Genomic DNA, 71,541 nt, shown 5'->3' with positions numbered 1-71,541 from the left:
TAAACTATGTCAAATGATGGACAAAGTGAAAATCAACATAAAGGTATGTTTCTAAGACTTAGTACTTTGTTTTAAGGACTAATGTATTGTGTCTAAGTGCTGGAAACAGGAGAAATCACTTTGGAAAAGAGATGGCTTTGTTCAGCCAAAGACAGTTCAGTTTGGAAGCACCGGACTGTCCGGTGGTGCACCGGACAGTGTCCGGTGCGCCAGGCTGGCTCTGGTGAAAAGGCTGCTCTCGGGAATTCGTCGGCGGCGTACGGCTAAAATTCACCGGACTGTTCGGTGTGCACCGGACTGTCCGGTGAACCAACGGTCGGCCAAGCCAACGGTCGGCCGCGCAATCTGCGCGTGACGCGTGGCCGGGCCAACAGTCTGAAGGGGGCACCGGACTGTCCGGTGTGTACCGGACAGTGTCCGGTGCGCCAACGGCTCTGAATCTTCAACTGTCGGCTGCGCCAAAACAGGAAAGAAATCCGCACCGGACAGTGTCCGGTGGTGCACCGGACTGTCCGGTGCGCCAGTCAACAGAAGGCAAGATTTGCCTTCCTGGAATGCTCTCAACGGCTCCTAGCTGCCTTGGGGCTATAAAAGGGACCCCTAAGCGCATTGAGGAACACACTAAGCATCCTTTGAGCATTCCTAAGCACCAAGACCTCATTTCCGCGCATTCGATTCTTTGTGATAGCAACTAGAGCTCCATTTGAGTAGAGAACTCTTCGAGTTGTGTTCAGAGCTCGTGTTGTGATTTGTGTGCGTATTGTTGCTCTGATTTTGTGTCTTGTGTGTGTTGCTCATCCCAACCTTACTTCCGTGCTTCTTAGTGAACATCAAATTGTAAGGGCGAGAGGCTCCAAGTTGTGGAGATTCCTCGCAAGCGGGATATAGTGAAACAAAGCAAAACACCGTGGTATTCAAGTGGGTCTTTGGACCCCTTGAGAGGGGTTGAGTGCAACCCTCGTCTGTTGGGACGCCACAACGTGGAGTAGGCAAGTGTTGGACTTGGCCGAACCACGGGATAAACCACTGTGCCTATCCGTGTTGATCGTCTTGTAGTTATTGTGTTTTGCAAGAACTCCTCTCTATCCACTTAGCTTTATTGTGCTAACTCCTAATCAAGTTTTGTGGCATTAAGTTTCAAGTTTCTACAGGATCACCTATTCACCCCCCCCCCCCCTCTAGGTGCTCTCAGAGAGAGGAGATGCAAAGAGTGAAATAACAAGTCTGCGGCCTCTGCCCGATTTTTACTGCCTGTAGCGGACGGTCCGCGCAGGGGCGGCGGACGGTCTGCGGCCTGATAAGTTCAGACAGTCTGCATTCCCAACCGGACTGTCCAGTTCCTGATACGGCGGACGGTCCATGGTCCATGGGCGGACGGTCCGCGGCCTGATACTCAGTTTTCCAATGTCTGTCCATTTGGTGACGTTGAATTTCAAATCCGAATTGATGCTCATATATGGACATTTTGACCAATCCAAGGATTAGTATGCATGCATATACCCATTATGTAATTGAGGGATGCAATTTTTTATATCAAACTACTTAGATCAATCTAAAATGAAAAATGCATCAAAAATACCAAATAAATAGCATAGAGAGCATATTTAGAACCGAAATGCAATACTACACATGTGCGATCAACTTCAAGCCACATTTGAGAGATCGATCACATTCATTTCACTTCTTAGAGAACAAAATCTCGTTTCATCCAAAGGCTTTGTAAAAATATCTGCTAATTGATCATCCGTGCCAATGGAATAAATAGAGATATCTCCCTTTCCAACATGATCCCTTAAGAAGTGATGTCGTATATCAATATGCTTAGTTCTTGAGTGTTGGACCGGATTGGTGGCCAATTTTACTGCACTCTCATTATCACACATGAGAGGCACATTCTTGAAAATAATCCCATAATCCAATAAAGTTTGTTTCATCCATAATAGTTGAGCACAACAATTTCCAGCCGATATATATTCCGCCTCGGCGGTAGAGAGAGCAACCGAATTTTGTTTTTTAGAAGACCATGAAACAAGAGATCTACCAAGAAATTGACAACAACCAGAGGTGCTTTTTCTATCAACTTTGCACCCCGCATAGTCCGAATCTGAATATCCAATTAATTCAAATTGAGCATCTTTGTGATACCATAGACCAATATTTGGAGTATACTTCAAATATCTTAGAATTATTTTAGCGGCCTTCAAGTGAATCTCTCTAGGTGAAGCTTGAAATCGAGCACACATGCATACACTAAACATAACATCGGGCTTAGATGCGGTAATATAAAGCAAACTACCAATTATTGAACGATAAAGTTTTTGATCAACCATAGTACCTCCTTTATCTAAGTCTAGATGACCATTTGTTGCCATTGGAGTCTTGATAGGCTTTGCATTTTCTAAACCAAACTTTTTGAGCATGTCCTTCAAATATTTTGATTGACTTATAAAAATTCCATCTTTCAATTGTTTGATTTGAAGGCCAAGGAAGAAGCTCAATTCTCCTATCATAGACATTTCAAATTCATTTGACATCATTTTTCCGAATTCCTCACAAAATAATTCATTAGTAGATCCAAAAATAATATCATCAACATAGATTTGACAAACAAATAAGTCTTTACCAATTCTTTTAGTGAATAGAGTAGTGTCAACCTTCCCAATTTTGAAGTTTTTGGAAAGCAAGAAATCCCTAAGCCTTTCATACCAAGCGTGTGGAGCTTGCTTAAGCCCATAGAGAGCTTTAGAAAGCTTGAACACATGGTTAGGTCTTTTGGGGTCCTCAAAACCGGGAGGTTGTTCAACATACACTAGTTCACTAATCTTACCATTTAGAAAAGCACTCTTTACATCCATTTGGTAGAGCTTGATATTATGTGCACAAGCATAAGCAAGAAGAATCCGGATTGCTTCTAATCTTGCCACGGGAGCAAATGTCTCCCCAAAATCCAATCCCTCAATTTGAGTATATCCTTGTGCAACTAATCTTGCCTTGTTTCTTACTACCACACCATCTTCATTGTGCTTATTGCGAAACACCCATTTTGTACCAATAACATTGTGGTTCTTTGGTCTCTCAACAAGCTCCCAAACTTCATTTCGAGCGAAGTTATTTAATTCTTCATGCATTGCATTCACCCAATCAACATCAAGTAGAGCTTCATCTACACGGTTAGGTTCCATACAAGATACAAAAGAAAAATGTTCACAAAATGAAGCTATGCGAGAGCGAGTTTGAACACCCTTACTAATATCACCCACAATTTGATCAACCGAGTGATCCTTCACAATAGAATGATGAATTCTTGATACCGTTTGATAATTGCTAGTTGAAGCATTAGGAGGAACTGAATGTCTTGAAGTACCTTGATCATGAGTATCCATAGTTTCATCATTTTGTTAGCTTTGGTGATCTTCCTCATTTAGAGTTGAAGATGAAGGAATGACAACCACACTATTTTCATCATCATCTTCCTTTGGCTTTATTTCACCAATGGCCATTGTTTTCATTGCATTTATCAATTGAGTTCCACCAACATCATCAAGATTATCACTCTCATCTTGAGACCCATTTGTTTCATCGAATTCAACATCATATGCTTCTTCAATAATACCATGAGTTTTGTTGAAGACTCTATAAGCCTTACTATTTGATGAATATCCAAGAAGAAAACCCTCATCACATTTCTTCTCAAATTTAGAAAGTCGGCTTCCCTTTCTTAAAATATAACATTTGCAACCGAATACCCTAAAGTATGAGATATTTGGCTTTCTACCAATGAGCAATTCATATGGAGTTTTCTTCAAAAGCTTGTGACAATATAGTCTATTTGATGAATGACAAGCGGTGTTTATTGCCTCGGCCCAATAAGAATCCGATATATTATATTCCGCTAACATAGACCTAGCCATATCAATGAGAGTTCTATTCTTTCTTTCAACAATACCATTTTGTTCCGGGGTATATTTGGAAGAGAATTCATGTTTAATACCCTTGTCATCACAATATTCATCAATTCTTGCTTTTTTGAATTCCGACCCATTATCACTTCTAACCTTTTTGATGTCGAAATCAAATTGATTTTGAGGCAATATAGCAAATGACTTGAATGTTTCAAACACATTAGATTTGTCTCGAAGAAAATAAACCCAAGTAAATCTTGAATAATCATCCACAATCACAAGACAATAAGAATTACCACCAATACTCACAAAAGATGTGGGCCCAAATAAATCCATGTGAAGTAATTCCAAAGGTCGATGAGTGGACATTTGACTTTTATTTGGATGAGTGTTTGCCACTTGCTTCCCGGCTTGACAAGAGCTACACAATTTGTTCTTCTCAAACTTCACATCTTTTAAGCCACGAACTAAGTCATGCTTGGTTAACCGATTGAGTTGCTTCATTCCAACATGACCAAGTCTTCTATGCCATAACCAACCTAGTGAAGCTTTCGAGAATAAGCAAGTTGTGAGCTTTGCCTCATTAGATGAGAAATCAACAAGATAAATATTTTCATGTCTAAAACCTTTAAACTTAAGATTGCTACCATCAACACTAGAGATAATAACATCTTCAACCGAGAAATTGCAACTAAATCCTAAATCACATAATTGAGCAACGGAAAGTAAATTAAAATTCAAAGACTCAACCAAGAGCACATTTGATATGGAATGATCATTTGAAATAGCAATTTTACCCAAACCTTTAACCTTTCCTTTGCGATTATCTCCAAATGTGATACTATCATAATTTGAGCAATCTTCCTCACTCATTTGGGTGAACATTTTCATATCTCCGGTCATGTGTTGAGTGCATCCACTATCTAACACCCAAAGATTCCCTCCCGCCTTGTAGTTCACCTACAAAAGGAAATCAATCTCTTTTAGGTACCCAAACTTGCTTGGGTCCTTGGATGTTAGTGACCAAGGTCTTTGGCACCGAAATAGGTTTCTTTTTGTTTCCAACAATTGAAGTACCAACAAATTTAGCATGAACACCTTTTACACTATGAGAAAGAACATAACAATGCTCAAAGCAAGTGGAGGATACAATTTTGAGCTTAGGACAATTTTTCCTAACATGTCCCTTCTTGTGACACTTGTGACACACTTTGTCACATTCTTTCACAAACAATGTCTTTTGCTTTTATAAAAGCATTCTTTCCTTTCTTGGGAACATATCCAAGACCTTCACGATTAAGTGAGCACCGTTGACTTCCCAATATGAAATCCAATTTAGCCTTTCCACCATATGCCTTTTCTAGGTCATGAGTTAGAGTATTTACTCTATCTACTAACACTTTATTCTCAAAAATGTTTTTTGATTCATCAAGAGCAATATCATCATTGAGACAAATTTTGCATTTATCACAAATAGAGTTAGTAGGTAGTGGCTCACTTGTAAGACTATGAAGTAAGTCACAAGTGACTCCGACATCTTTAGTGACCATCATAACTTCATGCACAATAGATGATTTTTGAGCATCCGCAAGCTTCTCACAATTTTCTTTTAGGTCATTGTGAGAGGTCTTGAGCTCCTCAAAAGACACTTAGAGGTTTTTATACAATTCCTTCAAGGTCTTAAATTTTTCTTTTTCTTTGTGCATGTAGTCATCAGCCTCACCCAACATTCTAACAAGATCATCATATGAATAGCCATCATCATCAACATCATCAACATCATCATTTATATCATTTAAATCGGTGATGATTTTTACCTTAGCATCTCCCTTTGCCATAAGACAATGGGGGGATGAGAAGAGTGAGGGAGCTTCCTTGATGGCAATTCCGGCATTAAGCTTGGATGAGGTGTCATCATCATCATCCGAGCTATCATCCGAGTCCCATTCAACTAGGTAGGCTTTGCCATCTTTCTTCTTGTTGTAGAATTTCTTTTTCTTCTTGTCACTTTCATCTTTTCCTTTCTTCTTCTTGCTTGGGCAATTCATGGCAATGTGACCGGGTTCCCCACACTCAAAACACTTTCTATCATTGAAAGCATTTCTTCTTGATGTTTGACCTCTTCTAGGTTGACCTCTCTTCATCTTCATGAATTTATTGAATTTACTTACAAATAGAGCCATATCACCATCACTCTCACTTTCATTTTCTTCATCATTACTATCTTCTTTTTCAATTGCCTTTGAGGCCTTAGCTTTGAGAGCAATTGATTCATTTTTCACTTTCTTTGCCAAACTTAAAGCATCGGCTTGAGACTTCTTAAATATATCTTAAGTAAGAATTTCTCCCAATACTTCGGTTGGAGAAGTTGTAGATAGATCACTCCTTACTAACATTGTCACTATGGTCTCATATTTCTCCGGAAGTGATCTAAGGAACTTGTGAGTGAAATCCACATCATGTACATTAAAACCATGTCCCTTGAGTTCATTCACTATCTCATTTAACCGGTTGAACATATCGGATACACTCTCATCTTCTTTCATAATAAATTGCTCAAACTTTCCTTTGCACACATATAGTTTGGCACTCTTCACAATTATAGTTCCTTCATGAATTTCCATTAGCTTAATCCAAATCTCATGAGCGGTTGTGAGATTCTTGATGCGATTGAACTCATTTATATCAAGAGCATCATAGAAGACATTCATGGCTTGATCATTTGTAAGGATATTCTCATTGTCACTAACGGATGGTTCATCTTCTTTCAACACAACAAATCCATCCCTGACAATTGGCCAAATTTTTCCACCCATTGCTCTAAGGTGCATTGACATTCTTATTTTCCAATAGTCATAGTTATTCCCATCAAAATGCGGTGGCTTCCCAATGTGCACATTGTTGTTACTAGCCATTTTGTCCCACTCCGGGATGATTAGATCCACAAACAATGGATTCCTCTGCTCTGGTACCACTTGTAGGATCTAGGACACCGGCTAGAGGGGGTGAATAGACGGTTTTGACTAAAATAAAAAACACTAGGTAAATTTAATCAATATAACAAGAGGAATAAATTCTCTAGTGACAACAAGTAAACAATGTATGAGAATCAACTACGGTGATTGAATACTTGAGGAACAATATGCAAAACACTAATCACTTGCAAGGCAATAAGTAATGCAAGAAAGTAAAGACACCGAATTTTATCCCGTGGTATCGGTGATTTGCCGATCACCCCTAATCCACGTTGAGGTGGACTTCAAGCTCTCACTTGCTCCTCTATCAAGACATGGCTTGATCTTTGAGCCAAGTGGACAAGAAATCACTCAATACCTCGATTCCACTAATGTCACCTTTGCCGCTCCAGCGAGGTAGGCGCGAACCCCTCACAATCAACACCGCGACTTCTCCACAATCTTCTTGGAGAGCTCGACGGAGACAATCACCCGAGCCGTCTAGGAGGCGGCAACCTCCAAGAGTAACAAGCCGAAGACGCTTGCTCGGTGTACCACCTAGTGCCTCAAGAATCACCAAAGGATGCAAATGCACTAGAAACCCTCAATCTCTCACTAGAATGCAATCTCGAGCAAAGAGTGTGAGAGAGTGAGTTGGAGGATCACAAATGAGCTCAATGTGTGCAAGGAATTGCCAAGAGAGCTCTCTCACACGAGCTACCCTTCTATTTATAGCCCCCCACCAAAATCCAACCGTTATGAGCAAAAAGCACCAATTCTGCGCACACGCGGACGGTCCGCGCCCTAGGGCTGGACGGCCCGTCGTACACATAACGGCTATAATTCTCATTTAAAATCTGTCAGAGTTGTCAGAAAAGTTAGGTCCGAACAGTTCGCCCATCAAGGCCGGACCGTCCGCGACCTGACAGCAAGAAGCACCTGGACTTCGGACCAAGAATTGTTAACACGGGCGGACCGTCCGCCTACAAGGCCGGAAGGTCCGAGACCTGAGACAGTACTGTCCGGACTTGTCCCCCGGACAGTCTGTAGTACAAATCTAAAAAATCACACAGTCCCTGTCCAAACCATATTTGACACCCGCGGACTGTCCGCCCGACACAGCCGGACGGTCCGCACTATAATTCAGGGACTGACCCGAAACCAGCCTTCTCTGGTCAAGACTGTGGACGGTCCGGCCCTAAGGCCCAGACGGTCCGCAGTGCAAAGGAACAAGATAGCTCCAAAGTGGTCAGACTTCGGACCCCTCTGGTGGATCGCGGACGGTCCGCCCTCAAGGCCCGGACGGTCCGCGCATCCAAGACTTTGCATTTTTCAAACGCGCTTTTGAAAGAATTTTTAACTCAAGAAATTTGAAGCGCTGTTAGTCCTCATGCAAATGCAACCACTAGATGCTCTATGAGGCACTAAGTTTTACACAGATCAAAGTCATTGACCCCTCTTAATAGTACGGCTATCTAGCCTACTAATCCGGTCAAGTATCTTCTCTAAACTCCTCAAGACCGGCAAAAACGAAACCTATATTATACCTTTGCCTTCATTTGATCCACAACCAATGCTTATGATTCTCCAATATTTCCTGTTCTATGTGGTCCAACCCTGCATTCTTATTTCTCCAAGAATCGTTAGCCCACAAGCAGTTGTCATTAATTACCAAAATATCACCAAAGGGGCCTAGATGATTCACACAGTCATCACCCAGCCGTTATTTCTAAAACGCTGGCGTGCCATGTCATCACTCAGTCGTTATCTCCAAAACGACCGACGCGGCCCAAATTGACTCAGCTGTTGTTTCTAAAAACGCTGACGTTATTCGACTTCACTCGGCCATTACTTTCAAAGCGGCCGACGTGGTCCGTTATCATTCGGCTGTTACCTCTAAAACGCTGATGTCGCCAGTAACCGCTCGTTCGTTATTTCTAAAACACCGACGCGGTCCGTCATCGCTCGGCTATCACCTCTAAAAAGTCCCAACACCGCTGATAATCACTCGGCCACCACTACTAAAGCGCTGGCATCGTGAAGAAGGCAGTCTGAAGCACGGCTCAATGATTCTAAGTTGCTACTCAAGCATTACGTTCGGAAACAACCTCTGCAGTAGGCATCAACACAAATGACGATCAACAAGAAGGCGGAATGATACGCACAAGAGGGATCGAAATCATTCTTCATTATATGGAAAGTACTGCCGAACTTACAAATCAACTCATTATGAGCTGATGCTTTCCCTTCTACTACATTACATTTAACTAACTATACTACTAGCTACTACTACATTATTTCGCTGATACTATTTCTACTACTAATCTACACTAACATCTAAAACCAGTGGCGTCTAGCCACTGGCCTTGTTGCTGCCCTTGCTGCTGCCCTTGCTGTCGCCGCCGCCGTCGCCGCTATCGTCACCGCCCTTGCCGCTGCCGCCGTCGCTGTCGCCGTTGCCTCCATCGTCGTCGCCGTCACCGCCGTCGCCGCCGCTGCCCTCCTCGGACGAGTCGGAGGAATTCTCCTCGTCCAAGGAGTACTCCGACTCATCCGAGCCCTCGAGCCCGGCACGCTCGACGGCCCGGATGTAGGTCCATACCTCCGCAGCGATCCCCTGGGAGTCGTCTGAATCATCAGACGACGCCGGGGGAGAAGCAGGAGCCGGAGAGCCCTCGGACTCGGAGGAGAACTCCTCCTCTGAGTATTCCGAGTCGCCGAAGTCCTCCGAGGGAGGAGTCGGCTCGCACTTGCGCTTGTCGCCCGAGCGATGCGAAGAGCTACCACCTCTCTTGCTCTTGCCCATGGCAGAAGTGGAAGGAAGGAGAGGAGATGAAACAGCAAGCAGTAGCAAAAAGCGTGAAAACGCTGGAGAAGCAAGAGCACTATTTATAGAAGAAGAAGGCAACCGCTCACCTCCTACCACGACCACTGAACAGTCACAAAAAATCAATATGCAATTCAAACCGTCTGAAGACACGTCAGGCGGCTGACGCCGTTTCACGTAACACGACACCCATTGGGACTCCAGTCAACTGCGCGGGCGATATGATTACACCTGTGGTCACATCAAGTTACTACTCAGAAGCAGTTTGCTAAACGCTCACCGTACCAAGCCGTCCCTTACCCACACCCATTGGGGGGGGGACGCCCAGAAATTATCAGTATATTTTCCAAAACTATCACATTCGTGCAGTTTATGCAATGAATACTCCAAGACAGAAAAGAGATACCAGCAAGGATTAAAGGAAAGCCAAATACAGCCGATAAGGTACAAGTCTAATCGACAGAAGCATCAAAACACGAAGTGACATGAAGACTAGTCAAGGGCCATCTATCGAACGTCCAATCAGTCGCAGATCAAATAAATTGCCAGACCTAGCAAGATATGGGCAGATCGTGTACTCGGCTTCAAAAACAAAAATGTATGCTGACCTCTGAAGCATAACGTTGATGACATAATGCTGACCTCTAAGGCATTCGACAAAAGAAAAGGATGATTCTCAGAAAAAAGCATGAAATGAAGACCTTCGAGTGGATTATTTTCAAAAATCCACTCGAAGCTCGGGGGCTACACCCATTGGGTGCACCTTCGGTGCACCCAATGAATCATCATCCCCGAAGAAGCAAAATGCTGACCTCTAAAGCATAAGGCAAAGTTAAGGCAAGGTTGACCTCTGAAAAAACATGAGTGGAAGATGAAAGTGATTTCTGATAATACCTTAAGTGAAGACCTTCGAGTGGATTGTCTACAAAAATCCACTCGAAGCTCGGGGGCAACACCCATTCGGTGCACCCAATGGACTTCACAGTTCGATAGTGCAAAATGCTGACCTTCGAAGCATAAACCCGAGATAGAACACCAAATTTTGAGGAATAATAGCAGGAGAAGACAGTAAAAAGAAGACGTGTTAACCGGATCACTCAGAATTCTGAAGCAGTGGCCCGGCAGACTTATTTCCAAAAGCATTCCCTGGTAAAATCAAATACCGCAAGCTAGACCTAGGATCTTTGAGCCATTTATTTCAAAATCAGCCCAAAGATCGAGGGCTTGTGGGGGACAGATATCCCCCGGGTCCACTAGAAGGATAAAAGACCTCACGAAAGGCCCAAAGGCCCCATAATTCGTAAGGTCATCCCCCTCGTGGGCCTGGGAGGAACGACCAGTAAGACAGATTAGCACAAGGCCGGGTCGGTGCAAGCCCAGACGGCTCAACAACATCCGAGCAGTAATCACAGCAGTGACCCGACCTTCCCGCACAGGAGACCCGTACATCAGAACTGGGCGAGGATGAGTCGGCTGAATTATAGGGAGACAGACTCAGTTAGTTCATTATTATTCTGGCTCACGTTGTTATCATATCCACATGTAATGCCCCACGGTCGAGTATATAAGGCCTAGGGGCACCCCTTCAAGAGAGAGACATCATTCATCACTTAGCCATCCACCCCGCTCTCTACGTTTTCCAGCACTAGAGAGCTCCCTTGTAACCCATCGCATAAAGCATTCCAGCCAGGACGTAGGGTGTTACGCATCTCAAAGCGGCCCGAACTTGTACATCATTGTCTACTATTTCTCGTGCGCCCAGCACGAACCATCGAGCTACAGTCGGTAACACCGTCCTACTCCTAAAAAGCACCTTGGGGGGTAACCCTGGGTGCACGGTCGGACCCGAAACACCGACACCGTTGATGATCAACATGGAAGGCTATCCTTGCCTTCTGTCGAGTGGCGCACCGGACAGTCCGGTGCGCCACCGGACAGGTCCTGTAGACGGTCCGGTGCGCGATCTCCTTCCAAAAATGGTGTATCCGACCGTTGCTCCCCTAGGCTGATTGGCGCACCGGACATTTCGGTGCACACCGGACAGTTCGGTGCACCAGCCGACCGTTGGAGCAGTCCATGTGTCGCGCGAAGATTGCGCGGCCGACCGTTGGCGCAGACGACTGTTGGCTCACCGGACAGTCCGGTGCAACACCGGACAGTCCAGTTAATTATAGCCACGTCGCACCTTTGCTTTTCCCGAGGGCGATGAGTTCGTCGCGGATGACTCACTGAACAGTCCGGTGCACCACCGGACGGTCCGGTGAATTATAGTCGCACGCTGCCATCGAGTCCCGAGAGCGGCCTTTTCACGCGGACCAGCCTCGCGCACCGGACACTGTCCGGTGCACCAAGCCGAGCTAGAGTTGGCTGCACAGAGCCAAGTCTTTTTCCAATTCTTTTCTCCCTGTTTCTAGCACTTAGACAAAATATGTTAGTACTCAAAACAATGTACTAAGTCTAGAAACGTACCTTCTCTTTGATTTGCACCTTTTGCTTGTTTAACACATAAAGAGTTCAAGCCATTTGTGTTGGACACTTAATCACCAAAACACTTATAGAAATGGTCCAATGGCACATTTCCCTTTCAATATCCCCCTTTTTGGTGATTTATGCCAACACATCAAAAAGCAACCAAAATAAGTGCAACATCAATGCAAATGAGGGCCAAATTGTTTTTGACTATAATTTGGCATATTTGGATCATTTATTTGCCACCACTTGGTTTGTTTTTGTAAATCAATCATTTTCCTATCTCTAAGTCAAACTCACTTGTTTGGCCACAAAAGAGATAATCCAAGAGTGAAATTGATCAAGTGCCAAAAACTCCCGCTTTTTCAATAATCAAAATCCTCCCCCATAAGAGACCAAATTTTGCAATTAGAGTATTTTTGACAAAAATCAAATTCTAACTTTACTCTTTTCAAAATTCTCAAGTGGTTGGCTGATCCGGTTGCTTTGGCCTTAATTTCTCCCCCTTTGGCATTAAGCACCAAAACAGGATTATCATTGGCCCCTTTAACCCCATTGCCTCACAAAAATGTCAATTAAGAGCGAAAAGGCAACTAGAGCATAAGAATGAACTTGGAATTAAGTACACTAATACCGGAGTGCAGTGGAAGTCTTTTCATTGTCCAAGTTCACCTTTCCCTTTCAATGCACCTTTGAGACTACATCAAGTATACTCAAACAAATATATTAGTCTCAAAGGGTCAAGTTGTAGCACATCTCCCCCTAAATATGTGCATCATTCACACATGGACTTCTGAGGTCCGGGGATACCTTGCACAACTTGAGCACCATAAATAAGCAACAAATCACATAAATGCATGAAGTAACATGATCAAAGGCATAAAACACATGTATGCTATAGATCAATCCAAGTTACGCGAATCTAAGACATTTAGCTTACTACGCAACCTGCAAAAACTTTTCTCATTCAATGGCTTGGTGAAGATATCGGCTAGCTGGTTCTCGATGCTAATATGGTACACCTCGATATCTCCCTTTTGTTGGTGGTCTCTCAGGAAGTGATGCCGGATGTCTATGTGCTTAGTGCGGCTGTGTTCAACAAGATTATCCGCCATACGGATTGCACTCTCATTGTCACATAGGAGTGGAACTTTGCTCAGATGGTAGCCAAATTCCCGAAGGGTTTGCCTCATCCAAAGTAGTTGCACACAACACTGTCCTGCGGCAACATACTCGGCCTCAACGGTGGATAGGGCAATAGATGTTTGTTTCTTTGAATTCCAGGACACCAGGGGCCTTCCTAGAAATTGGCACATCCCTGATGTGCTCTTCCTATCAACCTTGCACCCGGCATAATCGGAGTCTGAATATCAAATCAAGTCAAAGGTAGACCCCTTTGGATACCAGATCCCAAAGCAAGGCGTAGAAACTAAATATCTAAGAATTCGCTTAACGGCCACAAAGTTACATTCCTTGGGGTCGAATTGATATCTAGCACACATGCATACACTTAGCATAATGTCGGGTCTACTAGCACATAAATAAAGCAAGGAACCTATCATAGACCGGTATGCCTTTTGATCAACGGACTTACCTCCTTTGTTGAGGTCGACATGCCCGTCGGTTCCCATAGGTGTCTTCGCAGGCTGGGCGTCCTTCATCCCAAACCACTTGAGAAGATCTTGTGTGTACTTCGTTTGGGAGATGAAGGTGTCGTCCTTGAGTTGCTTCACTTGGAACCCAAAGAAGTAGTTCAACTTGCCCATCATCGACATCTCAAACTTTTGAGTCATCACCCTGCTAAACTCCTCACAAGACTTTTGGTTAGTAGAACCAAATATTATGTCATCGACATAAATTTGGCACACAAAAAGATCACCATCATAGGTCTTAGTGAAAAGAGTGGGATTGGCTTTCCCAACCTTGAAAGCATTAGCAATTAAGAAATCTCTAAGGCATTCATACCATGCTCTTGGGGCTTGCTTAAGTCAATAGAGCGCCTTTGATAGCTTAAACACATGGTCGGGGTACCTATCATCGTCAAAGCCAGGGGGTTGTTCCACGTATACCTCCTCCTTGATTGGCCCGTTGAGGAAAGCGCTCTTCACATCCATTTGAAACAACCTGAAAGAGTGGTGAGCGACATAGGCTAATAATATTCGAATAGACTCTAGCCTAGCCACAGGAGCAAAAGTCTCCTCGAAATCCAAACCTGCGACTTGGGCATAACCTTTTGCCACAAGTCGAGCCTTGTTTCTTGTCACCACCCCGTGCTCGTCTTGCTTGTTGCGGGACACCCACTTGGTTCCCACAACATTTTGCTTGGGACGTGGCACCAGGCTCCAAACTTCATTTCTCTTGAAGTTGTTGAGCTCTTCATGCATGGCCAACACCTAATCCGGATCCTACAAGGCCTCTTCTACCCTGAAAGGCTCAATAGAAGAGACAAACGAGTAATGCTCACAAAAGTTAGCTAATCTTGAGCGAGTAGTTACTCCCTTGCTTATGTCACCCAGAATCTGATCAACGGGGTGATGTCGTTGGATCGTTGCTCGGATTTGAGTTGGAGGGGCCCGTGGTGATTCTTCCTCCATCACTTGTTCTTCATGTGCTCCCCCTTGATCCTGTCCCTCTTCTTGAGGTACCTGTTCACCGTCTTGAGTTGGGAGATGCACCATTGTGGAGGAAGATGGTTGATCTTGCTCTTGTTGTTCCTGTGGTCGCACATCACCTATAGCCATCGTGCGCATTGTGGCCGTCGGAACATCATCTTCATCTATGTTATCAAGATCAACTTGATCTCTTGGAGAGCCATTAGTCTCATCAAATACAACGTCGCTAGAGACTTCAACCAAACCCGATGATTTGTTGAAGATTCTATACGCCTTTGTATTTGAGTCATACCCTAGTAAAAACCCTTCTACTGTCCTGGGAGCAAATTTGGAATTTCTACCTTTCTTCACCAGAATGTAACATTTGCTCCCAAATACACGAAAGTAAGAAACGTTGGGTTTGTTACCGGTAAGGAGTTCATACGAGGTTTTCTTGAGAAGGCGATGTAGGTAGGGCCGGTTTATGGCGTGGCAAGCTGTGTTCACCGCTTCCGACCAAAACCGCTCGGGCGTCTTGAATTCTCCAAGCATCGTTCTCGCCATGTCGATAAGTGTCCTGTTCTTCCTCTCTACCACACTGTTTTGTTGTGGTGTGTAGGGAGCCAAGAACTCATGCTTGACGCCTTCCTCCTCAAGATACTCTTCCACTCGAAGATTCTTGAACTCAGACCCGTTGTCGCTTCTTATCTTTTTCACCTTGAGCTCAAATTCTTTTGAGCCCTCCTTAGAAAGCGCTTTAGGGTCCCTTGGGTTACTGATTTATCCTGCAAAAAGAACACCCAAGTGAAGCGGGAAAAATCATCAACAATAACAAGACCATACTTACTTCCCCCGATGCTAAGGTAGGCGACGGGTCCGAAGAGGTCCATGTGAAGAAGCTCCAGTGGTCTTGATGTTGTCATCACATTCTTGCTGTGATGAGTGCTTCCCACCTATTTCCCTGCCTGACAAGCTGCACAAGGTCTATCTTTCTCAAAACATACATTGGTTAGTCCTAACACATGTTCTCCCTTAAGGGTGAAAACGAGTGGATACGGATGGATAGTAGCTCATCCTGTATCCTACCCTAATGTATTTAAAACGGATTCGGGGTCGGATACGGATAGTTAGAAACGAGACGGATACGGATAAAGGGACCGGATATTTATCCGGGCGGATAAGTGACGGATACAGATATTATTTGATCGGATATCGGATACTTGTCGGATAATGCATTAATTGGTTATCATAAAATATTCTTGTTCGACCACGAAATTGCAAGTAAATTAATACTAATAAACATTTAATAGAAGATAATCTCAAGTTCCCACATAAAAATGGTAAAGTGAAGTATTGATTATGTTGAAACTTGGATACTTAAAGTGATTTCACATGTAACTCACGCAATAAGTGGAAATAAAATAGAAGAAACGTTGACATCCTGTGGATTTCATGGTCCCATTATTTTTTATGACTATATGTGGCCATATGTTGTACCTTCGTATAATTTCATAGATTTCTGAGGCTATTTGTACATTATTAATTTCTTTCTACATAAAATCATCAAAATATAATTAAAATTCATAAATACACTAGTTTTGACCCAAAATTGGAAAAAGCTTACCAAAACAAATAAACATTCTATTCAAATAAAACCTCAAGTCGCCACATGAAAATGATTAGTGAAATATTAATTATGTTGAAAGTTCGATACATAAAATGATTTCACGTGTAACTCACGCAATAAGTGAGAGTGGAATGGAAGAAACACCAACATCTTGTGGATTTTATAGTCCAAATGTTTTTGAGAACTATATGTGGATATATGTTGTGTCCCCGTAAAAATCCGTGAATTTTTAGGCTATTTGGTGTATTATTAATTTCTTGTTGTAGAAAATCATCAAAATACAATTAAATTCATAAAAATATTATAGCGTCAACCGGAAATTGAAAATAAGTTACCAATATTAATAAATAGTTTATAAAAAAGATAATCCTAAGTTCCCACATGGAGATAATCTTAAGTCCCCACATGAAAATGATAAAGTCTATTATTTTGATATAAATTTAGACATTATTTCAATGATTTTGGCCTAAATATGTGTTTAAACAAAAATGTGATGCACTACAAAGTTATAGATCTCTTCGAGCTCTACAATTTTTATATAAATTTTATCTTCATCTGATTTCATATGTAAAAGTTATGATTTTATAACTATATTATTATGCAGAAAAAGAAAAAACGGGTACCCGAATTCCGGGTACCCGTATCCGACCCGAATATCTGGGTATTTACCGGGTAGTACTCGCTCCGTATCCTACCCGAATCCAAAGCTGTACTATCCGGGTATTACCCGTATCCGTCCCGAATATAAAAATACACGTACCCATATCCGAAAAATGGTCCCGAATCAGTACCCGTATCCGGTACCCGTTTCGGGTACCCTACCCGTTTTCACCTCTATTCTCCCTTTAGAAGTTTATGAAGGTTTTTCATCCCAACATGTGCTAGACGGCGATGCCACAGCCAGCCCATACTAGTCTTAGCTATTAAGCATGTATCTAGATCGGCCTCCTCTTTCGAAAAATCAACTACGTAGAGTTTGTCGTTTAATACACCCTTAAACGCTAATGAACCATCACTCCTTCTATAGACAGATACATCAACATTTGTAAACAAACAATTGTAGCCCATGTGGCACAATTGACTTACAGACAGGAGGTTGTACCCTAATGACTCTACTAAAAATACATTTAAAATAGAGTGCTCGCTTGTGATGGCTATCTTTCCCAAACCTTTGACCTTGTCTTGGTTCCCATCTCCAAATATGATTGTATCCTGGGAGTCCTTGTTCTTGACATAGGAGGTGAAGATCTTCTTCTCTCTCTTCATGTGGTTTGTGCATCCGCTGTCGATTATCCAGCTAGAGCCCCCGGATGCATAAACCTGCAAGGAATTTAAGCTTGGGTTTTAGGTACCCAACTCTTGTTGGGTCCTACAAGGTTAGTAACAATAGTTTTTGGAACCCATATGCAAGTTTTGTCTCCCTTGCATTTGGATCCCAATTTCCTAGCCACTACTTTTGCATTCTTACATGAAAGAACAAAAGAAGTGTTGTAAGCATGGAAAACGGTAGTAGATTCATTACATACTTTCCTAGGCACATGATGCACAACATGATTTCTCCTAGGCCTACTTCTACTGTGAACAAAAGTAGAACTAGAGGCAAACATAGCATGTGAATCAAAAGCATCATGATTATAACTCCTATTATAATTGGAATGACTAGCAATTTTCCTATTATAAATGAAAGCATGATTCCTTTGAGTACTACTAGCCATAGGGGCCTTCCCTTTCTCCTTGTTGGGAATGGGAGCCCTTTGGCTTGTTAAGTTCTTGGCTTCCTTTCGAAAACCAAGCCCATCCTTGATTGAGGGGTGTCTACCAACGGTGTAGGCATCCCTAGCAAATTTTAACTTATCAAAATCAATTTTGCAAGTCTTAAGTTGAGCATTAATACTTGCCACCTCATCATTTAGTTTAGCAATAGAAATAAGGTGTTCATCACAAGAATTAACATCAAAGTCCTTGCATCTATTGCAAATAACAACATGTTCTACACAGGATCTAGATTTATTAACTTCTTCTAGCTTAGCATTTAGTTCATCATTTAAACTCTTTAAACTAGAGACCGATTCATGGCAAACAAACAATTCAGAGGATAACATTTCATTTCTCTTAATTTCAAAGGCAAGGGATTTTTGCACACTAACAAATTTGTCATGTTCCTCATATAAAATATCCTCTTGTTTTTCTGATAATCTATCCTTTTCATTTAGAGCATCAATTAATTCATTAATTTTCTCTATTTTAGCTCTATATAAACCCTTAAATAAATCAGTATAATCTACTTCATCATCAGATGACTCTTCATCACTAGAAGTAGTGTACTTAGAGGTATCTCGAACATGTACCTTCTTTTCCTTGGCCATAAGACATATATGGCGTTTGTTGGGGAAGATAGAAGACTTGTTGAAGGTCGAGGCAGCGAGTCCTTCGTCGTCGGAGTCGGAAGAAGAGCAGTCCGAGTCCCATTTCTTTCCAAGGTGCGCGTCGCCCTTTGCCTTCCTGTAGCTCTTCTTTTTCTCCTTCTTCCCGCTCTTTTCTTGTCCCTGGTCACTATCATTATCGGGACAATTTGCAATAAAGTGAACAGTCTTACCACATTTGAAGCAGGAGCGCTTCCCCCTTGTTTTACTCTTGGAGGGGTATTCTTTGCGTCCTTTGAGTGCGGTCTTGAAGCGCTTGATGATTAGCGCCATTTCATTCTCGTTAAGCCTGGCAGCCTCTACTTGTGCTACCTTGCTTGGTAGCGCCTCCTTGCTGCTTGTTGCCTTGAGCGCAACGGGCTGCGGCTCGTAGACGGGTAGTGGACCGTTCAAGGCATCATCCACATATCGTGCCTCCTTTACCATCATGCGCCCGCTCACGAATTTTCCGAGTATCTCCTCGGGCGTCATCTTTGTGTACCTGAGATTTTCACGGATAAGATTCACAAGATGGGGGTCAATAACTATAAAGGACCTGAGCATGAGTCGGACGACGTCGTGGTCCGTCCATCTTGTGCTTCCATAGCTTCTAATCTTGTTGACCAGGGTCTTGAGCCTGTTGTAGATTTGTGTTGGCTCTTCTCCCCTGATCATGGCGAATTTTCCAACTCGCCTTCCACCAACTCCATTTTGGTGATCATTGTAGCATCGTTTCCCTCGTGTGAGATCTTGACGGTGTCCCAAATTTGCTTGGCGTTGTCCAAGCCACTTACTTTATTGTATTCATCCCTGCAAAGTGAAGCTAACAAGATAGTGGTAGCTTGGGCATTCTTATGAATTTGTTCATTAATGAATATGGGGTTATCAGTGCTATCAAAATGCATCCCATTTTCCACTATTTCCCAGATACTAGGATGGAGAGAAAATAAATGACTACGCATTTTATGACTCCAGAAAGAATAATCTTCTCCATCAAAGTGGGGGGTTTCCCAAGTGGAATTGATAGCAAATGAGCATTAGAATTGTACGAAATACAGGAATAATCAAATGAATAGTTTTGATTAACCGTTTTCTTCTTTGACGAGGAGTCGTCGTTGTCGTTGTGTGGTGAAGAAGACGAGGCATCGCTGTCGTAGTAGATGATCTTCTTGATTCGCCTCTTCTTCTTCCCGTCTCTTTTCTTTTGACTCGCGCCTGAGTCAGTAGGCTTGTCTTCTCTTGGCTCGTTGAAGACGGACTCCTTTTCCTTGTCGTTGACCACCATCCCCTTTCTCTTAGGATCCATCTCTTCGGGCGGTTAGTCCCTTAGATGAAGAGTACGGCTCTGATACCAATTGAGAGCACCTAGAGGGGGGGTGAATAGGTGATCCTGTAAAAATCAAACACTAATAGCCACAAAACTTAGTTATGAGTGTTAGTACGACTAAGTAGCTTGAAGCGAGTTCTTGTGAACACAAACAATCACAGAGAGATCAACACAAGACACATGATTTTTATCCCATGGTTCGGCCAAGTAACACTTGCCTACTTCCATATTGTGGCGTCCCAATGGACGAGGGTTGCACTCAACCCCTTTCAAGTGATCCGATGATCAACTTGAATACCACAATATTTTCCTTAGACTTTCTCCCGTTTGTGAGGAATCTCCACAACTTGGAGCCTCTCGCCCTTACAATGATGATCACAAAAGAAACACAGAAGTAAGGGAGGGGACAACAACACACACAAGACTCAAATCCACAGCACAACCACGCACACAAGTCGCAACTCGAGCTCAAAGTACAACACACGGAGTTCGCAACTCAAATGGAGCTCAAATCGCTAACACAGATAATCAAATGCATGGGAGCAGAGTCTGGATGCTTTAGAATACTCGAAGAATGCTCAGATGACTCCTCCATGCATCTAGGGTTCCCTTTTATAGCCCCAAGGCAGCTAGGAGCCATTGAAGATCAACATGGAAGGCTATCATTGCCTTCTGTCGAGTGGCGCACCGGACAGTCTGGTGCGCCACCGGACAGGTCCTGTAAACGGTCCGGTGCACGATCTCCTTCCAAAAATGGTGTATCCGACCATTGCTCCCCTGGGTTGATTGGCGCACCGGACAGTCCGGTGCACCAGCCGACCGTTGGAGCAGTCCACGTGTTGCGCGAAGATTGCGCGGCCGACCGTTGGCGCAGGCGACCGTTGGCTCACCGGACAGTCCGGTGAATTATAGCCACGTCGCACCTTTGCTTTTCCCGAGGGCGACGAGTTCGTCGCGGATGACTCACCGGACAGTCCGGTGCACCACCGGACGGTCCGGTGAATTATAGTCGTACGCCGCCGTCGAGTCCCGAGAGCGGCCTTTTCACGCGGACCAGCATGGCGCACCAAACATTGTCCGGTGCACCACCGGACAGTCCGGTGTGCTGGAGTTGGCTGCACAGAGCCATGTCTTTTTCCAATTATTTTCTCCCTGTTTCTAGCACTTAGACAAAATATGTTAGTACTCAAAACAATGTACTAAGTCTAGAAACGTACCTTCTCTTTAATTTGCACCTTTTGCTTGTTTAACACATAAAGAGTTCAAGACATTTGTGTTGGACACTTAATCACCAAAACACTTATAGAAATGGTCCAAGGGCACATTTCCCTTTCAGCGCTCCGCTATAATTCATCAGACTGTCCGGTGTGCACCAGACATGTCCAGTGAGCCAGCAGAGCAACGACTAACTGGCGCAACGGTCGTTTGCAAAAAGCAAACAATAACATGAACAGTGCGCGGCAGATCAGAGCAGCAAAGTCAGAAGTCACCGGACATGTCCAGTGTGGCACCGGACTGTCCGGTGCAACTACAAGACAAGGGTTCGAACGGTCAACTCGCTCCAAACCCCAACGGACGTGCTAACGTGGCACGCACCGGACAGTGAACAGTGGTTGTCCGGTGCGCCACCGGACTGTCCGATGTGCCCATCGCCAACAAACTCAGCCAACGGTTAGGAAGTGGTTGGAGGCTATAAATACCCACAACCACCTCATTCTTGTCCATCCAAGTTTTCTGAAGTTCCTATTCAATACAAGAGCAAAGCCAACCACTCAAAGCATTCAATCCTCTACAAGTCTCAAAATCAACTCAACCACTTAGTGACTTGAGAGAGAGAGTTTTTGTGTTCATTTGTGCTCTTGTTGCTTGGATTGCCTTTCTTCTTCCCCACTCTTATTCTCTAAGTGCTTTGTAAAGCTAGCAAGAGACACCTAAGTGTGTGGTGGTCCTTGCAGGGTCTTAGTGACCTGATTGATTAAGAAGAAGGCTCACTCGGTCTAAGTGACTGTTTGAGAGAGGGAAAGGGTTGGAATAGACCCGGCCTTTGTGGCCTCCTCAACGGGGACTAGGTTCTTTGGAACCGAACCTTGGTAAAACAAATCACCGTGTTCACTTGTGTTGATTTCCATTTGATTTGTTTTCCGTCTTTCCTCTCTCTAACGTTTCCTTGCTAATATTGTTTTGAGTTTGCTCCCAAAGTCATACACATCCATTTGAGAAACTCATAGCAAGAAGAACATTCTTCCGCACTCGGATTTAATTCTAACGCTAACCCCGACCTTAGTGCAAGTTTAAGTTTATAAATTTCAGGTTTCGCCTATTCACCCCCCTCTAGGCGACTTTCATAAACTAGATTGGACGGAAGGTTCATGTTGATCTTGTATTCTTATATCTAGTATTTATGAGTACTATATAGCTTCATGTTGATCTGGTATACTTTATCTGGTATCACAACTTTACTTGTGTCTTAGATCTGGTATTTATGCACTAGGATTCTTGTGTATTTTGTTACTTTGTTCTAAACTGTTCTTTGTAAATTGTTCTCATACTTTGTTCTCATATTCTGTTACTTTGTTTCCTCTGTTCTCATACCAATAATGAACTTTTATACTTTGTCTCCTCTATTCTTTATAAACTGTTCTCATATTATGTTACTTTGTTCTAAACTGTTCTTTATAAACTGCAAGGCTTTTCTAAACCGTTCTTGTGTATTTTGTTACTTTGTTATGTTACTTTGTTCTAAATTGATATACTATTTTGTTCTGGTTTGTTGCAACTTGTTGTTCTCATACTTGTTTAATTCTCTGAGCTGTGTACTATTGTTGCAACGTGTTGTTCTCATACTTGTTTAAGTCTCTGAGCTGTCGATCAATAGTATGTGATGCTTATGCCTCTAGGTGGCATGTCTCTTGTATGACACAGTCGTGGCTCATGTAACAATTTGTTTTCATATATTTGCAACTAGCACATCAATGATATTTTCTGAGCTATAGATCAATGTTCTGTGATGCTAGTATGCCTCTGAGATATAGATAAATGTTCTATGAATTACATTTTAGCAACTAGCACAACACATGTGAGCCAACTTCTAATTTCCTTTTCTATTTTATTACTCTAGCAATGGATCCTGCTATTGCACACCGTCGGCTAATTGCAAAGGCAGTGGTCCTTGTAGCAATTATGTCAGCCTGGTTGGCTGCATGGTTAAGGCACTGATTGCATGCTAGGAGGTCTATCACTTATGGCCCAATGCACCAAAGAGGCCAATAGAGGCAAAACAACTTGAGATTTATTTATGAATCCACTGATGTTGATTGTGTTGACTTACTCGGGATGAGAAGAGCCCCTTTTATGTATGTCTGGGTTTGTTCTCTGTCGTTTTGTTGACTTGATAGGAAATGGGTTTAAAACTAACAAGGGTTTTAAGGAAATCCACCTTAACTCTGTTGCTAAAAATGTCTTTGAGTTTTGTGGCCAAGAAGTAATAGGCCAACAAGTGTAAAATCACCTTCGTAAGTGGAGGTCTAGGTGGGTCAAGATTTGCAAACTGAAGGACATTAGTGGCGCTCTTTGGGATGAGGATAACTTTGTCATAAGCTTAGAAGAGGATCATTATGCTCCTTACATCGAGGCTAGGACCAACACCTTCCATTTTTCTAACATGTTATTGGCACTCTTCCACTTCAAATTCTCTTGTTCTAACTTGAGTTTCTAACTCAATAGGATCACCCAAAAGATGTTGATTACCTCAATAGGCCCATAGAGAACTATATACCTATGCAAATCATATTTGGAAGTGGGGTTGCCATATGTAGGTTTGCAATGGGTTCAAATGAGCCTTTGGGCAAGCCAACTGAAGTTGTTGACATCCTAGATGATGGCATTGAAGTGACCTCAGAGTTTGTTGATTGTTCCAATCTAACTGGCAAGGGGAAGACTGTTGACAAGGGTACCCCTAGTAACTCCAATGATAGCAAGCCTAACTTAGGGAATAGGAAGTGGTTCATGACAGATGAGGATGTTGCTATGTTCAATGGGATAAAAGAGGTCGTTTCAGATGTTGATGCTGCTGTCCACGAAAGCATCCATGCTGAAGCAGCACCTGGAATCTATAATGCTGTAATCAACGGTCCTGGGTTCTCTAGGGAGTCTCTCACGTATGCCCTGAACCACATGATGGAGCACAAGGCCACCTCCCTGGTGTTCATGGACATGACTCTTGATGATCGTGACCTATGGCTCAAGACTTTCCTAGCCAAACACTACCACAACTGATCTGAATAGATTTGGTACGCTTGCTCTATTCCATCTATCCTAGATGCTACTTAAGAACAATGATGTTTCCCTGAGTTCTATGTATTTCCCTGTTTAAGAACAGATATGTTACACTTGATCCGATGTGTCTGTCCTTTATACTGTTTAAGAACAGATTTGGTACACTTGCTATATTCCATCTATCCTATATGCTACTTAAGAACATAGATGGTACACTTGTTGTATCCTATATGCTACTTAAGAACAATGATGTTTCCGTGAGTTCTATGAATTTCCTTGTTTAAAAATAGATATGCTATTATGCTACACTTGATATGATGTGTGTGTCCTTTATGCCAATGATGATAACAAAAGTGAATATTAAGCCTACTCAGTTAGCCAACCACTAATTTGCTGTTTACAAGTATTTGCTGCACTTGATCTGGTTTTTGGTGTTTGAGAACTGAGAATAGATTTTTTGGTTGTACACTTGATCTGTTTTGTTTACAAGTACTAGTCGGTTACCCGTGCGTCGCGACGGCTCACAACAATACCCACGTAAATTATCCACAAAAAGATCTCAAGTTTTTTTATTGATTGTCTCTGCTCTTCGCATAATATTTTTTATGAACGCACGGGTACCATAGGCAGCAAATCAGAGACCTCCATCCCTCGCCTCCCCCACTTCCAAGGTTTCTTAGAGCAGGAGGGGAAGGGAAGAGGTGGACATACCTGTTCGTAGCCGGAGAAGGACACAACGAAGACCTGGACATCTAGAGGCGACATAGGTAGTATACCGTTAGATATATAGGGAGAGAGCACACAGGCGGAGAAAGAAGCCCAGCCGGAGCAGCTCCAAATCGAGAGGCACCCGCACCAGGCGTCAATCCGAGAAGGGCGAGAGAATGCGAGTGTCTTCCCAGCCCTGTACCCGGCGAAGCGACACAACACCACCACCAACTCTGTAGCATATGCCGACTGCTGCCACACTACGAGCCTTGGTTGTCCAATATCTCAGACCTTGACTCCTCATCGCCAAGATAACCTAAGCGTGACAGGCGTCACCATGTCCTCTTCGACGACACGCACGAAGAAAGGCCAGGAGCATGACCGACTCGCGCCGTACCCGTGTCGACGAGCGTAGATCGGCTCGCGGTTGCGACCGTGGGCGGGGGCAACAGGTTGGGGAGGAAGAACAGGGCGAAAGCCGGGAAGACGAACGAGACGTCTGACGACGGCGAAAACGATGATGCGCGCATGATATGAAACGTCCTCGTGGACGTGTGTTGGGGCGAAGGCGAAGACGCCACCCTTCGCTCGAGGCCTTCGCCGTAGTCGTTAGTCCAACGGAGACAAGACAACGGGCAGGGACACCCTTCGCCCCATACGACATCGGACGAAGACCTGCGGCGAGGTCATCCCACCGTGTGGCCTCGTCCAGCACGGAGGCCCACGGGTGATCCGGCCCATTGTAACGGGCCCTGCGTGGCCGCTGCGTGTTACGGGCCTAAGTTGTAAAGGCATCCCTGTAATTACAGTCTGTAACCCTGCTTTATGGGAATATTCTAGGGATAACCTAGGTGTCTGGGGGCACATGCGTCCTTAACACCGGACGCTGGGCACTCAGATACCTATAAATACCCCCGCACAGTGCCCGTGAGAGGCTAGATGAACAGAGCTATTGCCATCTTGCGCGAGAACCCTGTTTACGTCACTTCACCTCCCGTTGGATCCCCTTGCAACAGAGAGCAAGTTCCAACATTTGGCGCCCACCGTTCGTGCGACGAAAAAACCACCCACGATGGCACCCAAGAAAGTTAACTCGAAGGCTGACGAGGCTGCGAAGGCAGCACTGCTGGCCGCAAAAAAAGGCAAGGCCCTCGCCCTCACCCACTCCACTCACCACGAGGCCACCGAAGACGATGTTCTCCGCACCTGCGAAGGCGATGCTCTCCGCACATGCGGCCCTGAAGGACAATCGCACCCCCCCAAGGCTTCGCCCCACCAGAGGGCGCGGACCTCACCGAGGACGGCGAGGTCCTCGGCGTCTCGGCGGAAGAACAGCTACAGCTGCGCGCCCTACGCCTCAAGAACCGCAATCTCCAGAGGCAGAAAGAGATACTGGAGGCCAAGCGCCAGCGCGTGTCCGCACTAGCCAAGGTGCGGCAAATGATACGCGACGAAGAGCAGAAGGCCCAGGACCTTGAGCGGGAGATCGCGCTGATGCAGCGCGAAGGCCACCTCGGCCTGCAGCATGGGACACCCCTGCAACAGCGCGCACAACTGGAAGACACGTGCGAAGGCCACCTCGGCCTGCAGCATGGGCCACCCCTGCAACAGCGCGCTCAACCGGAAGACCCGCGTTTCCCCCAGCGCGACCACACCTTCCCGCACGCCGCGCCATTCCAAGGGGTCAACTACCTCGACGAGCGAAGTCCCCTGGCGCCACATCTGCAAGTGATGCCGTGGCCCGCCAACTTCCGGGCAGGGACCTATCCCAAGTACAACGACAGCACTGACCCGGCACAATACATAATGAGTTATCAGGTCGCCGTTGCATCTTCCGGAGGGGACGACACCACAATGGCCAAGTCTTTCATCATCGCCCTCGAAGGCCCAGCTCTCACCTGGTTCACCAGGTTGCCTCCGCTGTCCATTGATTCCTGGAGAAGCCTCCGAGACAAGTTCCTGCTCAACTTCCAAGGGTACCGCCCAGACACCGACGCCTTGGCCGAACTCTCGCTCTGCAAGCAGCTGGAAAAGGAGACTCTGCGGGAGTATTACCGCAAATTTCTAACACTCAAGTCATAGCTGACCTCAGTCGACGACCAGATCGCCATCCACTACGCCATCAGTGGCCTTCGCGCCGGCGTCCTCTATAGCCACTGCATCAGAGATCCGCCCAAGAACCTCCAGGAATTATATCAGCTGTTTGAAAAATACGCCAAATCCGAAGAGCTCCACCAGCGCAAGGTTGAGTCTCAAAGGAAGCCCAAAGATGCTCCACAGACCAGCCGAACGTGGACGAGGACTCTGCAGCAAGACTCCGGTCGAGACGGCCGCAATCAACAGCAAGTGCACAACATCGCCAACCAGCACCCCGCTGCTGAAGCCCCTCGCCGCCAGGAATATCCCCCCCAGGGCCGCGGAAATGGAACTCGCGGTAGGGGTCGGGGGCGTGCGCAGCCGCCGCGCCGATTCTACTGCCTCTTCCATGGCGAAGACTGCGCCCACCAAACTAAAGACTGCTCAGAAACGAAGGCCACCAAAGACAGGATGGCATGAGCGCAGCCAGCCGACAACCCCAGAGTTGTCGCGCACACTTACCAGCAACCCCCTCCACCATATATCCACGCCCCCGCCCCGCATCCAACGCACCACGTTTACCAACACCATCAGGAAGTACAAATCGTACCTCCCCCACCCCCACCACCACACCAGCAACATCAAAACATCCCCCACGCCCCAAAGCAGGAAGACTTCGCCGATCAGCCGTATCGCGGAGTCATTCACATGATCACTGGGGGGTCCAGCACCGACTTCGACACAAAGCGGCAGAAGCGGGACCACTACCGCATCATCAACCACGTCGCCATCACTGGCCCAGTCGTGCAGACAAAGTGGTCCCACATACCGCTAACCTTCGACGCACGAGACGTTGACCTGCGCAGCGCCCCCCACAGCGACGCCATGGTTATCAATTGCAGCGTGGCAGGCTGGGACTTGCACAAAGTCCTAGTCGACAATGGAAGTCAGGCGGACATCATCTTCCTCCACGCCTTCGACCGCATGGGCATAAGCCACAGCCTGCTCAAGCCTTCGGACAACCCGTTGTATGGCTTCGGCGGCAAGGGCACCTTTCCCGTCGGCAAAATCGAGCTGCCTCTCTCCTTCGGTGTAGCACCCAATGCCCGAAGTGAGCAAGTGACCTTCGATATTGTGGATATGGTATATCCGTACAACGCCATCATGGGTCGGGGCTCCATCAATAAGTTTGAAGCAGCCATTCACGGACTGTACCTATGCATGAAGATACCAGGTCCGTTAGGCGTTATTACGGTCTACGGCAATCAACAGACTGCGCGCAACATAGAGCGGGACTTCGTCCCCGGACAAAGAAACGTGCACTACCTCACGGCCCAGCGCGAGGTCCCTGCGCCCGCCAGCCCAACCCACAAAGAGCACGACAAGGCACAGCTGCAGAGCAACGACGGGACCAAGACTGTCCCCCTCGACCAGGCCACGCCCAAGCAGACAGTCACTATCAGCGAAGACCTCACTTCGCATGAAGAGGAGAAGCTCCTCTGCTGCCTGTCCAAGAACAAAGATGTCTTCGCCTGGTCAGCCCTCGACCTGGTCGGGGTCAGCCGATCCATAATTGAGCACAGCCTGGGAATCGACCCTTCGGTGAGACCGAAAAAACAGCGGCTTCGCAAAATGTCCGACGAGAAGACAGAGGCCGCCAAGGCAGAGGTGCACCGCCTCCTGGAAGCCAAATTCATCGAGCCGGTGGCTTACCCCACATGGCTCTCCAACGTTGTGATGGTGCAGAAAAAGAGCGGGAAGTGGCGAATGTGCATCGACTTCACCAGTCTCAATAAGGCCTGCCCAAAGGACAACTTCCTGTTGCCGCGGATCGACAAAATAGTCGATAGCGCGGCCGGATGCGAGGTCATGTCACTCCTCGACTGCTTCTCTGGTTACCACCAGATATACATGAAGGAGGAAGACAAGGCTAGCACCAGCTTTATAACACCCTTCGGCACATATTGCTTCATCAGAATGCCGGAGGGACTCAAGAACGCCGGGTCCACCTTCTCCAGGCTTACCAAAACAGTGCTCGAAGGGCAAGTTGGCAGAAATATATTCACATATGTGGACGACATCGTCGTCGCCAGCAAGAGCAAGGAGGACCATCTCGCTGACCTCGCCGAGACATTCGCGAACATGCGAGACGCACGACTCCGCCTAAACCCGGAAAAGTGCGTCTTCGGCGTTCGCCAAGGCAAAATATTGGGCTACCTGGTATCACACCGCGGCATCGAGGCCAACCCAACCAAAATTCAAGCCATCATAAACATGACGCCTCCGCAGTCCGCCAGAGACGTCCAGCGCTTGACGGGCAGATTGGCCGCCCTCAACAGATTCATCTCCAGATCCGCTGAGCGAAGTCTACCTTTCCTCAAAACTCTCTGTGGCGCAAAAGACTTCGCTTGGGGACCAGAGCAGGCAGCGGCCTTCGCCTCATTAAAACAGTACCTGTCGGAGTTGGCAGTCCTTACAAGCCCCGACTCTTCGCTACCTCTGTTGCTCTATGATGAGGCTTCGCCGCATGCGGTCAGCGCGGCACTGGTGCAGGAGCAGACAGTTGAGGGCATGATCAGGCAGTGCCCTATTTATTACGTCTCCGAAGTATTGACACCATCCAAATGTAATATGACAGAACTGGAGAAGATTGCCTACGCAGTCGTTATGTCTTCGCGCAAATTGTGCCACTACTTTGAAGCATTCAAGGTCCGGGTCACCTCAGACAGGGGACTCGGCGAATTGTTCAGAAACCCGGAAGCATCGGTGAGGATTGCCAAGTGGGCGACCGAACTCTCCGGCTACCACATCAATTTCGAGCCCAGGACAGCCATCAAGTCACAAGTCCTGGCAGACTTCATCGTCGACTGGACTGGGCCAATAACACAGCCGGACCCGTCCGCCGAGAAGGTTTGGACGATCCACTGCGACGACGCATGGTGCCATGCGGGGGCAGGCGCCGCTGCAGTCATCACCTCACCAACCGGAGTCAAGCACAGATATGCAGCACGCCTCAGCTTCGCTTTGGAATCTGACAGATGCACAAATAACATAGCAGAATACGAAGCAGTCATCCTCGGCCTCCGCAAGCTGAGGGCCCTTGGGGTCACCACCTGCATCATCAAAACAGACTCCAAGGTAGTTGCCGGCCAAGTCGAGAAAGACTATGCAACAAAGGACCCCGCACTTATGCAATACCTCGCGGCCATCCGAAGTCTCGAGAGACAATTCAAGGGGTTCACCTTGCAGCATGTGGACCGGGCCAAGAACGAAGAGGCCGACGCATTGGCCAAGGCTGCCGCTAGAGGCGAGTCCCTGCCCTCCGACGTGTTCTTCCACGTCATCGGCACGCCAGCCGTCCGGAGCCCCGAAGGGCTCCAAATAACCAATGACAGCGAGGGCCACCGCATAGTCAACCTTATCATGACCGAAGACTGGCGGGCACCAATAACCCTGTTCCTACAGGGGTACTATCAACCAACCGACATCAGCGAGGCCAAGCGCCTCCAACATCAAAGCCGGGACTTCGCACTGATTGAGGGCCAACTATACAAGAAGGGGGTCAGTCAGCCAATGCTTAAATGCGTCACCGAAACCGAAGGTGTCCAGATCCTACACGAAGTCCACAGCGGTACCTGCGGCTCTCACGCAGGGCCAAGGGCCCTAGCTGCTAAGGTGATCCGCCAAGGTTTTTACTGGCCGGCAATGATCTGCGCCGCAAATCGGGTCACAAGTTCCTGCGAAGCCTGCCAGAAGTTTTCTCCTCGATCAGGCAGCCCCTCACAATTTACAAAGTTGATCGCCCACACATGGCCTCTCCAGCGCTGGGGCCTGGACATCGTCGGGCCCCTGCCCACGGCTCAGGGGAACCTTAAGTTCGCCTTCATCGCTGTCGAATACTTCACCAAATGGATCGAGGCAAGGGCTGTTTCCACAATAACATCAAAGACTGCCCAAAAATTCTTTTGGCAAAACATTGTTTGCCGCTTCGGAGTACCGTCCGAACTAACAGTTGATAACGGCAAGCAGTTTGACAGCCAAGACTTCAAGGATTTTTGCTTCTCCATCGGCACCAAGCTTGCCTTCGCCTCAGTCTACCACCCGCAGTCCAACGGAGTTGTGGAGCGAGCCAATGGAAAAATCTTCACAGCTGTCAAAAAGATGCTCCTCGACGAAAAAAGGGCAGGTGGACCGATTTATTACCCGAGGCGGTCTGGGCGCTAAACACGACTGAGTGCAGGGTGACCGGGTTCACTCCTTTCCGCCTTCTATATGGATCGGAGGCCATGACCCCACAAGAAATAAAACATGGGTCCCCGCGAACAGTTCCGTCAGCCGTCCCCGACGTGGACGAGCCCACTTCGAAGGATCTCATCGACGGAGACCGAGTCTTTGCCTTACAGGCTCTAAACAAATACCAAGCCCAGACAAAAGCATGGCGCGACCACGCAGTCATCCCGAGGGAATTCAGCGAAGGGGACCTCGTTCTCGTCCGAACAGCTCGGACAGAGTCCAGGGGCAAGCTGGAACCCAAGTGGGAGGGCCCCTTCATTGTCAAGACGAAAGCTTCCCCCAGCGCTTACAGGCTCGCAACGCCAAACGGCGAAGACCTGGAGCACTCCTGGAACATAGACAATCTCCGCAAATTTTTTGTTTGACTCGTCAGGGCCGATTCACCCTTGTAATTCGCAAAAACAAATTTATTCTGGCCCGCACTCTTTTCCTCCCGGGGGGTGAGGTTTTTAACGAGGCGGAGCCATGTAATATACAAGTGAAAAATCCCCCGCAAAAACGTGCGTCGAAAAAAGACCGCGACGACGGTCTTCGACATTCGACCAATACAAAGTCACCGCGAGGCTCAGCGCTAGCCACCCTCGCGTGCGACAACTCCGTGCAGAAGTCGCCTAAGGGTGCAGCCGGACTAGCACAACAAGTGCAAAAAAACGAAGTCTACCGCGAAGACTATCCGCGCAGAAGTCGCCTAAGGGTGCAGCCGGACTAGCACAACAAGTGCGAAAAATCGAAGTCTACCGCGAAGACTATCCGCGCAGAAGTCGCCTAAGGGTGCAGCCGGACTAGCACAACAAGTGCGAAAAATCGAAGTCTACCGCGAAGACTATCCGCGCAGAAGTCGCCTAAGGGTGCAGCCGGACTAGCACAACAAGTGCGAAAAATCGAAGTCCTCCGCGAAGACTATCCGCGCAGAAGTCGCCTAAGGGTGCAGCCGGACTAGCACAACAAGTGCGAAAAATCGAAGTCTACCGCGGAGACTATCCGTGCAGAAGTCGCCTACGGGTGCAGCCAGTCTAGCACAACAAGTGCGAAAAATCGAAGTCCTCCGCAAAGACTATCCGTGCACCAGTTGCCCAAGGGCGCAGCCGGATGAAGCATAACAAAAGCGAAAACGACTACACCAAACTGCCCGCGCAAACACCGACTACACGCGCACCAGTCCAGCATTACAAATACACCTGACCAAGTATGTAACACCTTCGCGAGCATAGCCGAATGCGCGAGGGCACACAACTTCATCATACAAGACATTACACATGTACAAGCGAGGGCATCACACTCTACATCGGCTCAACCTTCGGAATAATTCACATCTCCCTATAGTTAAACAACATTATCCTAAGCTCCTCACCCGCAAAAAGAGTTCGCAATTCCCCCTCACCTGCACTCACGGTGGCCGACAAGGACAACAGTTCCTGCCGGCCAGCCCTACTCACACGGAGCCGACCGCCGTCCGCTCCACTCACTCTACGCTTCGCAACCGCCCTTCGCCGCTTACGCCCAGTACTCGGACCAGGCACATCTTCTGCATCCGCAGCGTGCGGTGAAGCCTCCGCCGCTGCCACATCCAAGGCCGCAAAGTAGTCCAAGTCCTCACCCGACGACTCATCAGTCCACTCAACCGAGCTCCCAGAGTCACCAAAATCAGAAAACTTAGATGCAGACCCATCCGATTTATTACCATCATCCACGGTCGAAGCCGCCAAAAAATTAGTAGTGGCGGTTGCGTGCGCAGGCCCAAAATCTTGAACCTGCGCAACAACCAAGATTCAGCAACATATCCAAAATTCCCTAACTACCCACACCCACTACGCCACCTGCGAAGACCCAGCCGTCGCGGGAGCCTCCGCTGTCGACTCCGCCACCATCACAGGATCCTCAGCCCTCGGCGCAGCAGTTGGCGGCGGGCCTTCGCCGGTCGCAGCGGCTGCGGGGGCATCAGGAACGCCTTTGGCAGTCTCCGGGGGCGGGCCTCTGCCGGCCGCAGCGGCTGCGGGGGCATCAGGGGCGCCTCCGGCGGTCTCCGGGAGCGGCTCCAGGACAGCCTCCGCCGGGTTCGACTCCGGGTCAGGCAGCGCGCTGTTCAAAGCCCCAAAGTCATCCACCCTCTCACCACGCGCCGCTTGAGACACAACACATAAATTCAGCAAACCCATACATAGCCCACATCCAACAAACACCAAACAAAAGCCAAACATTACCTGACCCCTCACCGTCTCGGCCCGTTCCCTGACCACCTCTCGACCGTGGGGGCCCCACATCCGGTCGTAGAGGGCTCCGACGGATTCCTTCACTATAGAGTCCTCAACCTTGTAGATATCACGCTCGAAATCCTCATCAGCTTGGTCGAAGACTTCATAGTGCCGGCACCCTTCGCGAGAGAGCGCGTTCATCGCCCCCTCGCAGGTGACCAGGGAAGCATAAGACATAAACCCCTCCACGATAGTGGGGAGCGCCTGCAACTCCTCCTGTACCCACTCCAGGCAGCGAAGTCCGGGCTCTCGGTCCGGCACTTCGAACTCAGCGGTCCGCGCGCCCAGCTCATGTATGAATCCATAAGCTGTTTGCGAGTCCGCTCAGCCTCCGTGCTCGTCGCGGCCTCGGCCCTCTCCACACGGCTCTGCAGAGCGCGGAGCCGCTCCTCCAACTGCTCGGCGCGCTCCCTGGCAAGACCGCCCTCCACCCGCGCCAAATTGGCCTCCGCCTGCGCAGCCTGCGCCTTGGCGAGGGCCTCATTGGCCTCCTTGCTCTCCTCCGCCAGTTGGCGCCGGAGGTCAGTCTTCTCCCCCTCCAGCGCGGCCACCTTGTCCGCCAGCTTGCGGCACTTACTGTCGGCGGCCGACTTCTCTCGGACGGAGTCAGCATGTTGCGTCCGAAGTCTCTCGACTTCGGCAGACACAACTGCCGTCAGGGCCCCCGACGCCGCGCGGCCTGCGAAGTCAGCCGCCTACAAGACACACATAAGACCACAGCCCCGGCGCAGCCGGTTAAAAAAAACAAAGTCTAGCTCAACGTACCTGACTTAGCGCCTCCTTCATCTCCTCCAACCGGTGGGACACAGCACCCGCCTCGTCCCTCACAGCAGTGAGTGCCGGCATCTCGCCGCCAGCACTAAGGGCACCGCCCTTCGCCTTTGGCACTACGGCAGCCGTCGTGGTCGCCGCGGCAGGCGGAACAATGACAAGTTGGCCTTCGTCCGACCCTGCGACGCATCAACAAATTACAACAAAAAAAAGGGGAAGGAAATCGAGCCAACGGCTTACCAACAAGATAGTCTTCCACATTAATGTCGGTGGCGAAGTCAGCGACGCGCTTGCCCGGCGGCGGCAAACCTCGGCCCGCCTTCGTGGCCTCCGGCACCCTGCTGGACGCCGGTGCAGCCTTTCCAGACTTGGAACCACCGGCGGCAGCCGCAGCCTCCGGCGCCCTGCTGGATGCAGGGACGGCCGACTTCGCCGCCAGCGGCGGCTGGCCTCCGCCGGGGGCAGCAGCCTTCGCAGCCCCCCGCTGCCTCTTCGGCCTGGCTTCATGAAGCCTGACGACCGCCTGGCGCTTCTGTGCAGCTCCCTGGTGATCCTTGTCCATCACTGCCGACACAACAGCAGCAATATTCCGCCCGTAAGGAAACACTTTCCATTCACAAACCATGCGAGATGTAAAAAAGTCTTCGCCGGCCGCGCGGGGGATAGGAACATTCCTAGGCCACCAACCCCCGGTAACCCTCAGCATCCGCGCCGAAGACTCCCGGAGCTCGGGCGAAGTCATCCTTCCCCCGGGGCCGCGCATGTCCTCATCAATTCTCTAGCAAAACCATCAGAAACCCTAAGTCCTCCCATAGCAGTACCTAGTTTCCTCTTCTTGGAGGACGGGGCGGCCGCCGGCGCGGGGTCGTCTCCAGACTCTACCACCGGTTTCTTCCCGCGACGATCCACATCGTCTTGGCCGGGGTAACCGCCATACGGCAGTCGATTCAATTCAAAAACCCTGTTCAAACGGTCATTCGACCCGCGGATATCCCAGCTACGCTGGCCATCTGTCCTAGACACGTACCGACCAACGATCCACACCGCCCCATCCTCCGCCTCACGCACAAAGGCGGCCGGATCGCGGCTTTGCAGATCCAGCGCAAAGACAGGACTTCGCACCAGCTTCCCACCATGGGAGGGCATCCGGCGAGGGCACACTTCGCCCAACGCCCAGCCATGCGCCAGAGGCCATACCCCGTACGCCACAAATTCCTCAACCAAATCGCGCCCACTGCTCAGGCCGGCGGCGCACCGAAGGGCCCCTTCGTCCGCATCCTCCTCCGCCACTTCAAAAGGCGGGTATGCTGAGTAAAAATGCGAGCACATCTCGGACACGGGGAGCCCCGGATGGTCTTCGACGGTACCCTCCGCGACGTAGAACCAAAACTCATGCCAATTGCCCCACTTGTTGCGGGCGCAAGGAACCAACTCAACTACCTCCATCGTGGTCTTGCCAGTCTTCGGCGTAAATGTACAGGACCCAAACTGGGCAACTTCATCTCCAATCATCCTCTTCTGCCAGTGCAGGCAATAGTACTTCGCGAAGAACTGATGGTTGTCCGCCGTACGAAGTCGTCGCCCAGACATACTTCGACAGAGCCACCACGGCATTCGGAGTCAACTGATGGATCTGAACGTTAAATCTGCACAGGACTTCTCCAACAAATCGGTGCGCAGGCAGACGGAGACCGGCGGTGAAGAACGCCTCGAACACAACCAACTCGCCTTCCGGCTCGAGGACTTCCTCCGTCCCCGGGACACGAGCGACTCCGCCGCCAAAGTAACCCAGCCGCTGCATATCTTGCACGCGGACCGACGACATCCGTGACACACCAAAATCCACCGTATCGCCGGCGCGCAACTCCTCCACCGCCAAAGTACTCAGCGTTTCCTCAGACGACGCGTCGGCCGGCGGCGTAGCGTCAGCGGAAGAAGAAGAGGTCGGCATCGCTACGTACCGGCGGCGGTGGCGGGCGGTCTGCTTCACTCGAGCCAGATCTCCGGCGAACAAGAGCAAGGAGGGCAGATGAGCAGCCAGACGGTGGAAAAGGCGGCTAGGGTTTTCACGGAGCGCGGAAAGGGAAGTTCAAAACGCGCTGCCCCCCGCCCCCTTTTATACACGGGGCGCGGCGCTTCGGGAAACCCGCAGTCCAATAGTACGGTGTCAATCAACGGTCATGTCAAAAACCCCCGCGGAACCACTTCGAGCGAGGGCAGCGTCTCCGCCATCTAGCGACGTCTTCGGCACCAGATGACTTAGTCGAACTGGTCCCTCGGAGGGCAAATGTTGGGGCAAAGGCGAAGACGCCACCCTTCGCTCGAGGCCTTCGCCGTAGTCGTTGGTCCAACGGAGACAAGACAACGGGCAGGGACACCCTTCGCCCCATACGACATCGGACGAAGACCTGCGGCGATGTCATCCCACCGTGCGGCCTCGTCCAGCACGGAGGCCCACGGGTGATCCGGCCCATTGTAACGGGCCCTGCGTGGCCGCTGCGTGTTACGGGCCTAAGTTGTAAAGGCATCCCTGTAATTACAGTCTGTAACCCTGCTTTATGGGAATATTCTGGGGATAACCTAGGTGTCTGGGGGCACATGCGTCCTTAACACCGGACGCTGGGCACTCAGATACCTATAAATACCCCCGCACAGTGACCGTGAGAGGCTAGATGAACAGAGCTATTGCCATCTTGCGCGAGAACCCTGTTTACGTCACTTCACCTCCCGTTGGATCCCCTTGCAACAGAGAGCAAGTTCCAACAACGTGCAATAGCCACTGCGCGAGTCGGTGTCGGGACTGGTGTCGGATGAACACGGGGAGGAGGTGCATGCTCCTATGCCCTATGCCGAGAATGAGATGGCGCAGAGGTGGAGGCATGAGGGGAGAGAGAAAAGAAGTAGAATGGCGAATGAGGTGGTGGCAACTGAGGCGAGGACCATCATTATCGTGCGGAGGTATAGATGGCCAAATAGGTCGTGTCTGACGAGCCGGCCCGAGGCACGACCCATTTAATAGTGCCTAGGCCAACCTGGCACGAGCGCCGTGCGGTGCTTGGGCCATAGCCTCGGCCCGTAGTGGTCTGACCCAACACGATTATTTTTTATTTCACAAAAAATCATATATACATATGTACAATTTATATTCAATATTATAAATACATGAGCATGATGTTCTACTGGTTAGAGAGCTTCACCCATTGTCTTACACCCTTCTTCCATCAGGGTGTGAGTTCCAAACCCCACCTTCTACACCGCTTTTTAACATTTTACGCTGAGTTGATTTGGAAGAAATGTAGATATTTTTTGTAAAAAAATGACGCAGGATGACCGTTGAAACTGGTGCTTTAAGTATAGTAGAGATTTGTTGAACAGAGAGTTGTTTTGTTTACAAGTATTTTGATTGTACACTTGATCTGGTGTTTTGTAAATTGAACCGAGAACAAATTTTTTGGTGTAAATTTTTGGTTGAACAGAATGTTACAAGTATTTTTTGGTTGAACAGAATTTGTAAATTGAACTGAGAACTAATTTGTTTACAAGTATTTTTAGTGTTTGAAAACTGAGAACATAATGAGTGGCTGCAATGGATGCTGTTCTTGTGCCTCAGTATCAATATCGTAATTGTAATTTATAATTTTGTAAAGAATAAATTATTGTAATTTATAATTGTATAAATTTGGATTTATGTAATTTATGGCGTTGTAATTTATGACATTGTAATTTTAGAAATGTAGTTAAGTCGTGCAACTTAGAGCTAAATTCATACAACTTACCTAAAACAGCAAATCAAATAGGACCAATAACTAAACAAAAGAACATATTTTGATTTACATAAATGTATATAAGCTAAGCTCAGCCTGCATGTGGACTTCGACCAGGATCTGTTGATACCAAGCGAGACATAAAAAATGTCGAACTCTTTTTCAACCCTAATCCCGTGCTCTCCGGTGAAAGCGCGTTTTCTTTACCGTCGTCACGTCAGGGTCAGCCCTACTCCCCAATCACGTCGTGGTGAAATCCCGAGGCCCCATTTCTTTACTCTGCCGTGCCGTCCTGCGCAAGTGCGCGGCACCCTTTCCAGTTTCCAGTGTTCTCTCCGTTCTCTGAGCGGCTCCCTCTCCATCATTAGACCAACTCCAGCAGCACTCCGCATGCGGCTCCGTATCCGTATTTTGCGGAGTCTAGGACACTATTCATCAGTCCAGCAGGCTCCGTATCCGGCTCCGTAAAACGCACGGCGTGTACCCAGACTCCCCATTTCCACGCTTTCTCTCTCCTCTCCGCAGCTCTCTCGCGGGCGCGCGCGCCTGCTGGCGGGCCCCAGGTGTCATAGACTGCATGCGGAGTGGGATGGGGAGTGTTGCTGGAAACGAAGCCGGATACGGAGAGGAGAGAGAATGTGTCGGCCGCGCGTTTTAGGGATACGGAGTCGCACACTGCTGGAGTTGGTCTTACTCTCTCTCCACCGCAAGTGTGCACACTGCACAGTGCCACTGACCACTGCGAGCTCTCCCTCCAGTTTCACACACCCTGATCTGTTCGCATCAGTCTCCCGGTCGCAAGCGCCTCCGAAACCCTAGACTCGCCTCGCGAGTTGCTTCGCTTCTCCTGCCCCCGATGGAGCCGTCCCCGGCGGTCGCTGCGGAGCTCTGGTGCTCACCGCACCTCGCCGCGGGCGGCGGCCGCCCGTTGGAGGCGACCTCGGCCGTCACGGAGAAGAGCAGCGGCGGCCGCGGAGGAGGCGGCGCCGTCCGGAGGAGGCCGAGGGAGACCCCGGTGTCCGAGGATGACTCGTCCCGGATCGTCTCCACTTCCGGCGGTGGCGGCGGCCAGGATTTGGTAGGTCCTCTCCTGCATGGACTCGTGATCCGTGTGACATTCTGCGTGTTGGGGCTAATGGAGCTTCAGGGGCGCGGGGCGGGAATCGGGAAGTTTTCAAGGCAAAATGATAGCTTCACGGTTTAATATGGAACTGAGCATGCCGGTGTGATCTGTTTACCTGTACCGCTGACCTCAGTGTACGCTGTCCTAATTTTGGCAATATTACTCTTCTAGCTGTTTTTTTATTATCTCTGTTCAGTTTGTTAGTAATGAACTACTGAACTAGCATTGCAGCTGTAGCTAGTGGCGTAGCGACTGCAGACTGGCTGTAGCTAAGGTAAATTAGGATGCATTACAACAGTTTGATTTAGACTGCCAGGGGCCAAAACATGCTTAGAAAGCCCTGTAAAAGTACGGGAATGTCAATCCTGTATAAACCTATCTGGATTTGCTAGTATTAAAAATTTCGTCAGACCAAACTTATGAGAAGAACTGCAGTTACTTAGCGGAAAAAACGACAAGCAAATTCATTGCAGGAGTATTAGCAAAAGTACCTACTACCTAACATGGTTAAACTCTGTGCATTCACTGTCATATACTTATAATCATGATGTATATGTATAATTTACCATTCAGTTATTAGGGTTCAATAAGATGGCACAATTACTCTGCACATGAACTCTGTTCTTAATGTTGAGAGTGCCAGTTTTTGCTTGGCAACATAACATTATGGCCTTATCTAGCCTCTATGAAGCAACTGTTTAAACTGGCAATGTTGTGCGGTATGTGCTTGGCAACTCCACTTTTAGTGTAATATCTGTTGAAACTATGCATTCTGTGATACTCTAATAGATGAAAGGCTGTTAATAGATTAACAATGAAGTTCAATCAGCTCTCTACGATACTTATTACTAACCAACTTATGTTGACCCACGATGCTGTGGTAGCATGGTCCACTTCTTGGTTTCTATATAATTTTGTTGTTTTGCATCAGCATACAACCTATAAAGGTTTGCAATTAGAATGAGCTTAACCAAATGTTGGTATCTGTATTTATGCTTGCATTTAGTAGCTTGCCATGGTTGCATTTGTTTGAAATCATACTTAATCATATTGGGGGCTGAACCAATATTGGCCATATACCCTAAACCCTAAACCAATATTGGCCATATATGATCTATGTTTTTTTCCAGTGGTTGCTAACTTAGTAACTTGCTATGACAGTTGTCTCTTATGTTCATGAATCGTATTCTGTGTTGAATGTTGGCATTTTAAACAACTGTTTTAACTTTTGAGATACGGAAGTCTTGGTTACATTTTAAAATAAGAAGGACCAAATATGTATGGCATTTGTGGGGAGCTGAAGTTTTAATTGTTCTCACTCTTGTGTATCCTGTTTTTTATGAGCAGACTGATCTAGAAGCAAAGCGTTCCAAAACAAATAAGTCCAGTAATAATAAAGGCAGTCTAAGAACAGAGGTTGAAACTGACTCAAGAAGTGCTGGCAAGGCTGTTAGTAAAAACATTCCAGCAGCAGAGCCACCAAAACAAGATTATATCCATGTCAGGGCAAGGAGGGGTCAAGCAACTGATAGTCATAGTCTTGCAGAGAGGGTAAGTGGAATGTAACATTTTCTGTTGTAAAAATGCTATTGTATGAATTTCAAGTGGTCTAAAACGGTAGGAGCATCACTTCTGTAAGTTACATACAACATGAACTTGACCACTTAAAGATCTTGTTGTTTTAACAGGCACGTCGTGAGAAAATAAGTGAACGAATGAAAGTTCTCCAAGATCTTGTGCCTGGATGCAACAAGGTGCACTTTGATCTATGGGCATCCAGTGTCGTTCGTGTTTTCTCATTTTAATCATTCCTGAGCTTCGTTCCGGTATCAAAATGATTTTTTCTGCTTGCTTGGTCAGGTTATTGGCAAAGCATCAGTACTTGATGAGATAATTAATTACATCCAGTCGTTGCAATGTCAAGTTGAGGTATCCCATTTTTTGACAACTGTTGCTTCTATGGAGTTGCACCCCCCTCCGTATTCAAGCTAAAGATATATAATCTGTGCTTGCAGTTCCTGTCCATGAAACTAGAGGCAGTGAATGCCCAGGCAAACCAGGGAGTTGAAGTATTTCCAGCCAAAGATGTAAGTTAACTTTTAAAATGTCTAGTTAAGTCCAGGGTATACCTTTGTGTGGTTTTATGTGCTGCTTCCCAAACACTTGAATGATGCTTTGTGAGAACTACTGTTTTTTTTTGTTGGAAAAATAGCATTTCTGTTTGAAATAATGCATTGCGAGTTTTAAGTATAAATTTGCAGAGGAGGATGCAGCACTGAAGTGTGTTAATGAATTGCTCTGTTTTTCTTTCGTATGATTTGCCATTTCTTTTCCGAGTTCTCCACTCCCCGTGTGCCTATTCCTAAAATTCATGCTTACTTTTGTCGTCGTTTGCAGTACGGTTCTCAGACATACAACACAGCTCCTGGGCTGACATTTGATACGCAAACCAGTAGAGAATACGCCCAGGGCACGTCGACCTCGGAATGGCTTCACATGCAGATTGGCAGTGGCTATGAAAGGGTTTCATGAACGAGATGAATCCAGGCAGCCGCTAAATAAAGTGAACCATGATCAATCATGGCCGTGCTTGTAGATCATTCTTTTTCATTTTTTTTGAAACCATCATGTTCCAGACGCATTTTTTATTCATGCTTGGAGCTGTAATTCCAGCCGGAACATGTATTTTTGATGAGGCGCTCATTTGTTTCCCCATCTGAATCTCAAGACTGTTTCTGCTGTTCATGTATTCCATGGAATTTCTGTAGATCGCGTTCGTCTGTCAGAAGGATGAATAAATCAGTTGATGCTTTGATTTTGAATCCATTCAGGACCATCCTTCAGGCCGCACGAGTTTTGGATTCAGAAACTTTGACCATGCCCAACTTAAACCTCCCGAGAACCCAGCACAGCTAGCGAAATCTCATTTTTACCCTGACCTGACCTACAGACGCGGTAACGGTTCTGACGTTCTGCTGATCTGTTCCCAAAGCCCCTGCTGATCTCGCACACGAAATCCCGCTTTCGCCCCCGTCCTCTTCCCCGCTCCACCTCCCTTTCCCCCTCCCTCCTTACTCCAGTCCTCCCATGGCTTCCAGTGCCACGGGACCTGCCCGCTCCCCGTGAGTCCGAGACCTCCTCCCCGACCGAGCCCTGCCCTGATCCCGACCCGGGACCCACCCTTGATCCGGACCGTCCTAAATCCCAACGGGGTCTCTGGCGATGGCGGCGGCCTCCCCGCCGCAGGATCAGCAGCAGCCGGCGGCGGAGGGGGCCGTTGCGCGGGAGGACCCCGCGGCGCTGACCCCGAGGAGGGCTCGGTTCCCGCGCGCGTGCCACTACCGTCCGAACGCGCCGCCGCTCACGCCCACACCCGCGCCCTCGCCTCCGCCGCCGCGGCCGAGGCGGAACGGGAATGCGGGGTACGAGACGCCGGAGTACCGCGTGGTAACGCCGCTGGTGGAGGAACCGGCGTCGCCCGCTGAGCTGCCGCGGTGGAGATTGCGCGGCATGTGGGAGCTCGCCTCCGTCCTCAACTTCCTCCACGTAAGCGGTCTAATTCTTCCGTGCCCTTCAGCCTTCAGCCGCTTCTGCTCTGCATTAGATAAGGTTTGAGATAAGGTCTGAGAGTTGATTCTTCGGGTATGTTATGGTTGTCTTGGTTGATCTGCTTCGGAGTTGCAGGTGTTCCGGCCATTGCTGAACATTCCGGTGGAGTTCACTGCAGAGGAGCTGGAGGACGCGATCATAACACCCAATGGAACGTTGGATGACGTTCATATGCCTTTATTAAAGGTGGATTTGTAGCTTTCTCGGTAATTTTTGTGTTCATCATGAATTTTAATTTTTAAATTTGCTGCTGCTTTCAACTGCCTATTGAATTGGAGAGTTTTGGGGAAAGTTATGCTGCTGGCCAGCTGGGTGCTCGCCATGATGCCTCATGCTGTGGTGTCTTGGGCTATGCATTTTGTATTTCTTGACAAATAATGTTTCTGCTGGTATAGGAGTAGTGTATGCTACAAGCCTACAACTACCACTTTCCATTCCATACTTGTACCTTGCTGTTCTGGTAATTTTGCTAAAGGTATATCTGTGTGGAACACATATGAAGAACTTCACTCATAAAGGAGTTTAGTATGTTTTAGGATACATATGCCATGTTATGGTAACTCTGTTTGGTTTGTCCATTTTAGGTACTACTAACTTAAAAAGTTAAAATCATAGTAAACAAATTAACAAGTTTCTTATAGGTTTCACTGTGCTTCTTAATTGCGTTTTGCAGTCAATTCCTCCAGTAACTCGAATGGCCATGGGACGTGGAACATGGATAGCGGTGTTATGTAAAAAATTGAAGCACTGGTGGCATTGGGTATATGACATGTTCCCCGCCAAGAACAATTTTACATAAGGGATGAAACTGCATTTGGTTGATGAGCTAATAAAGAATAGAACTGCAGGTTGCAGAAGGCGATATACCGATTGTAGCCTCACATGGGTGAGTTAGTATCCAGACAGTTCCAGAACTGGATCTGTAGATTTAATTGTAAATGTGATAACTTTACTCACCTTATTCAGAGCGGAAACTGAGCTTTACAAGGCACTTGAGCCAGGAATTCGATTAGTGATCCTGAAAGCCATATGTGATATACGCAGTGAGGTATGTGCCTTATTATTATGTGAAGTGTTATAAATGTTACTGTCAGGGCCCCTCAGGTAGGTTAGATAAAGATAAGGCTAGTTTGAGATAAGATTAGAATTAGAGATTAGATCAAGTGCTTAGAGGTCAAGTAACTCTCTCTATATAAGAAGAAGGATTGTATTAATTGAAGGTAAGCAAGAGATTAGAAGGAAATCCCTTCTCTCTTGCCGGGCGTGGGCAAAGCCCTGCGGCCGGCCTCCCCAAGCGCCTGGGTCCTGGCCTTAGACCCCAAACCTACCACTCGTATTAAATCACTTTCAACCCACTAGATCCTGATCCATAACAACCTGACGCTGGCATTGGCAGGAGGGGAAGGGGCACGCCTGGCGTGGTGGTGGATGGGAGGCTGTAAAGTGGCGGAGGTGGAGGGTGCGGTGGTGACAGGGCTACAGTTTCAAGTGTGAGGGGGGGGGGTGTAGAAGAGGATGATGGTGTCAGCGTCATGGTGGTGGGTAGCAACAGAACGGTGGAGGCCAGTGGATGTAGCAGGTGGGTGGAAGATGGAGGATCGCTGGACATTTCCGATACCAGGTTGTTATGGATCAAGATCTGGTGGGTTGATAGTGATTTAATACGAGTGGTAGGTTTGGGGTCTAGGGCTAGCCGGCCAGGACCCCGGCGCTTGGGGAGGCCGGCTGCAGGGCTTTGCCCACAGCCGGCAAGCGAGAAGGGATTTCCTTCTAATCTTTTGATTACCTTTAATTGATACAATCCTTCTCCTTATATAGAGCGGGTTACTTGACCTCTAAGCACTAGATCTAATCTTATCTCTAATTCTAATCTTATCCCAAACTAGGCTTATCTTTATCTAACCTACCTGAGGCCTGAGGGGCCCTGACACTTAAAATTGACTGAAGTGTTGTGTATTTCACTTTTGTGGATTAAAACCTAGTTCCCTGTAGTTGGTTCATCTTTTCCAGGGCTGCTGAGCTGATTTAGTCTATTATTCTCAATTTTCTTGTCAAAATTCAGTGTCTTTCTGGATTCTGCTAGATATTATATTGAACAGTGATTAGCTAGTATTGTACCGATGCTCTATGTCTAGTAAGTTTTTACTTTCTTGATGTATATCATTCTACAAATCTACAACTTGTTACATTCGAAATGATGCTGGTGTGAAGCATGTGAATCCAAGTTGCTTTATGAGCCACAACAGCAATTTATAAACGACTTTCTGGTAAAGACAAGACATGTCTGACAGACCGAGAAGGGAATAACCCTTCAGGTGAATTGAACAATAAAAATGGAAAACAAAACATATTATAGTAAAACTTGAGGCAGGACTGCTACTCTTTTAGTGGTGGGGTAGTGAGTGAATGCCATTTTGATCCAACATTCTTTAAAATTTGTCTTCCAAGTTTTGAGTTGTGTGAATTGTGTGGTTAATAACGAGAGGCTCAGATATGTGCTTTGTTTGCTCTCCCAGACTCCCAATGAGATGCCATATGACACCCCTTGTGAGATGGTAAATGCTCTTACGACAATATCGGGAATTATTTAGAAATGCCTGTGAATAGCTGCAAATGTAACAATTAATTTACACGATCATGAGATGTTTTATGTACGTTTCTTCTGTTTAAAAATATACACTGAGCTGGCTACTCTTTCTTCTTAATGAAATGACATGCAACTCTTGTGTGTGTTTGAGAAAAAACACTGAGATGCTAGCACCTATTTTGCAGCAAGAGGACGTTCGGAACTTCATTGATAGTTCTTTGAAGCATGGTTATCATCTTTCCATCTTCCGTAAAGAAAGGATTGGAGGAGATTCACATGGAATCTCATACTGGTGAGCATACAGTAACTTTTTTCGGAAAACAATTTTTTGTGTTTTGGGGCATCCCTTCTCAGCTATTGCGCTATAGGTATGAAGATGACCCAATCCTTGGGCATCGGTTGTATCGTGAAATTAGACGAGTGGAGCATGCGAAGGACTCAACAAAAAAATCTAAAGGAAAGGGAGTTTCTACTGTTCCGGTTATCTCCTATAACTGGGAGGCTGTAGCATCCAACTTTGATGAGTTTAAAGTAGCTGCAGTAAGTTGAGCTCATCTTATACTTTTTCTGTGTAGTTCCAAGTTGATGGAACAATTGAGCGATTCATTTTTGTCCATAGCTCACCATCCACAAGTATCATTTTGTTCTAACAGGAAGATATTGTGATGCTTGTGATAATAATGTAAAACAGGTGTTCGTTTCCTTGTGCGCTTCTATGAATTTGTATCATGACTAATTAGTTATTAATTACTGCTTCCTCTGTTCCAAATAGTAGATTGTTTTGGTTTTGTCCTAAGTCAAACTTATCTATAACTTTGACCAAGTTTATAGAAAAATATATTTACATCTATAATACCAAAATAAATGCACTATCAAGACATTTCATGGTGGATTTAATGAAAGTGATTTGATGTTGTAGATGTTGGTGGATCTTTCTATCAAGTATAAACTTTGTCAAAGTCATTGAAGTTTGCCTTATGACAAAAATAAAACCACCTACAGCTTGGAACAGAGGGAGTACCAATCACACTTTGGGCATTTGCACAAATGCTTCTTTTCTGAATTTCTAGGGATTTTTATATTTTTTTAGGTGGGTCCAAGGTTATTAAAACGATAAAACGTTGAAACGCTCATGAATGAAATTTGGACTTTTAAACGTTTAAACAAAGTTTAAACATAGTTTTAAGCAACATAGGAAAAATATCAATATATCATAATTTCAGACAATAACATGAAGTTAAATACCAAAACAAAGAGGTTAGTGGCTTACCAAAACTTCACCCATGAGCCAAATTGGACCCCAAAAGTAACCAACAAATTGGCCCAAAAGTAGCTAATGGTCTAAAACGCATGAAACACTGCGTTTTACAGTTTTGACGTTTAAACGTAGTTTTAATAACACTGGGTGGGTCCAATTTTTTATATTTATTATTGGACTTTTAAACGTTTAAACAAAGTTTAAACGTAGTTTTAAGCAACATAGGAAAATACCAATATATCATAATTTCAGACAATAACATGAAGTTAAATACCAAAACAGAGAGATTAGTGGCTTATCAAAACTTCACCCATGAGCCAGATTGGACCCCCAAAATAACTAACAAACTGGACCCAAAAGTAGCTAATGGTTTAAAACGCATGAAACACTGCGTTTTATAGTTTAGAACGCCAAAACGCTAAAACACGGTTTCAACCTCTAATTAGAGTTTTGATGTTTAAACGTAGTTTTAATAACACTGGGTGGGTCCAATTTTTTATATTTATTATACTGTGATAAAAAATGATTTTCATGACATATAGTTAAATCTATGATATTAGCTTGGGATATGTTAGGCTGTTAGCACAAAGTTTGGAATTTAAGTACCTCACTTGCATGTATCCAAGCCACATGACGCTGTGTGTGGAGGGGGGGGGGGACTTTGAAGGAAATGCGTTTTCCTCCATCCGCTACTGACTTTCTGAGTGTGTCTTCATAGGTCACACTGGAATAGCTTATCTAGAGCAAAGTGTAAAGTTTTTGTGACAATGAATATATCAGAATTTTAAAGAAATATTAGTAATTTTACAATTGATGAAACTGCCAAAGTTTGATGATTTAGTTCTCTTCTGCCTATCTTAAGCAGGAGAAACTCTTTTCAAGCAGGAACAGGACAGAAGTCTCTCTTGGCAAGAAGCTGAAGTTCACTTATCTTCCAGAGATTGAAAAGATTCACAAGGTATCCTACTGCAGCTTCCATAGAGTTAAAATTATTAGCGAAGAATATGATGCCTTACTATTCTCATCTTGTAATAAGTTACCGTAATTTACTCTTGCAGAAGAAGGAGAAGTTGCTAAAAAAGCAACAAAGAGAAGCCATCCTCCTTGACAGCTGCTTGACAGTGAATGGATTGACATCTGGCCGCTCTCGACGTGAAAGAAAACATGTGACTTATACTTTTGGTAATTCCAAGGCTCAAGTTAATGTTGTTATTAATTAATTTAGCTAGCTAAATCAGGGCATCCCTGATTTTGCTGATGGGCTGCTACAGTTTTCTGTTCATGTAGTCATTCCTTTACTTTAGACGTTTGATTTATCATTTCCTGCATGAGTATTGTCATGCTAATACTGACTCCTAATCATACTGTGATTTGAACTTGCTAAGCTTAGTCACATGGCTTTAATTATTAACCAAGTTCTGTATTTATTCTACCTTGCTGGTCCCATTTCGTAGTAACCTTTTAAAGCTGCTTTGGTACCATGTTACTAACCTTTGAGGTTTGAGAAGATGAGCACTCCATTAATGGAGCTGACTACATATAGGGAAACCCATCGGCCAATGGGCCTATAGGCTATAGTAAAATGGCCTTCATACACTCAACAAAATCTTGTGTTAAGGTCATGACATTTTTTAAGGGGACATCATGCTTGTTAATGTGCTGTAGAATTTATTCTACAAGCATTCTATCTTTATGTTCATTCTATGTATTTTGCAGTGTATATTGGGATAAGACTAGTGTGTATACATTTTTCTAGTTTTCTTATTTTTTTCTCTAACACGCAGGAGAGGTGTGTATCATTGCATTAGTAGAAGAAAATCAAGTTTTATTAATGATTTTCTTAATTTATCATGCAGATGATTATGAGCGTTCAATAAATGAAGCCATAAAAACAATAAGGTAAGTGTATTTTCTGTTCTCAGTAGTTCCATTGATTTATGAATTTATAAACAGAAATTTACAGGAAAAATGAGAATGCTGTTGAGGTTGGCCCCTCCCCATTATGCAAAGGATTTTATGGAGAAACTCCAGAGAAGTTGTATTACAAAGCAAAAACAGATGAAGGAAAGGCTGAAACTCTCCATCGCAGGTAATTCCTTAACTCATGATATTTATCTGTTTCTGTTCTAGAACAGATTAGACTCTTAACTTGTGTTGTGCCAATGTAGCTACAGGCAGAGAAAAAGATCCCAAAGGTACACAAAGGACTATGTTGAGGCCATATCAGATATTGACCTAGATTTTGACAGCGATGATGATATCATGGGTGAAGCAGTCTATGATGAGGAATATCTTAGAAGAAGGAAACGATACAAGGCAAGCCTTTCTGAAAATGATGATGAGTTTCAGTTGGATCAAGTCGCCAATGATGGTGATGATGAAGTGGGTACTTCTTTGAATGTTAATGAAGACACAAAAGATCTCCAATGGTACAAAAGATTTCCACTTCTCACCCCTCAAGGGACCAAGTTGAAATCTATTGATGAAATCCAAACTGGCATCCGACGCAGTAAGCGCTCCACCCGTTCCCGTATTAACTATCGACAGCTTGATACTTTTGGCGCAAATACAAAATATGGAAAGTCAGAGAAATGCAATGCATCAGATCCGGATGCTAGTTCTGATGCACTAAATGATACGGAGCTCTCAACAAGTCAAGATCGAGAGGAAGAAGACGGAGTAAACAAAGCACAACAGCAGTACACAGAGAAACCAATCGTTCCTGTCAAGGAGAGTAGAAGTGTCCGGAGAAAATTCCTCGTCCTAAATGAGCTTGTGCCTATAGCTGGTTTTGATGATGCTTCAGTCTTAGTGAAAGATAAGCACGTGAATAACAACGGAGGAAAATGTTCTGCAGCACATTAGGGCGTTGGGGAAGCTCTTTTTTTTTGGTCACATGGGTAGCAAATACTGGGTAGAACTGCTCGCTTAAGCATGGACCAACGAGAATCCAATGAGATGGTGATGCAACATTGGTCTTGTTTGGGCAGACTGCTGCTTACTACTTCCAGTGTCATGCCAGCGAGGAGATGAGATGGTCCATGGGTGCTGTGTGGCTGAATTCCCAGCCCATAAAGCCAAGTCCCTCTCTGATACTTGGAGGTCTTGCTGAGATGTGCACTAGGCACACCGCGTCGATTGGCGCTGTACAATTGTCACAGCTGTACGTGTATCTCCTCCATGTATATACAGTGATTGGGAGCAATAGCGTCTTCTGGTTTCAGGATGCCTATGGGTAGTTGTCTCTTCTTCCTTTTCCCCTCTTCTGAGCATCTGAAGTTCGGCAATAAACTCGATTCAACTGTGGCATTTACTTATTTCTGTATGCGGTAATTAATATCGCTCGATCTTACACTACTAGTTACTCATAGTTTTTTGTACTAGTTACTTGGAAGGTGAATTTTCGCATAGTACTTAGGGTTACTGCTCATCGCGGTGTCTCTGTTCGCCTGCCCGTGTAGACTCCCCAAAATGCGTGACCGTACAGGACAACTGGTCGTGCGTGCTGTGGTTTCTACGATGTCGTCTAGCTACGGTGCGTTGTTGTATCCCCAGGCTGCCATGCACCCAAACCGCGTTCCTCGGTTCCGACGGCGACGTCGCGCAGCAGGCGACGACCCCGGTGGCTTCTTCGTCTCGTCGCGGTCACGCGGTGGCCTGGCCTTGTCTCGCTCGCGCACTGTTGCAAGAGCAAGCTGCAGCCTGCAGATCCATTCCATTCGGATTGGACACCATCATCGCGCGGTCCACGTCCCTCCAGGGCACGGCAGTACCGCACGCCAAGCCGTCGCTTTCAGTCAGTGGCTTCAGGTGGCCCCGGTGAATGGCGCATCGCCGGTCGCTTTTTTATTCTTCATCTGTTTGATTCATTTTAAAGGCCAAGTCGGACTTCGTTTAGAGTGACTCAATTGAGACACCATATAGGAACGTAGGGTTCTCCATGACGTAGAGAAGATTTCATTCTCTATATGCTCTAATAGTGTTATCTAATATAGAGCACACTTCTCCATCCTCCTCCATATATAGAGACCCTATTTGCTTTGTTCTATCTATTTTTATGTTTTGGATAACAGATTAAACAAAACTAAAAATGTATAAGATATTTAAAGATGCGATAAGTATATACGTACAAAAACTTTAAGCAAGATAAGTACGTAGTATAGTTATTTAACATATAGAGGACGGGATATAGTATATAGATGTTGTTGAGAAGAATAAGATATAAATGATGAAATCTTTTACGGTAGCCTGTAAAAAGGGATATAAAAAAGATATAGATACATGGTTGAAGATATTCTTAAGGCTATCTGCAGCGATGCACAGTAAAAAAATACTCTAGTACTAATTTAAAGTAGTACGAGTAGGGCCGAGCACCATAGTACTCATTTACTTGTTGAGAATGTTCTTCGCTACTAAAGTAATAGTAGAGACTAGAGATAGGTCACCACTCAACATCCGATGTTTGAGGCTATTCTCCAACAAAAAGAACATCCAAAAGATTTTGATTTCGGCCAAGATCCTGTCACGCTGACCGTGGCTCAACCCATCATCTCTCGCATATGACGTAACATTCGAGACAAGGATATGACGTAGAGTACTTGTGGTAGATAATGTTCCATCCAACCACTGAGTTTTGTAATGGGGACAAGGACATCAGTGATTTGTTTTTTAGTTTTTATAGATCAGCTTTACCAGTAAAACTAAATCATTTTATCAAAAGAACGTTTGGTACAAGATTTTTTATATGACATTTAGATCCTTTTATTTTAGAGGAATTAACATTTGCTTAATGTACTAGGCTTGACTAGGATATTTAGCTTGTAATTTGTTATTCCACAAAAAAATTCAAGTTTACATATAAATGATATAAGACTATCTTAAATTTATAGGACACGATATAAAAATTGATTCTATAAATCATGGTGCTACGTTTTCACTAGCAACTTTTAGCGTGTTCTTCTACTCGTTTCCTACCGTAGAGATACAAACATATAAATATCTTATTTGGCTAATAATAGTGTATAAATATATTCAATATGCAATCATATTATTAGCTTAATTAATCTACAACTAAATTATGACTATTAGAATGAATTCAATTCATCATAAAAAGTTTAAAAGAGTTAGTATTTTGAGGTTTACCGATTCTCTCATGTGGTGAGGGGAACTAACAGCTTTTATGGAAAAAAACTGTCTTATCTAGACTTATTTATAGAAAAAAAAGAACGGGGCTTCTCTTCTCTAGGATAAGATAAATTTAGACAAACACAAACCCCTAGCTAATTAATTTATTCTAGGGGTAACTTTTATCATTAGCCTCTGCACTACTGTAGCACAGCAGACAAATCAGCAGAGTTACCGACTAACGACAAACTGGCAGTAATAATGAACTGAATAATCTAGAGCTTTTCCTCCTCATGGCTCATATTGCTGGTCCTCTTCATCCTCTCCGGCTCCGCTAGCCTTCTTGGCCTCTTCCAGCGCCTTCACCAAGTCCGCGAGGCACGAGTCCGGCCCGTCGTCGAGGCTCTTGGGCGTGAGGTTCTCGGCGACGTCGGCCGGCGTCATGTCCACCTCCCGGAGTAGCTCGCCGACGGCGTCGAACAGAGGGTGCGAGTCCACGTCGAGGTACGTCTTGGCCAGGAACTTGAACGCCTCGAAGCCGCAGTAGGACATCTCGATGTGTTTGTCCATGCGCCCTCTGCGGATGAGCGCCGGGTCCAGCTTCTTGACGTGGTTGGTGGTGAACACGATGATCCGCTCGCCGCCGCACGCCGACCACAGCCCGTCGATGAAGTTGAGCAGGCCCGACAGCGTCACCTTGCTGCTGGTGTCCTTCTTCTCGCCGGGCTTGCTGGGGCCGCCGCCGTCCTTCTTGTCCTTGTCGCCGTCCTCCTCCGCCGCCTTCTTCTTCTCGCGCGCGCCGGTGAGGTCGAGGGAGCAGTCGATGTCCTCGATGACGATGATGGACTTGCTGGTGGTCTCGATGAAGAGCTTGCGGAGGTCGGTGTTGGAGTGCACGGACGTGAGCTCGATGTCGTAGATGTCGTAGTCGAGGTAGTTGGCCATGGCGGCGATCATGGCCGACTTCCCCGTCCCGGGGGGCCCGTACAGGAGGTACCCGCGCTTCCACGCCTTGCCGACGCGCGCGTAGTAGTCCCTGCCGCCCTTGAACATGTCGAGGTCGTCCATGACCCTCTTCTTCTCGGCGGGGTCCATGGCGAGCGTGGCGAACGTCTTGGGGTGCTCGAACACCACGTGGGTCCACGCCGACCTCATGAACCCGCCGTCGCTCCACTGGTGCGTGGAGATGTTGGTGAACAGCTTCCGCTGGCGGTTCTTCACCATGACGGCGCGGCCCAGCTGGCGGACGCGCGGGAGGTACGTGTCCAGCACAAGCGACCGCTGGTGCTCCAGGAAGAAGAGGCGGTAGAAGTGGCGCTCCTCCTGCGCGGCGGCGCCGCCGCCGCTCCACCACGCCGCGGCGCCGTCCGAGCGCGGCGGCTGCTTGGAGTAGGCCCACCACCAGACCCTCGCGCCCTCGAAGTCGTCCTCCACCTCCTCGCCGTCCGACATGCTGAGCACGAGCTTGTCGGCGTCCTTGGCGGACTCGGCCCGGAGGTGGCGCACGCCGTGGGCGCTGGCGTCGCTGAGGTAGGCCTTGACCTCCTCGTACGCGTCGCTGCGCTTCATCCGCCCGCCCTCGTACTCGGCGATGGTGACCGACAGGTACGGGTCCACCATCGCCGCCAGCCGCCGCGCGCGCCGGCTCAGCTGCCGCGCGAAGAACTGCTGCAGCTGCAGGTGCTGCAGGTTCTGCCACACCACCGTCCACAGCACGGCGATCAGGCTGAGCACCACGCCGGAGTTGAGCCCGCTCATCATCGCTTCCATCGCCATCGCCAGCAACCACTCACCACCAGTGTGGTGTGGTTGGGTGCTTCGATCTGCTTCCTCGTCCTCGCCTCGACGATGGAGATGGATCCGTGCGGCCGTGCCACTTGCCAAGTTGCCAGTAAGAAGCACGCGGCAGGTCCCGGTGCTCGAGGCTGGATCTGGAACACGGCCTCGCCCGCTGCCTGTACTTATAGAATCTTCACAGTGTTTGGATCAGCAGGCTCGTGGGTGCGTCTGCGTGTGCGCGTCGTCGTCAACGTCAAGGCGGCGACCGTCACAGGCCACGGCGATGGACGTCAGGTTTGTAGCGTCCTTTGGGATGCTTGCTCGTGAAGGAGGAGAGCCAAATGCGCAGACGCAACCGTTCAATATTTTAGCTCCGCGTCGTCGTGTTGCACTTGCACTGTACCGCCGGTTTGCCTGCCGTGTGAACGGACATGTCGCTATGACGTGCGTCGCGTCGGCGTGACCTGACGCCGCCGCCGCGCCGAGTGGCGGTGCACGGTTCCTTGGCGCCCAAGTGGATGGGGAGCTGGACGGCGCGACGGATTGCAACTGCTACGCTGACGTTTCAGGTCGGTTTTCCTTGGCTCGGCGCGGGAAAACGGAGGACCAACCGAGTGGACATCGCCGTGTTGGCTAGCTTGCAACTGAAGAAAGGCAGTAGACGGTCACATCGTCTCACAAAGGCTCGCTCGTCTTCCGCACGACTCTTCGTGATAAAAAAAGAGTGGTATTATTTACTATCTCGTGCTAACACTAATATCTCGCAGAGGAAAAAGAGGTTGACGACGGCAACAACATGAGTGATAGGCTCCCACAGGAGAGGAGAATGGATAAGTGATAATGGATGGATGATCCAAATGATATTGTTTATTAGATTTGAGTAAGAAATAGTTGATTATCCAGTGATCTGAACTGTTGATTTTGATGATGTGTTAAGTCTAAATATACTTTATTTGATGTATTTAGTAGAGGTTACAAGTGTGGAGTAATTTAGTTGTGTGGGTTTTAGAAAATTTAAACGGTGGACTATATAGTGCAATAATTATTACAAGTATTTATATATATATAAATAACTATTCATATAGTTATTTAATAAGAACAAATTTTCCTTCTTATATTAAAGTTAACATAAGTATCGTATAGGGAGCTAAATTTATAATTAGTATCAGCTGTCAAATATAGAGAAGATTTATATTGAGGATCGAGAAACTTTTACTAGTGTAAAATGAGAAAATCTTATATCTATAATCTCTACTACTTATTAAGGCTGTAAAATTAGTCTGTCATTCAGTGTTCTGCCACTCTCATTCACATTCTCTCCTCCTCGCATAACCCATTCTCATGTTATGTCGTTTCCTATTCTGCCTTTCTCATTCCCCCTCCCCGCAAAGCTCATTCCCATTCCGCAGCCCACGTCTAGCTAAGGGGATTCGAACTTGCAACCTCTCAAACAAATACAAGTAGTAGCTACCGCTACACCACATGTGTGCTTATGTCTATATTTATGATAGGAAAAATATCTACTACATCTCTCCCCAAGCCTACCTTACTACCCTTGCACAATGCGTAGTAGTTGATAAGTATCACCGAGATTCTTGAATTATATTTTTAGATGGAATGAGTAGTATTTAAAGAAGAGCCTTACATGCAATTTCTTTTGTTTGAATAATGTTTTCAACTTAAATTTCTTTTTTTTTTTGCATGCGTGGCATTTATTCTTCATAATATTTTTTTCATGGATCTGAGTTGTGAGTCATTTTCATAAACCAACGCCAAGGATGAATCCATGTTTCTTGCTTGGAAACCCGAACAAACACTACTAGCAGGAGGCACTCACGTTGGCATCGCTCATCGACAACGAGAAGAAGCTTGACGACTGTCAGTTCGACCTCTGGAAGCAGTCCTACGTGGACACATGAGCCGCTGTGTATGACAAGCTCCTCCGCAGCCGCCGCTTGGAATCGGACCAGAGCGACTGCACCGCGTTGTCCATTGTCAAGCAGGGGACCTCATGGTTGTTGCCAACGTCGGCGACTCTCGGGTTGTTCTGGGCACCGCATCCAACGACGGCGTCATCACGCTGTCCAGCTCATCGTCCATCTGAAGCCCAACCTGCCATGTAAGTCGCTACTGACCGGCCATAAATTCTTGTGCGCTCGGACGACGGTCGTTGCTGATGTGGTGTGAGTGTCCTCGAACATGATGTATGTAGAGGAGTAGCGCATCCGGTGGTGCAACGGTCAGGTGTACTACCTTGCTGATGAACCCGAGGTGCACTTCGTCTGGCAGCCCAGCCAAGAGTCATCGGCACTCGACATGTCGCGTGCGTTCGACGACTACTATATCATGGACTGTGGCATCATCTCGGCACCGGAGGTGACGCAGAGGAGGACCGACAACAATGATCAGTTTGTCATCCTCCCCACCGTCGGGGTAGCTTTTTGTGCCGGTCTGTCTTTAATTCTCTTTGCAAACACACACAATTGCTTTTTTGTTTGAGCAAGCGCGTATGGTGGTACGTGCCTAATGACTGACGATGTACGAGGGAACTTCTTCCGGTAGGCGTGGGGCGTGCTCACCAATGATGAGACCATGAAAATCGTGGCATATATCGAAGTCGGCATGATACTAATGGTTGCAGTGTAGTGGTGAAACAACTAGATTAAAACAACAAAATTTATGTATGACCAGAATCACAAATAGATTATGAAACATTTTCTCATAACAGTATAACACACATTTTGTATACAAGTTATCGTGGTATTATATGTCCCCGTTGCAACGTACAGGCACTCACCTAGTACTCTATTAAGATAGTAGTGTCAGCGTTCACACCATGTGCCCCTGCCCCCGCTCCCTCCCATGCCTCCCCATACCATGCCCCCGCCCCAACGACAGCCATCGCGCGATTGATGTAATAGCCGGCGCACCACCCACGTCAACCCCCTTCCGTCGCCTCCACCTCTGTCGGACCCTCTCCTCCGCGCCTCGGTCGCTACCGACGGCGTCGAGGGCAACCCTAGCCTCGTCCACGTCTGCTTCGCGTTGTTGCCCACCGGCAACCACGAAGGTGCGTAAGAAGCCGTCGAGGGAGAGCGCGGTCGTGATGACATCGGTGGCGGATGGACCTCCTGCATCTCCGATAACGGATCTGGCGCTGGGTGGTGAGGAAGGACGGTATGCTTTGTACCGTCTCTCTCCCTGATCCCTGTCGTCGATCCATCGTCCCCCTCCCTCCTCTCCGCGCCCAGCCGTGCAGAAGATGTTGGCGCCCAACCATCGCTCGCCACTTGTCAGCAAGCTGCTCTGCGCTAGATGCGGCAATCCCCCTGCTCGGCGCCTTGCCCCTGTCTCGATGCTCTCCCCTATCTCGTTGAGGCCGGAATCGCTTTTCTCTCCCTCCTCCCATTCAGTCGGCTTGGCAAACCATTGCCCGCCTGTCGCTCCATGCCTCCCTTTGGTTGATTCGCCCAGCATGTCTAGCAACGTCTGCTCCAACGCCTTCGGCGACCACGGGAGTTCATCGAGGAGGATGAGGAGGACAAGGGAGATCTTGCTCGATCCGAGGATGCAGGGAGGCATGTTGATGACCTCCTGCTCTCTCGATCAGTGCTTGGTTCAGACCCCTTCTACCGCCCCAACCCTGAACCCTAGGTTTGCTACTCTCGCAAGGAAGCCCCAATCCCTAGCACTCATATCACAAACCCAGATCTAGCTTTCAATAATCTTGCTAATTGAGCTAAGTACTTGCATCCATCTCCTTTATTTCGTTTTGCTTGATCGATGCTCTGCCTTTCCAAAACATGTATGTTGTGATTATGAATATTCTCTCCTTTTTCCTAAATGAGGAAGAAAAAAAATCTAGATTTGCTATACAACACACTCTTGTTCAATTTCACAAACAAGCGATCATGGTTACTTAATGTTTTTTAGCTCCATGATGTATTATGCAAGTTCTATGTTATTGAAGTTAGCATGCAATTCAAAATAGATTTACTATTGATGATGGTCTTGACAAATATATTGATACCATGCGAAATGTAGTGCTGAAAATGTATGTTATATTTTATTTTACTTAAAGACGTGACATTTGTGTTTGTATTCTGCAAAGACAAAATTAAGAAGAAGCCTATATCCTGTTTCTTCAATTGGGTGAATGTATCCTCTCAGCAGTGCAAGTGATGTTGACATTTACGACATACAATTGAACCCCAATATGTGAAACGTAGCGATTTAAAAGGGCGATGATGCTCAACCTTTTTTGGAATTGCATGCCACTGAGAACAAATAGGCTCCTGTGCGTCTGCAAGCCTGTTTACTCATGCCTTTTTGTTTGTGGTTGTGCCTAGGATTGTCATTTAGATGCATGATGTAACACCCCTGGCGTTACAAGAACTAAAACTTGGGCATGGCATCATATGCATTGACATTTCATTATGTATGTTACACCTAGAGTGCATCCACTAGGCTAAAACTTCAAAACAAGTGTGATGTGATCATTTGAAGTGATCCTTAACCCTAGGATATGGTACTTACCCAAGGATTAGAAGCATGTGGGTGTGTGAGATAACCATTTGAGTATGATCTCAAAGATTAGTAGAGATGTTCAAGGAAGACTAAACTTGGAAAGTTTGAGTGGCACATAAACCCTAGAACACTCAAAACCCTAATAAGAACCCTGGAAACCCTAATTTGTGCTCTATGAGATGGGATCAATTCTATACACTTTTGGACCAAAGTGCATATATCAAAGTGGTAGAGTATCAAAAAATTAAGCAACATTTACATTTGGAGATTTCCAAGTTGTGTGGAACAATTTGGAGTTAATTGCAAAAAGGCCCAAGAGCACCCATATGGCTTAACTCTGAAACTAGTGATATCAGGCTAAGTTCAGATCCTATTATCTCTTGATCTATGGAGATTTTTCCATGGGTCATTACAACAAACTTGTAAAGCTATGTTAGTAGTTCAAGTTTGATTAAGTGATCTAGCCCCAGAGCTGTATAGAAATTGGAGAAAAATGGACCTGAAGTTAGGCTATCAGTCGGGCCAGACACTAAAACTCGACTATCAGTGAACTCTAATGAACTTTGAGGACAAACTACACATGATCCAATGAGTGTTCGATCAAGAACCCTATAAAAAGTTAAAGCTGTTATATTAGGCAACAACTTTGTTGTAGTCGGATTAGTGGGCTGTCACATTGAAAGGGAAATAGGGTTTAACCTTTTCCTATAAATGATTTTGGTGGTTGAATGTCCAACACAAATAATTGAACTAACTAGTTTGATCTATATTATGTATTCTACAGGTGCTAAAGGTTCAACACAAACCAATAAAAAGATCAAGTTAGGGTTTAAAAGAAAGGAGCAAAAGAAACCGAAGAGAACCCTGGTCTGGCGCACCGGACTGTCCGGTGACCAGGACCATACGACTTCAAACTTGCTACCATTGGGTTTCAGAAGAACCACTCCGCTATAATTCACCGGACTGTCCGGTGTGGCACCGGACTGTCCGGTGTGCCAGCGGAGCAACGGCTCCAGCGCAACGGTCGACTGCAACAGACACCTGCAAAAGTGCTATAGTGCGCGGACAGTTCGCGCAGAGTCAGAGTGTAACATCCCAAAATTTCAACCCGAGGTTTGGAACCCTAATCTCCTAACCCTTTTTTATCTCTCCTAAATTCCACCCCCATAAGTTATCTTATCATATGCATTGTTGGGGCGAAGGCGAAGACACTACCCTTCGCTCTAGGCCTTTGTCAATCTCGCCGTACCAACGAAGGCAAAACGACCGGTGTGACGTGCCCTTCGTCCTCTACGCTGCAATACGAAGGCCTACGACGAGGTCGCCCCCGTCCCACGTCCTCACCCAACCTGGAGGCCCACGTGGAATTCGGTCCATTGTAATAGGCCCCGCACGGAGAAGTGTGTTACGGGTCCGATTTGTAATGGCTTTTCTGTAATGACAGTTTGTAACCCTCCCTTATGGGAATATTCTGGGGATAGTCCAGGTGCCTGAGGGCACATGCGTCCTTACATCGAAACGTTGGGCACTCGGGCACCTATAAAAACCCCCGTACAGTGCCCTTGAGAGGCTGGATTAACAGAGCAATTGCCATCTTGAGTTAAACCTTGTTTGAATTCTTTCCACTCCCCCATTGGATCATATTGCCCTGGAGAGCAAGTTCCAACATTTGGTGCCCACCGTTCGTGCTACGAACAAACCACCCGCGATGGCACCCAAGAGAGCTAGCTCGAAGGCAGCCCCATCCGTTGACGAAGCAGCAAAGGCAGCGCTACTGGTCGAGAAAATGGGCAAGGCCCTTGCAGACACCACTCACCAAGAAGCCTGTGAAGACGACGCCGTCAGCAAGAGACAGCGCAAAGATCAACCAACTCCCGAGGGCAGCCTCCGCACCTGCAGCTCCGGAGGATAGCCACAGGAACCACCCCCAAGCTTCGCTCCACTATAGGGCGAGGACGCCACAGAGGACGACAAAGTCATCATCGTTTCAACAGAAGAACAACTACAGTTGCGGGCCCTGCGCATCAAGAACTGCAACATCCAGAAGCAGAAAGAGATCCTCGAGGCCAAGCGCCAACGTGTCTCTGTGCAGGCCAAGGTGCGCCAGATGGTACGAGATGAGGAGCAGAGGGCTCAGGAACTCGAGCAAGAGATTGCTCTCATGCAGCGCGAAGGCCAACATGATCTGCAGCACGGCCCACCCCTCCAACAGCGTGCTCCAGTCGGAGACCTATTCATTCCTCAGCGCGGACCCTTCATCCCGCACGCCACATCATTCCAAGGCGTCAACTACCTTGATGAGCGAAGTCCCCTGGCGCCGCAACTGCAAGTGTCACCATGGCCCGCCAACTTCAGGGCAGGGACCTACCCCAAGTACAACGGCAACACCGACCCAGCACAGTACATCATGAGCTATCAAGTCGCCGTCTCATCATCCGGAGGGGATGACGCCACGATGGTCAAGTCCTTCATCATCGCCCTCGAGGGTCCGGCCTTGACCTGGTACACCAGGTTGCCCCCGTTGTCCATCGACTCCTGGAGAACTCTCTGGGACAAATTTCTGCTCAACTTCCAAGGGTACCGCCAGACACCGATGCCTTGGTCGAGCTATCACTCTGCAAGCAGCAGGAGAAAGAAACCCTGCGGGAGTACTACCGCAAGTTCTTGACTCTCAAGTCACAACTGCCCTCGGTCGATGACCAAATTGCCATACACTACGCCATCAGTGGCCTTCAGGCTGGCGTCCTGTACAGTCACTGCATCAGGGACCCACCCAAAAACCTCCAAGAACTCTATCAGCTGTTTGAAAAGTACGCCAGATCCAAAGAGCTCCACCAGCGCAAGGTCGAGTCTCAAAGAAAACCCAAGGACCCTCCGCAGTCCAACCGAACATGGACAAGACCTTCGCAGTCAGACTCCGGTCGGGACAGCCGCAGTCAATAGCAGGTGCATAATATTGCCTACTAGCACCCCGCCGGCGAGGCCCCTCGCCGTCAAGACTATCCCCCCAGGGCCGCGGCAATGGCACGCGTGGTCGGGGCCAAGGACGGGCGCAGCAGCCGCGCATATTTTACTGCTTGTTTCACGGCGAAAACTGCACGCACCCAACGAGGGACCGCCCGGAAACGAAGGCCACCAGGGACAGGATGTCCCGGGCACAACCCGTCGACAACCCAAGAGTTGTCGCCCACACATATCAACACCACCTCCCACAACCATACAACCACGGCCCCGCCCAACATCCACCTAACCACGCATACCAACACCACCAGGAGGTACAAGTCGTACCACCCCCACTTCCGCCTCCGCACCCGCATCAGCCAAATATCCACCACCACAATCACCCCAAGCACCAAAACAGGAAGACTTCACTGATCAACCATATCGCGGAGTCATTCACATGATCACCGGAGGGTCCAGCGTCGACTTTGACATGAAGCGACAAAAGAGGGACCACTACCGCAGCATCAACCATGTCGCCATCACCGGCCCAGTCGTGCAAATGAAGTGGTCACACGTGCCGCTAACCTTCGATGCCAGAGATGTTGATCTGCACAGCGCACCCCATATTGATGCCATGGTAATCAACTGCAGTGTGGCAGGATGGGACCTGCATAAAGTCCTAGTTGACAACAGCAGCCAGGCGGACATCATCTTCCTCCACGCCTTCGACCGCATGGGCATCAGCCACATTTTACTCAAGCCTTCGGACAATCCTCTATATGGCTTCGGTGGCAAGGGCACCTTCCTTGTGGGCAAGATAGAGCTACCCCTGTCCTTCGGCGTAGCGCCCAATGCACGAAGCGAACAGGTCACCTTTGACATTGTTGACATGGTCTACCCCTACAACGCCATAATGGGTTGGGACTCTATCAACAAATTTGAAGCAGCCATCCACATATTATACCTCTGCATGAAAATTCCTGGTCCGCAAGGCGCAATAACGGTGTACGGTAATCAGCAGACTGCGCGTAACATTGAGAGAGACTTCGTTCCCGGTCAACGGAACGTACACTGCCTTACGACGCAACGCGAAGTCCCCGAGGCTACTCGCCCAGCCGCCAACGAGCATGAAAAGGCACAGCTGCAGAGCAACGATGGAACGAAGATAGTTCCCCTTGACCAGGCAACGCCCAAGCAAACGGTCATCATAAGCGAAGACCTGACTTCGCAAGACGATGAGAAACTCATCTCCTGTCTCTCCCGAAATAAGGACGTCTTCGCCTGGTCTGCCCTTGACCTGGTCGGAGTCAGTCACACCGTCATCGAGCACAGTCTGGGCATCGACCCTTCGGTGCGCCCAAAGAAGCAGCGGCTGCGCAAAATGTCAGATGAAAAAATAGAGACCGCCAAAGCCAAAGTACACCGCCTGCTGGAGGCCAATTTCATCGAGCCAGTCGCCTACCCTACGTGGCTCGCCAATGTAGTCATGGTGCAAAAGAAGAGTGGCAAGTGGCGAATGTGCATCGATTTCACCAGCCTCAACAAGGCTTGCCCAAAAGACAATTTCCCGCTACCGCGGATCGACAAGATCGTCGATAGTGCGGCCGGATGCGAAGTCATGTCACTCCTCGACTGCTTCTCTGGCTATCACCAAATATATATGAAGGAGGAACACAAGGCTAGTACCAGTTTCATTACACCCTTCGGCATGTACTGCTTCATCAGGATGCCGGAGGGACTCAAGAACGCTGGGTCAACCTTCTCTCGCCTCACCAAGACGGTGCTCGAGAGCCAAGTAGGCCGAAACATCTTCACGTATGTGTACGATATCGTCGTCACCAGCAAGAATAAGGCGGATCACCTGTCCGACCTCGTAGAGACATTCTCAAACACGTGGGACGCACGACTGCGCCTCAACCCCGAGAAGTGCGTCTTCGGGGTCCGCCAGGGGGAGATATTGGGCTACCTGGTGTCGCACCGCGGGATCGAGGCCAACCCGACCAAGATTCAGGCAATAATCAACATGTCACCTCCGCAGTCAACCAGGGACGTCTAGCGTCTAACAGGCAGATTAGCCGCTCTGAACAGATTCATCTCCAAGTCCGCCGAGCGGAGTCTACCTTTCCTCAAGACACTGCGTTGTGCGAAGAACTTCGCATGGGGACCAGAACAGGCGGCAGCCTTCACATCACTCAAGCAGCACCTGTCAGACTTGGCCACTCTCACCAGTCCAGACCCTTCGCTGCCGCTGCTGCTCTACATTGCCGCCTCACCACATGCAGTCAGCGCAGCCCTAGTCCAAGAGCAGAACAGGGAGGGCACGACCCGACAGTGTCCAGTCTGCTACGTCTTCGAGGTCCTCACGACTTCCAAGTGTAACATGACTGAACTGGAGAAAATCTCCTACGCAGTCGTCATGGCATCACGCAAGCTGCACCATTACTTCGAAGCATTCAAGGTGCGGGTCACCTCAGACAGGGGACTAGGAGAGCTGTTCCGCAATCCGGAGGCGTCTGTCCAGATCACCAAATGGGCAGCCGAGCTCTCCGGCTACCATATCACCTTCGAACCCGGGACAACAATCAAGTCACAAGTCCTGGCAGACTTCATCGTTGACTGGACAGGGCCAATAACACAGCCGGACGAGCCTGCAGAGAAGGTGTGGACCATCCACTGCGACGACGCATGGTGCCATGTGGGGGCAAGCGCAGTTGCAGTCATCACATCACCCACAGGGGTCAAACACAGATATGCAGCACACCTCAGCTTTGCTTTGGAGTCTGACAGATGCACCAACAACGTAGCAGAGTACGAACCTGTCATCCTGGGTCTTCGCAAGCTACGAGCGCTTGGTGTCACTACATGCATAATCAAAACAGACTCCAAAGTAGTTGCCGGCCAGGTCGAAAAAGATTATTCAGCAAAAGACCCCGCACTCATGCAGTATCTCACGACTGTCCGCAGTCTTGAGAGACAATTTAAGGGCTTTACCTTGCAGCACGTGGACCGAGCCAAGAACGAGGAGGCCGACGCATTGGCCAAAGTAGCCGCTAGAGATGAGACCTTGCCCTCCGACGTGTTCTACCACGTCATCGGCACGCCAGCCGTCCGCAGTCCAGAGGGCCTACAAATAACCAACGACACCGAGGGTCATTGCATAGTCAACCTCATCATGACCGAAGATTGGCGGGCACCAATCACCCTGTTCCTGCAGGGATATTACCATCCAAGCGACGTCAACGAGGCCAAGCGCCTCAAGCACCGAAGCCGGAACTTCACACTCATTGAGGGCCAGCTTTACAAGAAGGGGGTCAGTCAACCCATGCTTAAATGCGTCACCAAAACCGAAGGCGTCCAGATCCTGCGCGAAGTCTACAGCGGAACTTGCGGCTCTCACTCAGGGCCTAGAGCCCTCGCTGCCAAGGTGATCCATCAAGGGTTCTACTGGACCGCTATAATCTGCTCTACGAATCGAGTCACGAGGTCGTGCGAAGCCTGCCAGAAGTTCTCTCCCTGTTCAAGCAACCCTTCGCAATACACAAAGCTGATTGCCCACACATGGCCACTTCAACGCTGGGGGATGGATATTGTCGGGCCACTACCCACGACCCAAGGGAACCTCAAGTTCACCTTCGTTGTCGTCGAGTATTTTACCAAGTGGATCGAGGCAAGGGCAGTATCCACAATAACGTCGAAGACTGCCCAGAAGTTCTTCTGGCAAAACATTGTTTGCCGATTCGGAGTCCCGTCCGAGCTCACAGTCGACAACGGCAAACAGTTTGACAACCAGGATTTCAGGGACTTCTGCTTCTCCATCGGCACCAAGCTTGCCTTTGCCTCAGTATATCACCCACAATCTAACGGCGTTGTCGAGCGCGCCAATGGCAAGATTTTTACTGTGTGTTTAAAGTTGCAAATTTCAGTTTCCGCCTATCCACCCCCTCTAGGCGACTTTCACACATGAAAATTGGATAACAAGGCCCTTCAAGTTGCTCTGTCAGAACGACTGAAGAAGATTCTGATGGTACAATAGTTGAAAAGATCTTCAGTGCAGTGAATCTCGCCGCCGGTGAACCCGCGTCGCGATCCACGTCGGCGTTGCGATTCGTGCCTAGTGGTGCATGGATAACTGTTTGAGGTAAAAGATCTCAACGCGGGGAGGAGTTGGAGCCTTATCACCGGACTGTTCACCGTAACCACTTGCCCCGCGACCGGTCGAGATGCCATCGCCGGCGTTCGCCGCTTGCCACAAGGATGCCATGTGCTTGGAGACGTTACCACGTCGCAGTAAGTCACAATAGACAGCCCATCTGCCGCCTGAGCCTTTGCCCCAGTGAGCGCCACGACAGATAAACTCCGGTGACTAATTCTCTCATCACCGTGAGCTCTTCTCCGTCCAATTCGTCGTACTCACGGTCGCCCTCTATAAATTGAGCGTTCAGCCTGCTCTGTTATCTTGTTATAAAGCCAGTGCACCGCTCCTCACTTCCGATTAGCCACCGTAGCTCGAGAATTTGGTATTTCCCCCCCCCCCAAATCGGCCAAAATTGCCGCCGTGAGACACCTCGCTGTTTGTGTTCTAGCATCCTTAGGGTCTCCTATTGCTTGTAAGCTCGATCGATTGAACGCTACCACGCTAGGTCAACGGGATTAGCTCCGCCTGTCCTCGGTATTCGCTGTGGTCGTGGACGGGGGGGATTCCGGGTCAGATTAGCTCAATTAGTGCATGGGCTAGGATTGTCTTGGATCGGGGATGATGATCCGATACTCAGCTTCGACAGTCGTCACCGTTTGAAGCGAATCCCAGTATGGGGTGGCCGGCGGACGAGCGCGCCGTCGTCAAGGACCTCAGCCGTGAAGAAATAGAAGTGCAAGGGCCTCTTTGTCAATGTTAGAGAGACATGTGAATAGTTCTTAGGGATTCTTTACTAGTTATTCAAATGGCCAGGGGCCTCTGTGCAAGTTCGCCAGCGCAGGCGCGGGCGCACGCGTATTTCCCCGTTCGCGGGCTGGTTTGGGCTGAACTGAGCCCAACACTATTCACGATTTCTCTTTTTCTTTTTACTGTCAGATTAAGAAATTTGTAGAAAATAGTAGAAAAATGATAAAATTATGAGACCAATTTTTCTAGACTCCTAAAATCATCTAGTATTTAATAAAAATAGTTCCAAGATTTTTATTCCAAACCTAGAATTATGTAGCCCTTAAAGGTGTTCAAACCAAGCTTTTTTGAATTTTATAAATAATTTAGTAGCTCCAAAAATGGTAAAACTTTTTGGGTAGGCTTAGTATGATGATTGAAAACCTTAGGTGAAGTTTGAAATGATTTGTACACTGTTTGGTCACAAACCCAATAACTACACTCCTAGAGTTTAGCTGCTTAATATTGATAGAATACCAACTTAGAAAACCCTAGTGATTAGTGTGTACCGTGAAGGAAATTTGTATTCAAGATACAACTTAGTATGTTTCTATTATGTAATTGCATATTCATAACATCACATGAGCATTCATGTACATGTACTGTCATGTATAGAAAACGAGGAAGAAATTGTGGTTGAATAAGTTGTCCCTCAAGCTGAGTACCCTCCAACCGAGAATAACTTCTACTTCGACATCTGTGGAGTAGACCCGGAACCTCCAGCAACACAAGGCAAGCCCTGGTGCATTTACCCATTTCCTTATTGTTTTAAACTCTTTATCACTTGAAATGATGCAATAGGTGATATGAGTTGTGTGCTAAACAATTGTTGCATTCTCTTCCTTGGAACTGATTACCATTCCTTGTTACCTGATTTACTTAAACTTTTTTTTGCTTAGCTTTGCTCTAGAAAACAAAATATTTTGTTTTAAACAAAAGGTGATGCTTCATATGGGATGGGGATTTTACAAAGAAAAGACTTGTGATGGTGAATCCATCATGGCCATGATGGGTTCAACATCTGAAAAGATGTACCTCTGTTAGGTACCAAACTTTAGGTTGTAAATGATAAATACAAGACCGGGCGAGTGACTTGCACGAGAAGGAAGTCTCGGTGTAGTGTCTCCGTCTGAGTCGTTTAAGGACCGAGCCGATGTTGGCTTGATGACCGAGGACCTTTTAACTGGCCACATGTCTCATCATGGGTAAGCTTTGCCTCGGTCGGACCAATACCAGAAAGGCCACCACACAATGGGAGTGGAGAGATGGCGAGAGTAGCGTGTACCCTCCGTGGCAAGAGGCTGAACGATGGTGTATCTGTGCTCTCGATTGGCGTGAACCCATTCTGGTCTTGAGAAACCCGGTGGCGAGTTGACATATGCAAGGGTTAAGTGCTACATATGTCGTGTGGTTGGAGATCCCGAGCTGGGTATTAATCGATTCGGATCGCCATTACTTCTTGGACATGAAGACTTGGTCACTGCCTTACACATAGTAATCTAGTGAACTGAAGGGATGATAAAAGACAGCTTTTGTGTAGGCCAATTGTTTGATCTAGGATAGAAAGAACTCTAGATACAGGTAACTACTTAACCTGATAATAAAAATGGATTTTTAAGGATCCACTTATAGTAAGCTTTTCTGCAAACAGAGTCTTTGAATCTTGATAAGCTTTACCTTGGTTCCCAAAAGCCAGCATATCCTTGAGAGTCTTTTTCCTTTGATGGGTAAGACTTGCAAAAGTACACTCTGTACTCAAGGTTTTCGAACCCATGTTGTTGTAGGTGATGAAACAACTGAGCTTTGTTGTTTCTGCTCCAAGGTGGTGCCCAAGCAGGAGGAAGAACACTAAACTTATTTGGGGAGGGTGTTTTGCCTCCTGGACAGTCTGGTGAATTATAGCGGAGCGCGCCTCCAAATTCCCGAGAGTGGCTGGTTCATCTGTTGTACGGCCTGGTGCACCCGACACTGTCTGGTGCGCCAAAAATCAGCACACTCAAGTCCTTTTTGCTCCAAATAAATTGTGTCCCCTAATTGAATTCTTTCTTGGTTTGTGCTGAACCTTATGCACCTGAGATAAATCATATCTAGACAAACTAGTTAGTCCATGTGGTTTGTGTTGTACGTCAGTGTCTGGTGCACACCGGACACTGTCTGGTGCGCCAAAAATCAGCACACTCAAGGCCTTTTTGCTCCAAATAAATTGTGTCCCCTAACTGAATTTTTTCTTGGTTTGTGTTGAACCTTATGCACCTAAGATAAATCATATCTAGACAAACTAGTTAGTCCATGTGGTTTGTGTTGTACGTCAACCACCAAAATCGATTATAGGAAATGGTTAACCCTATTTCTCTTTCACGTGCGGAGGAAGATGAAGTGGTTGAAAGGGTTTGAGAGCACCTAGAGGGGGGGTGAATAGGTGATCCTGTAAAAACTTGATATTTAACTCACAAAAACTAGATTAGGAGTTAGCACAAATAATGCCAGGTGGCTAGAGAGGAGTCTTAGCAAAACACAATAACCACAAGAAGATCAACACAGATAGACACAGTGGTTTATCCCGTGGTTCGGCCAAGTCCAACACTTGCCTACTCCACGTTGTGGCGTCCCAACGGACGAGGGTTGCAATCAACCCCTCTCAAGTGGTCCAAAGACCTACTTGAATACCACGGTGTTTTGCTTTGCTTTACTTTATCCCGCTTGCGAGGAATCTCCACAACTTGGAGTCTCTCGCCCTTACAAAGATGTTCACAAAGAAGCACGGAGTAAGGGAGGGATGAGCAACTCACACAAGACACAAAGATCACAGCAAATACGCACACACAAGACCCAGACTTGAGCTCAAGAGACTATCACGAGTTTCACACTAGAACGGAGCCCAAATCACTAAGAATGTCGAACAAGTGCGCAAGAATGAAGTGTGACTGATCAACAATGCTCAAGGAATGCTTGGTGTGCTCCTCCATGCGCCTAGGGGTCCCTTTTATAGCCCCAAGGCAGCTAGGAGCCGTTGAGAGCAATCCAGGAAGGCAATTCTTGCCTTCTGTCGCTTGGCGCACCGGACACTGTCCGGTGCGGATCTCCTTCCTTATTTGGCGAAGCCGACCGTTGCAGATTCCTAGTCGTTGGCGCACCGGACACTGTCCGGTGCACACCGGACAGTCCGGTGCCCCTCCCGACCGTTGGCTCTTGCCACACGTCGCGCGCGGATTCCGCGGCCGACCGTTGGCCCGGCCGACTGTTGGCTCACCGGACAGTCCGGTGCACCACCGGACAGTCCGGTGAATTTTAGCCGTACGCCGTCGATGAAGTCCCGAGAGCAGCGAGTTCGCCAGAGCCAGCCTGGCGCACCAGACAGTCCGGTGCACCACCGGACAGTCCGGTGCACCCAGACTGAGCAGACTTTGGCTGAACAAAGCCATCTCTTTTCCAGTTTGATTTCTCCTGTTTCCAGCACTTAGACACAATACATTAGTCCAAAAAAACAATGTACTAAATCTAGAAACATACCTTTTGACTTGATTTGCACTTTGTCCACCACTTTGCATAGATTAACACTTAAGCACTTGTGTTGGACACTAAATCACCAAAATACTTAGAAATGGCCCAAGGGCACATTTCCCTTTCAATCTCCCACTTTTTGGTGATTTATGGCAACACAATAAAAAGCAACTAAAAGAAGTGCAACATCAATACAAATGAGAACTCAAAATTGTTTTGATTCAAATTTGGCATATTTGGATCATTCTTTGCCACCACTTGGTTTTGTTTTTGCAAATCAACCTCAAATTCCTATCTCTAAGTCAAACACACTTGTAGAGACATAAAGAGAGTTGGTCCAATAGTAATTGATCAAAGATTTCAAAAACTCCCCCTTTTTCCCATAATCAACCATTTTCCCCACTAGAGGCCAACTTTTGACAAAAGAGACAACGAGAGAGTTTTGACAAATCAAAAAGCTATATTCTACTATTTTCAAGATTTCTCAAGTGGTAGCTGATCCATTTATTGTTTTGGCCTTATTTTCTCCCCCTTTGGCATTAAGCACCAAAACGGGATCAATCTTGGCCCTTGAACCTCATTGCCTCACCAAAATCTTCAATTAAGAGTACAAGGGCAATAAGATCATAGAGATGAACTTGGAGTAAGTTACCCTCTCATCGGAGTGCAGTGGAAGTCTTGCATGGTCCAAGTCCACCTTTCCCTTTCAATCCACCCTTGAGACTAGATCAGGCAAACTCAAGCATACGGTTAGTCTCAAAGGGTCAAGTTGTAACACATCTCCTCCTAAATATGTGCATCACTTGCAAAAGGACTTGTGAGGTCCGGAGAGTGTTTGTACAACTTGAGCACCATAAATAAGCAACAAAATGCATAAGGAACATGATCAAATGCATAAACACATGTATGCTATAAATCAATCCAGGTTCCGCGAATCTAAGACATTTAGCTCACTAGGCAACCTGCAGAAGGTCTGCTCATCTAGAGGCTTGGTAAAGATATCGGCTAGCTGGTTCTCGGTGCTAACATGAAACACTTCGATATCTCCCTTTTGCTGGTGGTCTCTCAAAAAGTGATGTCGGATGTCTATGTGCTTGGTGCGGCTGTGTTCAACAGGATTTTCCACCATGCGGATAGCACTCTCATTATCACATAGGAGTGGGACTTCACTCAGATTGTAGCCAAAGTCCCTGAGGGTTTGCCACATCCAAAGTAGTTGCACGCAACACTGTCCTGCGGCAACATACTCGGCCTCAGCGGTGGATAGGGCAACAGAAGTTTGTTTCTTAGAATTCCATGACACCAGGGACCTTCCTAAGAATTGGCATGTCCCCGATGTACTCTTCCTATCGACCTTACATCCAGCATAGTCGGAATCTGAATATCCAATCAGGTCAAAGGTAGACCCCTTTGGATACCAGATCCCAAAGCAAGGCGTAGCGACTAAATATCTAAGAATTCGCTTCACCGCCACTAAGTGACACTCCTTAGGATCGGATTGAAATCTAGCACACATGCATACGCTAAGCATAATATCCGGTCTACTAGCACATAAATAAAGTAAAGACCCTATCATTGACCGGTATGCTTTTTGATCAATGGACTTACCTCCTTTGTTGAGGTCGGTGTGTCCGTCGGTTCCCATTGGAGTCTTTGCAGGCTTGGCGTCCTTCATCCCAAACCGCTTTAGCAAGTCTTGTGTGTACTTCGTTTGGGAGATGAAGGTGCCGTCCTTGAGTTGCTTCACTTGGAACCCAAGGAAGTAGTTCAACTCGCCCATCATCGACATCTCAAATTTCTGCGTCATCACCCTGCTAAACTCTTCACAAGACTTTTGGTTAGTAGAACCAAATATTATGTCATCGACATAAATTTGGCACACAAACAGATCACCATCGCAAGTCTTAGTGAAAAGAGTTGGATCAGCTTTC

General features: G+C 47.3%; 3 protein-coding genes across 8 annotated transcripts; 2 read left to right on the top strand and 1 right to left on the bottom strand.

Moving 5' to 3' along the window:
- The first annotated feature begins 38,959 nt into the window (after positions 1-38,959).
- Positions 38,960-42,099, top strand: LOC100284039 (uncharacterized). Its single transcript, NM_001156937.1, has 6 exons — positions 38,960-39,316; positions 40,709-40,912; positions 41,050-41,115; positions 41,222-41,290; positions 41,377-41,448; positions 41,759-42,099. The coding sequence occupies exons 1-6, from the start codon at positions 39,095-39,097 to the stop codon at positions 41,891-41,893; spliced, it is 768 nt and encodes a 255-aa protein (NP_001150409.1). The 5' UTR covers positions 38,960-39,094; the 3' UTR covers positions 41,894-42,099.
- A 243-nt stretch (positions 42,100-42,342) lies between these two features.
- On the top strand, positions 42,343-50,172 carry LOC103644196 (DDT domain-containing protein DDR4). 6 transcript variants are annotated; one of them, XM_008667392.4, is made up of 13 exons: positions 42,343-42,907; positions 43,046-43,156; positions 43,644-43,730; positions 43,819-43,856; positions 43,937-44,018; positions 45,487-45,525; positions 45,743-45,849; positions 45,926-46,097; positions 47,678-47,773; positions 47,874-47,997; positions 48,672-48,714; positions 48,779-48,904; positions 48,990-50,172. In XM_008667392.4, exons 1-13 carry the CDS (start codon positions 42,584-42,586, stop codon positions 49,678-49,680), a joined length of 2,040 nt encoding a protein of 679 aa, XP_008665614.1. In that variant the 5' UTR covers positions 42,343-42,583; the 3' UTR covers positions 49,681-50,172. The 6 variants fall into 6 exon arrangements, with proteins under 6 accessions (XP_008665614.1, XP_035820303.1, XP_008665612.1 ...); XM_035964410.1 differs by having other exon boundaries at positions 42,345-42,907; positions 47,681-47,773; XM_008667390.4 differs by having other exon boundaries at positions 42,347-42,907; positions 48,984-50,172.
- A 1,801-nt stretch (positions 50,173-51,973) lies between these two features.
- Positions 51,974-54,595, bottom strand: LOC103644195 (AAA-ATPase ASD mitochondrial). The gene has a single exon (XM_008667389.4). It carries the CDS (start codon positions 53,713-53,715, stop codon positions 52,231-52,233), a length of 1,485 nt encoding a protein of 494 aa, XP_008665611.1. The 5' UTR covers positions 53,716-54,595; the 3' UTR covers positions 51,974-52,230.
- Positions 54,596-71,541: the final 16,946 nt, after the last annotated feature.

This window comes from Zea mays, chromosome 1 (genome assembly GCF_902167145.1).
Source record: "Zea mays cultivar B73 chromosome 1, Zm-B73-REFERENCE-NAM-5.0, whole genome shotgun sequence".
Lineage (NCBI taxonomy): Eukaryota > Viridiplantae > Streptophyta > Magnoliopsida > Poales > Poaceae > Zea > Zea mays.
Note: the sequence above shows the minus strand (reverse complement) of the source record. Positions and strands in the feature narration are given on the sequence as shown.

What these genes read in the sequence shown, in the direction of transcription:
- LOC103644196 (XM_008667390.4), top strand. Translation starts at nt 42,584, where the DNA reads ATGGCGGCGGCCTCCCCGCCGCAGGATCAGCAGCAGCCGGCGGCGGAG. An exon ending in TGAAGCACTGGTGGCATTGG is followed by an intron (nt 43,731 to 43,818) that starts GTATATGACATG and finishes ATAGAACTGCAG; the next exon opens with GTTGCAGAAGGCGATATACC. An exon ending in CCGATTGTAGCCTCACATGG is followed by an intron (nt 43,857 to 43,936) that starts GTGAGTTAGTAT and finishes CACCTTATTCAG; the next exon opens with AGCGGAAACTGAGCTTTACA.
- LOC103644195 (XM_008667389.4), bottom strand. Translation starts at nt 53,715, where the DNA reads ATGGCGATGGAAGCGATGATGAGCGGGCTCAACTCCGGCGTGGTGCTC.
- LOC100284039 (NM_001156937.1), top strand. Translation starts at nt 39,095, where the DNA reads ATGGAGCCGTCCCCGGCGGTCGCTGCGGAGCTCTGGTGCTCACCGCAC. An exon ending in GTCATAGTCTTGCAGAGAGG is followed by an intron (nt 40,913 to 41,049) that starts GTAAGTGGAATG and finishes TTGTTTTAACAG; the next exon opens with GCACGTCGTGAGAAAATAAG. An exon ending in CGTTGCAATGTCAAGTTGAG is followed by an intron (nt 41,291 to 41,376) that starts GTATCCCATTTT and finishes CTGTGCTTGCAG; the next exon opens with TTCCTGTCCATGAAACTAGA.